Source organism: Lycium barbarum, chromosome 8, assembly GCF_019175385.1.
Source record: "Lycium barbarum isolate Lr01 chromosome 8, ASM1917538v2, whole genome shotgun sequence".
In the NCBI taxonomy this organism is placed as follows: domain Eukaryota; kingdom Viridiplantae; phylum Streptophyta; class Magnoliopsida; order Solanales; family Solanaceae; genus Lycium; species Lycium barbarum.
Window position 1 is genome coordinate 102,351,138 of NC_083344.1, and position 72,089 is coordinate 102,423,226.

Sequence of the window (72,089 nt, forward strand, 5' to 3'; positions counted from 1 at the left end):
AAGGGCGTATTGAAGAACAAGAAGAAGAAGAAGAAGCCGCTGCAGATGCTGTCGGCTGAGCCATACCACCTCCGCCTTTCCTCGGACAATATCTCATAATATGACCCGGTTGTCCACACGCATAACATACATCAGCACCTTGATGACACATCCCAAAATGAGCTCTACCACATCGATCACAACGGGGCATCAAAGGCTTGATCTGGCTAAACTCACCTCTAAACTGCGGGCCTGATGTCCGCGAACTCTGACCTTGACCAGAATAAGTGGTCCAATCACGTTGCTGACCATAAAAATGCGGTGGTGCACTGGCTGTCGGATAAGATGAACGTCTAGAAAACTGCGACCTAGGTCTACCTATGAAATCCCCTGAATCACTCGCAAATCGGGCCCTCTTATGTTGACCTCTATCCCGCTCTCGATCAACCCGTGGTTGCCTCTTACGATCCTCTAAGTTCTGCACATAGGCCTGTATGCGAGCAATATCCATTCCCAAATTCAGAGCAGTTGTGGTACACTAATTGATCAAATGCGGTCCTAAACCAACCACGAACCGGTGCACTCGATCAGTCATATCAGCTACAACAGTAGGAGCGTATCTGCCCATAGAGTTGAACTGCATGATATACTCCCTAACACTCATATTACCTTGCTCCAAACGCAGAAACCGATCCCGTCGAGTACGACGAATCTCAATAGGTAGATACTGCTGCATAAATGCTTCAGAAAATTCTCTCTATGTCGCCGGTGGAGCACGGGGTCCTCGGAACTGCTTCCAGGTCTCATACCAATCTATAGCAACATCCCGTAGCCTATAAGAAGCAAGCACTACCGACTCAGTATCAGTAGCATGCATAAGCCTCAGAGTCTGCTGCATACGATTTAAGAAATCCTGTGGATCAGCATTCGCGTTTGTCCATGTAAATTCTGGAGGTGACAAGTTAATGTAGTCTCGTGCCCTTGTACTCACAACCCTGTCACCCGTATTTAGATCCTGATGTTGGGATTGAGAGGACACAAGTCTAGTCAATAACTGCAATGCGCTCCACATATCCAAATCCTGATCAGGTGCAACTGGAGGAGGAACTGGAAGTACATCGGCTCTCCTCTGCCCCCCAAGAGGGGGTGGAGGTGCTGCTCAAGACGCCTGAGAGTCAGCCTCGTTCTAAGGCTCATGCTGATCCAAATTAGCGGGCGGCGCCTGACTGATGCCTCCTCCCGCCGCATCATCTAATCTTTGTATAAATTGCATAGCCATCTGTCATCTAGTAGTGTTAGGCATCGCTGAGAAAAAAATAAAAGTTAGAAGTGAACACTTACGGATCAGGTCTATCGCACGATCTAGATCAAGAAGAAGGGAATTTTTCCTAAATATCCTATAGCCTCCTCTTTATAAGTGTGGTGTATAACACATCCATAAACAAGACTCTATTAGATACTATTGGCAGATCCCTAGGACAGACCTGCTCTGATACCAAGTTTGACTGATGTTACACCTCGTGTTTTCGTGCGCTATCGTATTATAAGGTGGCTAACACACTAAAAAGGTAATGTTTTGAGGTATTTAAATAGTATGATATTTTTATGTTATGTTTTGAATTCAAACAAGTTGTGATACGAAAGTTGACACAGTCGTCGCAAGTTACGTTTGTAAATTTCACTGAAATTTAGGTCAGATGTCGAGGAGCTTTTTTCTCAATCTACTTGGAGTTACAGGGTGATCCACCTATAAAATCGAAGATCTACGAGTCTAGTTTCCAAAGCATTTAACCGTTTGTCGATGCGACATCTGAGTAGAGAGAAATCTGCATTTCCGTACAGGGGTACAAACTGCCGCGGGACAGTGGGTCCAAGTTGGTGGCTGCACAACTTAAATGATATAAAAAAAAAAAGGACCCAAAACGTTTTAGACCCTCATTTTCATCAATATTAAACCCTAGAACAGCCCTTATACTCTCCCAAATTTATTCTCTATCAATCACAACTAAATTCAAAGGCAAATCAAGTGATTACAACATAAGGAATCACATGACAATCATAGAATCGTAGATTTCTCATTGTTTCGATTTTCGGAAGAAAGCTTCGCCTTAAAATAACTTAAGTTGCAGAGTATTATTCATCTTTGAAGATATGATTTAACCTTATCTTCATCTCTTTGAGCCTTACAAGTAATTAAACCTAGAAATTTTGTGGAAACCCCCATAGAATAAGCTTTTGCAATTCTTATAAACTCTTATGGACTTGACTTGATTGTTGGGCTGCTTTATATAGTTTTAACATGTTGCTTGGAGTTATGGTGGTATGGATAGGATCATACTGATGAGAGGGAATAGTAAAGTAAAATTTTGTAGCGTTTTGCGGGAAAATTGAGCTACAAAAGTGCCTACGAACTTATGCTCGCGAGTTGCTTGCTTAAATGTCTAAGTGAAGATTTTCACGAGCTATGAGTTTTGTTTTGATCTTGAATAGTTCATTTTGTGTAGGTAGTCGTTCATAAGGTATTGAAGGACCCGGAAGATATCAACGAGGTATGTAGGGTCCTTCTCTATATCTTTCGGCATGACTAGATCTCGAATGAACGTTTATTAGATTGTTTCATCGAATTCGAACTGATCCACTTCAAATTGATAAATATGATTAAATCTTCCCTTTTCTCATGAATAACTCACATCGAAGAAGATTTAAGTATTCTCATCCTTCCTTGTTTGTCGCTCAAAGAGAATTAAAATTCTTTCGTTCGTTCTTCTTCCGACGTTCATATTGATCATGGTTACTGATAGCTTGAACATGATGTCTACTTCAAACAAATCCATACTACATAACTTCCATGTTTTTTTGTGCTGGTTGTCTCATAATTGGAAACAACCAAAGAACGTAGGGACAATAACAATAGTCAAAGGATAACGACGATAGGTCACTCCGACTCTTTTCATGATGTCTCTTCTGAGGTTGGTCTTGCATTGCACTTATACATATGTATTTATTTTCACTACCGAGCCGCGCTGTAGTTGGCCGGGTAGGCACGTAGATGTGCACCTAGATAAATTTCTTTCTTTACCGAACCGTGTTGTAGGCGGCCGGGTAGGCACGTAGCTGTGCATCACCACTGATCAGTTGAGCAGAGAGAATGTTACGATGTTGAGCTCACCCCACAGAGGGATTTGTTATTATTATATCATATGATATATACCTCCACGGTGAGGAATGATTTTACGAGCACGCATTTACATTTATGTTATGGTTGCCCTCAGTGGCCTTGAACAGAGTTTCAGGTTGTTTCTAAATCTCTTCTCATATTATTTACATTATTTGTGCTTGTGCTTACCGCCCTACATATTCAGTACATATTTCGTACTGATGCCTTTTGTGCGCTGTGTTCATGCCCACAGGTGCTGATAGACAGGCCGGCGCGCCTCCGCAGTAGGACACTTAGATCAGCGGTTGAGTGTCGCACTCCACTTCTTCGGAGTTGCTGGTTGTGAGTACATAGGTACATATGCATATGTATTTGTATTGTTTTAGGGTTTGTCGGGGCCCTATCCTGACCTGTTGATATTGTGTTACTCTTTTAGAGGTTTGCAGACCAGTTGTCAGTATATATATGTTTTCCTTGGCCTTGTCGGCCCCTGTACAGTTGCATGACCGTGATATCGTCTTGTTGGCCTTGGATATATATATATATATATAATATGTTGTTGTTGTGTTCTTCTGCGTGCAGGATTATACATTTGGTTCTTGTTAGTGTCATATTACAGCCTTATCGGCCCATTATTCATATTACATGTCATAAATGACATGGTTGGTTCGCTCGGGCCTTCAGGTGCTGAGTGCCAACCACACTCCCCAAGGTGGGGGTGTGACAAGTTTGAGAATGCAAAATTCTACAAGATTCAAGATAAAGTGTTAAGTGGAGAAGCCAAGGAGGCTATTCTTGATAATGAGGGTGTTTTGAGGATCAAGGGGTGGAATTGCGTTTCTCGTATGGGTGGTTTGATTAAGTTGATTTTGGATGAGGCTCACAGTTTTTGATATGCTACCCATCCTGGTGCTACTAAGATGTATTATGACTTGAGACAACATAATTGGTAGGGTAGGATGAAGAGGGATATAATAGAGTTCGTTTCTCAGTGTTTGAATTACAAACAGGTTAAGTTTGAGTACCAGATATCGAGTGGTGTGACTCAGAGGATGCTCATTCCTTAGTGTAAGTGGGAGAGGATAGCCATCGATTTTGTGGTTGGTCTACCGAAGACTTTGGGCAAATTTGATACCATTTGGGTTATTGTGGATAGGTTGACTAAGTTCGCGCATTTCATTCCAGTTCAGACTACCTATAATTCAGAGAAGTTGGCAAGGATCTACATTAGAGAGATTGTTCGATTGCATAGGGTTCCTATCTCTATCATTTCAGACAAAGACACTCAGTTCACTTCCCATTTCTAGAGGACTTTGCAGAAGGAATTGGGGACTCAGTTAGATCTTAGTACCGCTTTTCACTCGTAGAAAGATATTCAGTCTGAGAGGACTATTCAGGTGTTAGAGGATATGTTGCGGGCTTGTGTGATCGACTTTGGTGGTTATTCGGACTAGTTTTTTCGCTTGGCCGAGTTTTCTTACAAACAACAGCTATCACTAGAGTATTAACATGGCTCCATTCGAGGCTTTTGTATGGTAGGAGATGTCATTCTCCGGTTGGTTGGTTTGATGCATATGAGGTGAGACCTTGGGGTACAGACTTGTTGAGAGAGTCAATAGATAAGGTGAAGTTGATTCTAGCGAAGCTTCTTGCGGCTCAGAGTAGGCCAAAGGAGTATTCAGATCGGAAGGTTCGAGATTTAGAGTTCATGGTTGGTGACCAGGTTCTATTGAAGGTATCACCCATGAATGGTGTGATGAGATTTGGGAAGAATGGCATGCTAAGACCGAGGTTTATTGGCCCTTTTGAGATTCTTTGACACGTTGGTGAGGTGGCTTACGAGTTGGCTCCGCCACCAGGCTTAGCGGGTATTCCCAGGTGTTCCATGTTTCTATGTTAAAGAAGCATCATTCTGACGAGTCTTAAATCATGCAGTGGGACTCTGTATTGTTCGATCAGAATATGTCCTTTGAAGAGGAACAAGTAGCGATATTGGATAGGCAGGTGAGAAAGTTGAGGTCAAAAGAAATAGCTTTAGTCAAGGTGCAATGGAAGCATCATCCAGTTGAGGAGGCTACTTGGGAGACCGAGTCCGATATGCGTAGAAGATATCCCAGATCTTTACCGATTCAGGTATCTTTCTCCCAATTTTTCTTCCCCGTTCGAGGATGAACGGTTGTTTAATTAGTATCTGATGTAACCACCTGTTTGGTCGTTTAGGATTTTTACCCTGTTTATCCCTGTCGACCTTTCCCTTTCTTCATTGGAGTGTATTTGACTAGTGAGGATGGATAGCGGGGTTCTCAAGGTGATCTCGTTTATTTTGCTGAATTTAGAAGCCTTTAAGTTGAATAAGCGAAAAAGTGTTAACCAATAGTTGACATTTAGGTAAACAAGTCCTTTTGGGATTTTCGTCGGTTCCATTAGGTCCGAAAGGTCGATTATAACTTGGTAGGATATTTGGTTCGATTTTTGAGACACTCAGGGGTGTTTTGTTCCTTGGGTTAGAAACCTTGTCTTTGGGTGTTTGGGGGTTGACCAGGTCAAGATGACCACTTTTGGGAATTCCGAGGGCGCGGATGAATTCGTAGCGTGTTTTATAATGGGTTGCATGTTTAGTTTGTAGCTGGGAGGTCTCTATAACACTCCTAAATTCGAGTTAGGTATAAATGTGTAAAACTAGTATTAAGATGATATTTTAGCTATACGAATCCATTCAAGATGAATTTAGGTGATAAGCAGTCGTTTTGAAGTCAAACCAAAGACTGAAGTTCATAAGAGTTCTCAAACTCGTCCAAATTTTGGTAGGTCTGACTTCTAAGCCAGTTTCGTGAAAATCCATTGAGAATTTGGGAAACCTTCCTTCATGAAAGTTTTAGGTATTTGAAAATATCTTTCCAACGGTAGGTTGCCTAACTCCAATAGAGATCTGTCATAGGAGTTATGCCCATTTTACTGAATATCTTTAGTATAGTATAAACATTAGGCGTGCGAGTCGCCCCAGGCTAAATTTCTAGGAAACTCAAATTATTGAAACCGTTGTCATACCCCATTTTAACCGGGTTGAATTAAGGAGTATAACGTATTGGTGATTCCTGTTTATTTTGTTTTAAGGAGTCGCCACCTAATTAATTTAACGGTGAATTAGGACACCTAGAGGTTAACTAAGGCAAAGTTAGAACTAAACCTCAATTAATAGTCTGCTTAACCAATATGATTCTAGGTAAGGGCTCTATATTATCCTAAAGGGAAGGGGTTAGGCATCCTTTAGAATCCGTTAACTTACGGTTATCCGACCAAACTTAGGTTAATTAATTAGGACTAAAGATACAAATATAATATTTAAAATTAAATAAAATAGCTTATAAATACTGCTAAAGTTTTAAAGAAAATATAAAATGTTTCTTTAGAGAAAATATAATGATTTGCATAAAAAAAGATTTTAAATGCCATTTCGAATAAAACTTATAAAAATTGCTAAAAGCTCTAAGTAATAATGCTTTTGAAAATAAGATTTGCATAGAATATATAAATAGACGAAAACACGGGTTTTGTGCAATGTTTTAATAAATATTTGAAACAACTCAAAATGATGAAATATTAATTGATTTTATGATTTAAGAGCAAACAATGTAGAAAAACAGCTTATGTGAGCTTTCCTTGTCCTTTTATTAACTGTGCTTAAAAAGCATGCGTAATTGGCTCAAAACTTAAAGAATTATTTATAAAATATATTTGAGCTTATATTTGCGTATTAGTGATGTTTTGGAAATATGACTCCCCTTACTTGAAGTATATATAGTTACGTTATTTGCAAATCAATAGTTCTAATGAAAATAAATATTGCAGATGCTATAAATAGTTTTAACGAAAACAAAAGGAGGAAATGAATCTTATGGAATTAGTTATTAGTTCTCCATAAATTAACTAACCATTACAAATTAATATGCATAAAATAAGAAGAGGAATAGATAATTTAAATGGGTTCAGCCCATTTAAAAAAAAATGCTGCAATCAGGCATGGGCTCAACCCGTTTTTATAGGATGGTTGGTCTGCTACTGTTGGGCCTTGGCCCAGAAACTTTGTTTTCTACATTTTGTTGCGGATAGAACTGGACAGGAGAGAGATCCCATTGGGCTTTGAGCCCAACTCCGAATGCGAAGGAAGAACGAGTCCCTCGGACTCGTGTGCAATGATCATGCATAAAAAGAAAGAAAACGGATTAGTATATAATCAACGAATGAAGTTAAACATGCAAAATATAACTCAAAACAAATCATTAGATTATGTATACTCTATGTATATTTTAGGTATATCTCATGTTTTGATCAATAACAGCCTCAAAGTATTGAACTTACTGCCAGTTCTCATGGTCTGATAATACTCAAATTAGTGCTTCGGTTTAATCACTTGCAAAGGCAAACGACAGGATACAAAGCATTTCGTGTTATTAATATGGAGGCGACATGAACCAAATCAGGACAATTTTACAAAAAATAATCCTCTCAGACCCAAAAAAACAAACATAGCAAACTTTCATCAGTATTGTTGTTCCATTTGTCAATCCCACTGACTGCACATTTAATTAAGTCATTTCATTTGTATACTTGGATGGTCGAACAGAGAGAGAATAGCTTTGATAGAAATCTCATTCTACAAACTTATATTCAATGCATACACTGCCCAGAACTACCGGGTTATTAGATGAGGCACCCAAAGGTAATAGATAAAGATGAATATAGGAATTCATACGATCAAACTTTCTTTAGTTCATCAAATGTTAAGCTTCTGTCGGAGGAATCAGATTTTAAAGTGTCACGCTAATTTATCCATACTCATTATAGGCTTAGGTGATCAGAACCAATTTAGAGGGCAGAAACAAGTGGTAGCAGCAGCTATAAGCAAGCAAAAGGGAGAGGTGCGCAGTTACTAAAGACAAGCACAGGCAAAACAGGTAAAGACCATCAGCCATGGTCACAGACCCAAACAAATCAAAAAAAGTTAAATGAGTACAACAGGGTGATAGCTATATCAAATCATCTCAAGACTGGACAAAGGCGGACAAGTTCAATTATTCTGGCATGATAATAGGACAAACATCAAGTTTTAGATAGATTCAAAATGATATCAGAAGTGCGTAGATAAATTCAAGACTTACACTTGCTGTAAATCAAAGAAAAGAGCAAAGGACAGGCAATCAATTATGTTTTTGAAAGACAGGCCTTAAGTGGTCCATGTAACCAGATGATTCTTTTTAATGATTTTGATATTCAAATCCATCTCTGTTAAAATTGCTCTTTCTTTTAAGGTTCAGCAAACAAAACAACAAAGCCATAGCAGTGAACTTACCAAAGCAGCGACAGTTTAGACTGAAACTTAAAGAGAATTAGAGTTATTTACTACGATTCTTAGAAGCCTGCGAGCAGCAGCTAACTGGAACAGAGAGAATACCCAGATATCTTGACATGTTTCAAATAGGTAATCAAATAAACAAGCATTTGGCATTCCCATTCCAATATGTTAACTAGATGTAGCAATATCAACATTCATACAAGTTTAAATGAATATCCCTAAGGATGTATACTCATATGATTCATACAATGCTCAGAAGCAAGCTTAGACAGATTCAACTCCACAGGGAATGATCACATAGCACACAGTTAGCATGTTTTATCAATAAGGAACCTCAAGTATACTTTTGGAATTCAGCAGAGCCCTAGCAGATATTTAAAGATACTAAAGCTGAATCTGCAATGTTGATCAGCCTTATCAACATATCTTTAGTCTAACCAATACCCACATCATCTCGAAATAAACGTAACATGCTAGATATCTACAACTAAATCATGCTTGCTACTATTAACAAGTGACCAACCTACAAGATCATTAAATCATACTAAACTCCATCAAAGAAATAACCACAGTAAAGGCATGAAGCATACTAACCATGTTCAGACCAATTGCTAACGAGGATCATATGCGAACTAAACACAAATGAAGCAAATAGCAACAAAGCAAACAAACGGAGATTAAGTAGAATTAGACAGAAAAGGGGAGGAAGGTATTTACTTACTAAAAGCAAACTGAACTAAACAATCATACCTAAACATGCTTGACCACATAAAGAGGCTAACATAGAAAACGTGTGAACAAGACTCATCTATCAGCCAAACTAATTTAACTAAACTAACATATTGTAACCAGAGAATGATAAACTAAAACAAACACAGAGCAAACAGAGAATGAGAGAAAAAATAAAGATTAGAGAATTACCTTCTTCGGGCGCAGCGAAATGGGGGCGAAGGTTTCGATATCCACTCGAACACTTTGGAATTCGAACTTGCGTATGCCCAGATTAAAAACGACCCAGAGGTAAGCAAAAAATAGAAAAATTGATTTATTGTTCTTGATTCGACGTTTAGACTTTCTTATCACTACTGAAACTTGATATATATCTATATTTGGAGAATCTTGGGGCTTCAAGATCTTTAATTTTCAGGAGATTTCCGGCGGATAGACGACTTTGATTTTTAGGGGGAGGTGGGTTTCTTGAACCGAAAAATCAGTTCTTGGGGGGATTTTCCGAATCAAAGTCCTCCAGGTTCTAGGGGTTTTTTACCAAATCAAAAAATCATCTATTTTTTGGGGTAATCTCCTGAATCAAAAAAATCTCCTCTTTCCCTTCCATTCCCCAACTATTTATCGGGATATTTCTAGGGTTTTTTGTGTTGAAGAAAGAGAGAGGAGCGGGGGACAGGGTGGAATGGGAGCGGCAGAAACATGGGGAACAAAAGGGAGTGGATGGCAGAGGAGCGTGGTGGGAAGATGGAAGTGGATGTGGCAGATGAGTGGGGAACAGGAACAAGTGGGGGGGGAGGGGGGAGTGGAGAAGAGGCGAAAGAGAGGAGGAGCGAAGAGGGAGGAAAGAGAGACAGGGGAGGGCGGCGGACGAAGGAGAAAAAAGAAAAGAAAGGGGGGGGGGGGATTTTAGGTTAAAAGAATGGGCCAAATCGGGTCGGGCATTGGTGTGGGCTGGACCGGGTTTAAATGGGTAATGGGCTGGGCAATTAAAATATGGATTGGGCATTAAAATGGGCTGGTAAATTAAAATGGTGTCAGGTAAATTAAAATGTGGACTGTTTTTTGTGAATTGTTCCGAAAATAGTATGAGTTGATTGGGCTACTACGTTTAAATAAAAGACCTATTTAAATAACTTGTGTTAAAATATTACTTCATATAAAATATGCAATTATTAGTGCTCAGATAAAAAATGGCGTTGTAATAACCGTGCAATAGTATTTTAACAATAAATAAACGTTGTCGTTTAACTGTGCGAAATAAATGTGATGCGTGGGCGTAAGCTGGTAAAATGCTGAAATGATAAAAATTGTGAATTATAATAATAATAATAATAATAATAATAATAATAATAATAATAATAATAATAAATATAATAATAATAGTGATAATAATAATAATAGTAACTGTAATAGAATAATAAAAAGTGGGTATTAATAAGAGGCTAATAATTATAGTAAAATATAAATATATATTTTTTAATTTTTTATCAAAATATTAGAAGCGTAAATAGGTATTTCGGAGGAGAGGCGAGACAAAATTGGGTGTCAACAACTTGTCCCTCTTTGCCCGGTAATGATGAAAAGAGTTGTCGGGCAAAGATGTTGACTCAGTAGCCTATTTTGTCCCGGCTAAAGGAAACTTGAGAGGATTATGCCCGAACTCCGGCCTCTGAGTTGCCTACATATCTCGGGCTGTACGAGAATCAGGTCGAGTGTAGTTCTGGGACAACCACGACACCTTATGACTAATGATTGGCGCGAATTTTTGCAAAATATTGTCCCAGTGTCGAATTATGATGACACTGGGTATTATGATAGAACTTGAAAATTGAATTGTTGGAATGCAAAAGAATACTTGTGATTAGAGATGAGTGTTCGATGTAGATCTTTGACCCGTGTCGGGAAGTCTGATTATCCTTCCCGATAAATTGCCCCAGTTCGCTGCCGAAGAAATAGTTCCACGAGTTGATGTGTGATGCCTACTTCGATATTGTCAAAAGCCACCAGCTAAAAACAATTGTTAGCAATAAAGAAGTATATGTGTAAATAAGACAGGGTTGGGGAAGTTTACACTTGTAACCCCTGTTTCGAAAGTTGAATCCACAACATACTTTAGAGATGAATTAAATTTATGGCTTCCAATTGAATTGACATTGAGATCCACTTTAACGAGAGCTAAATCCACATCCACGTTTATTTTAAGGAAAAATATAAATCTACACCCACTTCCACTGTACAAGAAATATAAATCCACATCCACTTCTGAGTTGAAATTTGAAATACCCGCATTATAAGATGGGTGCCTGAATTGAAATTTGAAATACCCGCATTATAAGGTGGGTGCCTGAATTGAAATTTGAAATACCCGCATTATAAGGTGGGTGCCTGCATTGAAATTTGAAATACCCGCATTATAAGGTGGGTGCCTGGATTGAGATTTGAAATACCCGCATTATAAGGTGGGTGTCTGGATTGAGATTTGAAATACCCGCATTATAAAGTGGGTGCCTGGATTGAGATTTGAAATACCCGCATTATAAGGTGGGTGCCTGGATTGAGATTTGAAATACCCGCATTATAAGGTGGGTGCCTGGATTGAGATTTGAAATACCCACATTATAAGGTGGGTGCCTGAATTGAAATTTGAAATACCCGCATTATAAGGTGGGTGCCTGAGCTGAAATTTGAAATACCCGCATTATAAGGTGGGTGCCTGTATTGAAATTTGAAATACCCGCATTATAAGGTGGGTGCCTGAATTGAAATTTGAAATACCCGCATTATAAGGTGGGTGCCTGAACTGAAATTTGAAATACCCGCATTATAAGGTGGGTGCCTGAACTGAAATTTGAAGTACCCGCATTATAAGGTGGGTGCCTGAGCTGAAATTTGAAATACCCGCATTATAAGGTGGGTGCCTGAACTGAAATTTGAAATACCCGCATTATAAGGTGGGTTCCTGAACTGAAATTTGAAATACCCGCATTATAAGGTGGGTGCCTGAATTGAAATTTGAAATACCCGCATTATAAGGTGGGTGCCTGAACTGAAATATAAATCCACGTCCACTTCCACAATACAAAAATGTAAATCCACATCCACTTCCACATCCGTATTATACGGTACAAAAATAAATCCACTTCCACGTCCGTAATTTACGGTAAAAATAAATCCACATCCACTTCCACGTCCGTATTATACGGTACAAAGATAAATCCACTTCCACGTCCGTATTATACGGTACAAAGATAAATCCACTTCCATGTCCGCATTATACGGTACAAAAATAAATTCACATCCACTTCCACGTCTGTATTATACGGTATCAAAAATAAATCACCTCCACGAATAAATCCACATTCACTTCCATAATGCAAAAATAAATACACATCCACTTTCAAACGGTGCAAGAACATAGATCCACCTCCATCTTTACAAACTTTTAAAATAAATCCACTTCCACGTCCACAATGTTCATATGAATCCACATTCCTTTCCACGATATAAATCTACTTCTACTTCCACATCCACAATGTAAATGTAAATCCACGTCCACTTAAAAATAGTATTGTAGAAAGGTATCCACATTTATATCCACATCCTAATCCGTGTCCCGTTTGAGACGGAAGTTAAATCTATAATTATCCCCACAATTTAATATACGACGCAAGATTTCGATCTCGTTATCTTATTAAAATACCACATTCTAAAAGAACTTGTTAGCGATTTGAATATGTATAAAGTGATGACAAAATTGAGGAATTCTAACCAATAACAGGTGACCACTGTCAGTATCCACCTTGAAGAAGGTTAAATCCACGATTATGCGCACTTGATCCATCGAGAAATGCCACGAGCTAAAACAACTGTTAGTGATAAGAATATGTAAATAGCTGGGTTCGAAAGAATTATGCTCACAGCCCTTGGTTGAGAAGATGAATTTGTGTCCACTGCTGTGAATCGAAATTTCATGATGAGTGGAACGACGTCCACCGTTCAGCACAAGCTACCTTTGCATCCACGTTGAAGAATATTTGCATTTTGAAGGAAGCTAACTCTTTGATCATGTCCATAATTTAAATTTTAAGATGAGTCAAATATGCACCACATTCATGTTAATTGAACCTGTCTCATCAAAGAGAAATTGTGAGTTTAAAAGAAAATTGGTCGACTTGTGCATGTCGGGGAACTTGGCCCTTGAATTGATTCTTGTTTCGGTCGCGTCCACATTCTTTGATGTCTCACCACATATTTTTCTTTGCCCGGGAGTTTCAGTCATAAAAGGCGTATTTTGCAAAATAAGAGTAACGAGATTTGGATGACTTCGAAGGGAAATACTTAATGACTTTAATGGATAAAACAATTGTGAAGATTCGAATTCAAACTTATCAACATTTTTAGAAAGATACGGGTGGACTTTTATTTAACATCGTTAAACGTTTAAGACCACTTTTGTGCTACTTCTAAAAATTTGTCCCAGTTTCCAGTCTTGGAGACACTTGGCTCTAAACGATTGAAAAGTGAGAACTTATAATGAAAGTTTTGGAAGCGATTTGACTGATTTCAAAAATTTGTCCCAGTTTCAAGATACTAAGACATATGAATTTAAACAGTGGGAAGACCAAAATCTTATATAAAAATCCTTATGTATCTCATAGGAACCGAAATGGTTGGACAAACCGAAGATATTGAAAATTTTAAAATAGAAGGGTCGAACCCGCCTCGGGTTGCCTACGTATCCCAAAGGAATCAGGCCAGACGTAGTTCGTGCTCAAAATAAGAACTTTTGAGTTTTGTTTTTAATAAAAGGGAGGGTCGAACCCTATGTGGGTTGCCTAAATTAAAATTTAAAAATACCCGCATTCTGAGGTGGGTGCCTGAATTGGAATGAGCTGGTCGAGAAGAGGTAAAATAGCTTGCTTGTTTTGAAAATCTGGCATAGGCAAAGTCTAACGAACCCCCCGAAATGGAGTCATATGTGGTGGAGTTTGAGAAAATGACCGATTTTGAAGTACCATATGGCTTAATTCAGCAACTGTTGCTCAAGACGAGGAATGATCTCCAAATGTGTTTCTAGTTCATTAGAGGATGTGGGATTACTTGTGATCGGTAAACTAAGAGATGGATCAGATGAAGTGGTTGCATTGATCAAAATTGCTCCATTTTAGAACGAGACTTTTTGGTTAACCAGGTGATTAGTGATGAGCTAGAGTCTAATTTATTGGCTTTAGACTGTGTGAAATATGAATGTTCCGCCAGTCCCCCTTTAGCACAAGTCAACCTTTTGGTTTTGAAAAATGAATTTAAAAAGAAAAAAGATAAAACAAGAAAAATAAAAAGAAAATGAGTCAGTATACGGTAAGGACATATTATTGCATATAAACACATTATTGCACACATAAGTCGCGTTTTATAATGCAAGGGACCTCTTTATGCCAGAGGTAGGCCTAACGAATATTTGAAGGACAAACATGTCTTTTATGTATCATTCCACAACTCTTCCTGATTTACGAGAATAATAAAAATTATTACATGCCAATCAATAATACATCTCAACATTAATCTAAGATATCTAATACTTCAATCTTCACTAATTTTCTTTTGGTTGTCTTCAACCTCCGGCATTAATTGAATGCTCCACGCAACCTGCAACAAAAGGTCAGTTTCCTTGAAATATTTATCTATAGAGTACTAGGTCCACATATTCCACATATTTGTCCTTCAAATAATGCACATAAATAGTGAGAAGTGTCACTTAGAGTCATAGACTCATTTGGACGTTTGGTAAGGTTGACTAATGAACTTAATACACCAAGGGTATTAAGCCTCCTAGGTTTAAAATGATGCATGTCCTTACAAGGTTTTGGTTTTCGCTCTACCTAGGTAGACTAAGAGTGGTTTTCTTATGACACAAGGCTCCCCCAAGCGGACAACTTGGGAGTGGAAAGTCCGTGGCCGTCGACTGCACCGCCGATCGACTAAATCCACAAGACCAATCCAACTAAAGGGGTAATTTAGTAGTGCACGGGCGCAAACTGCGAAGCCGTTTTAAGTGTGTGAATATGTGTGAGTTTTCCAGGAGTGGAAGAAATATGAGCGGAATGCCAATTTAAGGAAAGCAATAATAGACATACTACATAGAAAGTGCACATAAGGAATGGAACAATAACAAATGCTTAAAAGCATATAAAGCAACAATATAGGCAAAATAAAGCAAAACAAACAAAACAACCCACAAATTATTTATTAACCTAAGTTGTTATGGTTAGAGCCTAAAGTCCCCAGCAGAGTCGCCAAGCTGTCATACCCCATTTTAACCGGGTTGAATTAAGGAGTATAACGTATTGGTGATTCCTGTTTATTTTGTTTTAAGGAGTCGCCACCTAATTAATTTAACGGTGAATTAGGACACCTAGAGGTTAACTAAGGCAAAGTTAGAACTAAACCTCAATTAATAGTCTGCTTAACCAATATGATTCTAGGTAAGGGCTCTATATTATCCTAAAGGGAAGGGGTTAGGCATCCTTTAGAATCCGTTAACTTACGGTTATCCGACCAAACTTAGGTTAATTAATTAGGACTAAAGATACAAATATAATATTTAAAATTAAAGAAAATAGCTTATAAATACTGCTAAAGTTTTAAAGAAAATATAAAATGTTGCTTTAGAGAAAATATAATGATTTGCATAAAAAAAGATTTTAAATGCCATTTCGAATAAAACTTATAAAAATTGCTAAAAGCTCTAAGTAATAATGCTTTTGAAAATAAGATTTGCATAGAATATATAAATAGACGAAAACACGGGTTTTGTGCAATGTTTTAATAAATATTTGAAACAACTCAAAATGATGAAATATTAATTGATTTTATGATTTAAGAGCAAAAAATGTAGAAAAACAGCTTATGTGAGCTTTCCTTGTCCTTTTATTAACTGTGCTTAAAAAGCATGCGTAATTGGCTCAAAACTTAAAGAATTATTTATAAAATATATTTGAGCTTATATTTGCGTATTAGTGATGTTTTGGAAATATGACTCCCTTTACTTGAAGTATATATAGTTACGTTATTTGCAAATCAATAGTTCTAATGAAAATAAATATTGCAGATGCTATAAATAGTTTTAACGAAAACAAAAGGAGGTAATGAATCTTATGGAATTAGTTATTAGTTCTCCTTAAATTAACTAACCATTACTAAAACTAAACCCCACTAATTTCGCTAAGGTTTTATTTTAAACTAAGAAAACAAAAAAAAGACAAACAAGAGTTAGTTGTATAGTACAAATTAATATGCATAAAATAAGAAGAGGAATAGATAATTTAAATAGGTTCAGCCAATTTAAAAAAAAATGCTGCAATCAGGCATGGGCTCAGCCCGTTTTTAAAGGATGGTTGGTCTGCTACTGTTGGGCCTTGGCCCAGAAACTTTGTTTTCTACATTTTGTTGCGGACAGAACTGGACAGGAGAGAGATCACATTGGGCTTTGAGCCCAACTCCGAATGCGAAGGAAGAACGAGTCCCTTGGACTCGTGTGCAATGATCATGCATAAAAAGAAAGAAAACGGATTAGTATATAATCAACGAATGAAGTTAAACATGCAAAATATAACTCAAAACAAATCAGTAGATTGTGTATACTCTATGTATATTTTAGGTATATCTCATGTTTTGATCAATAACAGCCTCAAAGTATTGAACTTACTGCCAGTTCTCATGGTCTGATAATACTCAAATTAGTGCTTCGGTTTAATCACTTGCAAAGGCAAACGACAGGATACAAAGCATTTCGTGTTATTAATATGGAGGCGACATGAACCAAATCAGGACAATTTTACAAAAAATAATCCTCTCAGACCCAAAAAAACAAACATAGCAAACTTTCATCAGTACTGTTGTTCCATTTGTCAATCCCACTGACTGCACATTTAATTAAGTCATTTCATTTGTATACTTGGATGGACGAACAGAGAGAGAATAGCTTTGATAGAAATCTCATTCTACAAACTTATATTCAATGCATACACTGCCCAGAACTACCGGGTTATTAGATGAGGCACCCAAAGGTAATAGATAAAGATGAATATAGGAATTCATACGATCAAACTTTCTTTAGTTCATCAAATGTTAAGCTTCTGTCCGAGGAATCAGATTTTGAAGTGTCACGCTAATTTAGCCATACTCAATATAGGCTTAGGTGATCAGAACCAATTTAGAGGGCAGAAACAAGTGGTAGCAGCAGCTATAAGCAAGCAAAAGGGAGAGGTGCGCAATTACTAAAGACAAGCACAGGCAAAACAGGTAAAGACCATCAGCCATGGTCACAGACCTAAACAAATCAAAAGAAGTCAAACGAGTACAAAAGAAGTGACCAACCTACAAGATCATTAAATCATACTAAACTCCATCAAAGAAATAACCACAGTAAAGGCATGAAGCATACTAACCATGTTCAGACCAATTGCTAACGAGGATCATATGCGAACTAAACACAAATGAAGCAAATAGCAACAAAGCAAACAAACGGAGATTACGTAGAATTAGACAGAAAAGGGGAGGAAGGTATTTACTTACTAAAAGCAAACTGAACTAAACAATCATACCGAAACATGCTTGACCACATAAACAGGCTAACATAGAAAACGTGTGAACAAGACTCATCTATCAGCCAAACTAATTTAACTAAACTAACATATTGTAATCAGAGAATGATAAACTAAAACAAACACAGAGCAAACAGAGAATGCAAGAAAAAATAAAGATTAGAGAATTACCTTCTTCGGGCGCAGCGAAATGGGGGCGAAGGTTTCGATATCCACTCGAACACTTTGGAATTCGAACTTGCGTAAGCCCAGATTAAAAATGACCCAGAGGTAAGCAAAAAATAGAAAAATTGATTTATTGTTCTTGATTCGACGTTTAGACTTTCTTATCACTACTGAAACTTGATATATATCTATATTTGGAGAATCTTGGGGCTTCAAGATCTTTAATTTTCAGGAGATTTCCGGCGGATAGACGACTTTGATTTTTAGGGGGAGGTGGGTTTCTTGAACCGAAAAAACAGTTCTTGGGGGGATTTTCCGAATCAAATTCCTCCAGGTTCTAGGGGTTTTTTACCAAATCAAAAAATCATCTATTTTTTGGGGTAATCTCCTGAATCAAAAAAATCTCCTCTTTCCCTTCCATTCCCCCAACTATTTATCGGGATATTCTTGGGTTTTTTGTGTTGAAGAAAGAGAGAGGAGCGGGGGGACAGGGTGGAATGGGAGTGGCAGAAACATGGGGAACAAAAGGGAGTGGATGGCAGAGGAGCGTGGTGGGAAGATGGAAGTGGATGTGCCAGATGAGTGGGGAATAGGAACAAGTGGGGGGGGGGGGGGGGGGGGCGGGCGGGAGTGGAGAAGAGGCGAAAGAGAGGAGGAGCGAAGAGGGAGGAAAGAGAGACAGGGAAGGGCGGCGGACGAAGGAGAAAAAAGAAAAGAAAGGGGGGGGGGGATTTTAGGTTAAAAGAATGGGCCAAATCGGGTCGGGTATTGGTGTGGGCTGGACCGGGTTTAAATGGGTAATGGGCTAGGCAATTAAAATATGGATTGGGCATTAAAATGGGCTGGTAAATTAAAATGGTGTCAGGTAAATTAAAATGTGAACTGTTTTTTGTGAATTGTTCCGAAAATAGTATGAGTTGATTGGGCTACTACGTTTAAATAAAAGACCTATTTAAATAACTTGTGTTAAAATATTACTTCATATAAAATATGCAATTATTAGTGCTCAGATAAAAAATGGCGTTGTAATAACCGTGCAATAGTATTTTAACAATAAATAAACGTTGTCGTTTAACTGTGCGAAATAAATGCGATGCGTGGGCGTAAGCTGGTAAAATGCCGAAATGATAAAAATTGTGAATTATAATAATAATAATAATAATAATAATAATAATAATAATAATAATAAATATAATAATAATAGTGATAATAATAATAATAGTAACTGTAATAGAATAATAAAAAGTGGGTATTAATAAGAGGCTAATAATTATAGTAAAATATAAATATATATTTTTTAATTTTTTATCAAAATATTAGAAGCGTAAATAGGTATTTCGGAGGAGAGGCGGGACAAAATTGGGTGTCAACAACCGTCAAAATAGATACACCGTGCGTGTTGCCCTGGGATGTCCCAGAAGACGCACCAGGCCATTTTATGTCTTAAGCAATTTTTCCCGAATTTTATTAAAGACTAACTTCGTTATATTCATTCCCACTTCGTTTTGGCCGAAATGTTGAGAGGAAATAACCCTAAAGCTTCCCCAAAACATCTAAGATAAGTTCTTGATCAATTCGAATGACTATCACCTCACCCTAACGAAGATTAATATTACAAACATCACCTATGACTCAAGAACTGTTGAAGAGGAGAATTGTTGGGAATGTGTTGTGAGGTAAGTTTCTAAAATTCAAGTATGGTTATGAGGGTTGTTTGGGGTCTATACATCGTTTATATATCATCAGAATCCATGGGTGAATTGCATAAAAGCAAGAACACGAAATTTGGCCTAAAAACCCTAGTTTTCAAAAAGGGTAAGGGTGCTACGGAAAGATGTAAAGTTCTAATCTTTCTCAAATAAAACCATTGTAGATTGATTGTTGAACCTTGGAAATTCTGTTTTGCTAGCTTTCAGCGGGATTTGAGGTATGTCTCTTTTGAAAATCTTCTTTTGATGTATGTCTCTTTTAAAAATCTTCTTTTGAAGTATGTCTCTTTTGAAAACCTTCTTTGGACGTATTTGTCTTTTAAAAATCCTTTTTGACTATGAAGGTGATTTGTATGTCTCTTTTTTAACATACTCTTTTGAAACGATTTGTGTGACTTTAGTTGTGGTTTGTGTGCGTGAGATACAAGCCCATATTAAGCCTTGTTTTGTACTATATAATATATATGTATTCATGATTGTTTTCCTCTCTAAGGGATGTTTAAACTTGATTTCGGAAAAGCTTGATTATCTCATACGAATGTTATATAAATGGATTGTGTTAAACGTGAAACTTGTTTAAAGAAGTGAGTCTACTTTGGCTATTATAATATGACTTAGGATTTGGCTTCTATGCCATGATTGATGATTCGGCTAATATGCTATTATTTGAATCTTATTTGTGTTTGGGCATGTATGGGCAAGCTGTGCTAGTCTAGAGACGATTAGCCGTTATGGATCCTAACGTATCGATACGAGTATTGCTATGTCAGTCCAGAGGACGATTGACCTCCGAGGCGTATAGCCCGGTGCATCTATTGCTATGCTAGTCCAGAGGATGATTAGCCTCCGTAGTTTTCTAGCCCAGAGTATCGATTGATTGATTTGCCTGTGAGTGGCTTGTTTCATATTTTGGAAGCCTATGAGTGGCTTGTTTCGTATCTTTGTTGCCTGTGAGTGGCTTTTGATGATAATGAACTTATTCACCTTGGAGTGACTTGTTGATGATATTGGTCTCGAATTGAAAAGACTCAGATGGTAATAAATGGTATACTGAATCGAAAAAGATATATACTTGTCTTGATGGTTTTCTATTGATGATTTTGAGTTGTACGATTGATCTAGTCTTTGATTTCAGATTATTCTATTGGAATTGTTTCCACTAATCATTATTGTATTATTTTGTTATATTACTTATTGTCCCCGAAACACTCACTGGGTACCCAGTACTCAGGCATACCATTGTTGTTTTTAATGGTATGTTAGGTAACGAAGAAGAGCAGGTACAGACAGATCTCGCGGATTAGGAGTACTTACTGCTTTCCAGACTTTTGGTGAGCCATACCTTCATTCGTAGGACACCCTCTATTTTACTTATTGCTTATAGTTTTCGGGCTGCGTCCCGATGAGGCTCTATCTTAGAGGCTCCATAGATAGATGTTGTTTTGTGGGTATTGGTTGAGTCGTTGTTCGACTCTCATGGGTATTTCTATACTTTGACAATCTTTTTATTGCAGAGTTCCACTGATGTTATTTCTTAAATTATGGGAATGAGTTTGTTTAGCGATTTTATAACGTCTTTTAATTAGTTAATGAAAGATTATTAAAAAGAGACTGGATGGTTATCGATTCATAAGGTGCTTCCGGTGTTGTTCATAGCATCGGATGCCTGTTACGTCCAGGGTCAGGTTTGGGGCGTGACAGTCTCAGATGAGTTTTGAGTTTTGGGTTGAACTTGGTGAAAAATCATATTTTTCTGGTAGCTGGTGTGTTGCATCAGCAGACTGGGGGCTGCACCTCCTGGCCTACCTCTGCAGGACTTGGTCCGCAGGTGCGAGATTTTGAAGTTTAAGTAAGGCCACATCTGCAGACATTTCTTCGCAGATGCGAGGTCGTAATTGCGGGAAATGGTCCACAGGTGCGGAATCTCTAAGAATCAGAAACCTTAAATTCCCAAATTCAAAGCCATTTATTTTCATTCACAAATTGGAGACCTAGAGGGTTTATTAGGGCGATTTTTGTGGAGCTTTTTGAGATTCATCCTTGGGGTAAGTTTCCTACACTCTTTTATTGCTTTTATCATGTTTTATTTATGGAATCTATGGTGGAAATCATGAGTTTAGCTGGGGGTTTGGGTTCATGAACCCAAAAATGATTTTTGAACCATTTTTTATATAAACGAGTTTTGTTGGAAAATTTCCTAGTTTTTAAACATCTAATCAATGGGTAACTAGTTTCTAATCTTGAATTCTTCTATTACTCAAGATTTTGGTTATGGAAATTGAGGGTTTTGCTCTAAATTGGGGATTTTGATGAAATAGTGAAATTATTACCAAATTGAGAGTAGTTTGTGATGAATCTTGGTATTTTGACTCCCTAGACTTTGGGTAAACCGTTTTCAATATAAATTTTCGATTTTGGCCTTGTGGCCCTGGGGTCACCTTTTAAGGTCATTTTTTATTTCAGTTTTGAATTATGGCATTATGGGTATCTTTAGCTTTGTAATCTAATGTAGATTAACGAATTGATAGACTTTGATCGTTTAGAAGCTTTTCGGAAAGGGAAGCTCTAGAGGATTGCCTTCGAGGTAGGTTACGACTTACCTATTGGTTACACTCGGATTAGCGAAGCATATGTAAATGATAGTTATTGACGGGGAAAGCATGATAGGCCTTCGGGCATGGTGTGGAGATGATTCTAAATTGGTTGGTATTGACCAGCTATTATGTGGGCTTGTCGCCATGTTTGTGATATTTGTGAAACTTGACTGCTTCATCTGTATCTCTTGATATCTCACTTATCATCTAGAAAGGAAAGAAAATGTTAATGAATCAAATTGCGATGTGTATTTCATGGCAAGTTTATGTTGGTCCCATGACATATGGTGTTGTTTGAGGTTGATTCATACATGGCATGCATTCTTTATTGCATAATGTGATCTGATATGCTAATGATTGAAATGATGATAAGTGAGAGAGTGTAACCTTTGAGGTCTTTGCCGGAGAGCGTAAAAGAGAGACGAGAGCTCGTGATCCGAGGTCTTTACCGGAGTGAAATGAGTGCTCGTGATCCGAGGTAATTTACTGGCGCGAGAGAGTGCTCGTGTCCAAGGTCATTTGCCGGAACGAGGGTACCTAGACTTCGCGGGTCCCCCATGGGTCATGGCTTTAAGGCATTGCCCTTAGCATGTGTGTATGGTTATGGAAAGTTGGCCAGTGCATTGCATACATCTACATTCATTCATCTATTCTTGGTTGTTTACTTGGCACTTTAAACACTTCATCTGATCTTATATGTGTTCGAACATGTTTCATGATTGTACTTGATTGCTTCTCTGATCTATCTATTAGTTTATGTCCATTTATATGTGTGACCTAATCGTTGTCGGCCTATGATGCCTAGGAGTACGTGTGTTTGTACTCATACTACTCTTGTTGTACTTTTTCTTGAGTGCAGAGTTCGTTGCTAATTCTACTTCCCGACCTCGTAAGTCAAAAGAGCCCATTTGCCGGATATTCCAGGGTGAGCTACTTGCCTGATCTGCAGCCCGGAGACTCCTCATTTCTATATCTGCCCTTTCACACTCTTGAGACAGTATTCTAGTTTGAAACTTGTATTATTCGGCCAGACTATGTATTTATTATTAGTAGCTCTTGTACGAGTCATACCAGGGTTTAGGGTTATATGTATTAGTGCTTCCGCATTTGTTTATCTACATATATTGAGACTGTTAGTATGATATCTGTTTATTTCCGCATTGTTGAATGTTAACTAAAATGATAGCTTCAAGGGAAGGGTTCGCCCACTAGGGGGATAGTGTCGGTGCCCGCACGATCCACGAGTTGGATCATGACAGAATTCTTACCATGTAAGATAGTTGTTGCCAAATTATCATTAGAAGATGACAACGAGTTTATCTTTCTCTTCGATCTTTACTCCGAGGTTTGCTAGCTGCGTGATTAGTCCATTAAGCACATTTAAATGTGACAAAAAATTAGTAACTTCACCCATATGTAGGGCTTATAATTGCTTCTTTAGGTACAATTTATTTGTCAACGTCTTGGACATGTACAAGTTTTCCAACCTTGCCCAGATACCACATGCACTCTCTTTATCGATGATGTTATTAACCACATCATTTGTTAAGTGCAACCTGATTGCACTGGCTGTCTTTTCATTCATTTCTTCCCAATCCTCATGTTTCATGGATTCAAGCTTTTTGGATTTGCCGCCTAGTGCCTTGTGCAACCCTTGTTGGATGACCAAATCCCTCATCCTTCTCTGTCATGTTGAGAAACCCCTATCACCGTTGAATTTTGCTACCTAGTACTTAACTCCAGACATTTTTTTCACCGACTATAGTACGACCTACCGCAAACAATATTTATGTGAATGAGCAGAACCTGTGCTCTAATACCAGTTGTTGAGAATAAACCTGTCACAGAAATAATATTCACGGTATTTACAGCGGAATAATAATGTAGCACCGTGATACAGTTAATCAACAAGAAAAAAAGAGCGATAATGACACCAATTTTTTTACGTGGAAACCCAACAAAGAAAAAACCACGGGCCGAGAACAGCAACTGATAGAACTATAGCAAGGATTTTACACTTTGTAGGTCTGAGTAAAATACTTTAAAGACCACTACACACTCAAAAGAAATAACCCTCTTTTAAGATTTTCTCACCTCACTGCAATATCGCTCACACTTTCTATTTTTTCTCACAGACTATTTCTCTATCTGTGAAAGTCTCACTCTTCTTTCTCTTTTTTTTTTTTTTTTTTTTTTGTGTGATTACAAATGGAAGAATGACTCTCCATTTATAGGAGACCAAACATGACGTCCAAGCACAAAAAAAGGAAAAAGAAAAAGGATCCAAAATTTGTCATCCACAACTTTGGCTTGCTCTCCAAGTTCTTTGTCATCCGAGCAAATTGGCACATGCCAATTACAATTAAATGGGATGGACATCATCACTTCAAACAAACATGGTCAGTAAACCTTAAAAATAGACGAACAAAATATCAGGACTTAAGTTTAGGTTGCGCGTGTGACTACACTAGATCGCACAAGCGATAGTTGCTCGACAAACGCGCTCAGATCGATGCAACCCTTAGAAGCTCTTCGGTGTCGCGCTTAGATTAGGCAGTGCCACGCAAGATTTCCTCACTATGGGTGTGTTTGGTATAGAGGAAACATTTTTCAGATTTTTTTGTTTTCAATTTTCTCATGTTCGGTTGGTCAAAATTTTGAAAAATATTTTTATAGGGAAACAAGTTCCTTAAAAATGAGGAAAATGACTTCCTAAAATAATTATGGAAAATAAGTCCCACAAATAGCAATATTAATTGTCTCCTTCCCATACTTGAACTCACCCTCACCCACACCCACCAAAGCCCCAACCCACCTGTCCAAAAAAAAGATATTTTTTTAAAAGTTTTTAAAAGTTCTTTTTTGATTTTTTTACACCGCCCACCCCCCTCCCCGACCCATTCCCCACCATCCTTCAAAAAACATCATTTAAAAAAAAATTAAAAGTTTTAATTTTTATTTTTTTACACCCCCCCCCCCCCCCCGGGGACCCAACATCCTACCACCTTCCGAAAAAAATTATTTTTTTAAGCGAAAGTTTTTTAAAGTGTCTATTTTTTGGTTTTCTACACCACCCACCCCTACCCGAATTTTCTACTTCATATATTTTATTTACTTTTATAAAATATTTATAAAAAAAGGGAAATTTGTGTGGCTAAATTTGGTGTGGGGTGGATGGTGGTTTTTTTTTTTTTTGGGGGGTGGGGGGTGGCGATGTTTGGAGACAAGGGGGCGGGGCTGGGTGGGGGTGGTGGGACGGGGGTTGGGTGAATATTTTTTTAAAGTTATTTTCTACTACCAACCGAACATGAGAAAATAAGTAAGAAATTCACTTATTTTCCAAGAATACATTTTCTAGCAAAACATTTTCCGAGGATTTTTTTTTCTCCGTAGCGAACACACCTATATCAAGTGTCATGATTCGCAATAGGAGGACAAAAAGAAGAATTGACACAAATAGAAGCAAAGGTTGTGCAACCCGCAATATGCACCACCACAGCAGTGAATGAGGCTGTTTCTCCCTTAATCAGAAGTCATGGTTTCGAGTTCTTGGTATGAAAAATCCTTAATAGGGAGTGTTTCTCCTGAATGGGTTTTATGTGATGCAAATCCAAATTTACTTGAGCTCCGATGCAGGTACCGACCACTAAATGAAAAACAAAAAAAACACAATATGTTGTGGAGGCAGATAAAAGCAAAGGCTCTGCAACCGGCAAATTTGCAACATTATGATTATATATGCTACTTATACACCCTCTTTTTTACTTTACTTTCTATTAAAAGTAATTTTTTTTAGTTGTCCAGTTTAACAAATCAGGAAGAACTATTATAGAATGTTTTTTCAGTATTACCTTTATCACAGTAACCGCATAAAGTAGTAGTACTATAGTCAAACTTAGATTTTCAATACATTATTAATAAAGATAATATAATAAATATATCCTAATAAATACTACTTCCTTCCATTCATAATAAATGTTCACTTAGCCTTTTTATTTTGCTTTAAAATAAATGTACACTTACATAATTAAGAAAAAAATATTTTCTTTCTAATTTATCCCTATTTAGATAAGTGAGTTTTATTATAATAAAAAAACTATATTAATTAGGTAGTATTTAATAAAGAATATTTTAGCCAAAAGATATTTATTTTATTTTTAAAATTAATATTTTTTTAAATAGTGTGAAAAAGGCTAAGTTAAAAAAGCACTAACTTTTTTAAAAGGCATGTCTTAGTCAACTAGAGAGTAGAGTTTTAAATAGTCCTTGAAAAGTTAATAGGTCTTGGAAACTGATGTCTTTTTTTCTTCTGAGCGAAAACTGATGTCTTTTCATCTTTAATACTTTTTCCGTCTCAAAAATATTATCTCTTTTTTAAAAAATAAGTGAAGATTTTTAAATGTGTGATTTAAAACAAGCCTTAGATATTTATGTGGTTATAAATTATCTCATAAAGTTAAATTATTTCTAAATATAGAAAAGAGATAATCTTTTTGGGACAGACTAAAAAGGAAAAGAGGATAATTTTTTTGGGACAAAGGGAGTAATAATTGAGAAACAGATGAAAGTATGAAAAAGTACCACTCCCTTTGTCCCAAAAAGATTTTTTTTTTAATCTGTTCCAAAAAAATTGACACTTTTCTATATTTAGAAATAATTTAATTTTATGAGATGATTTATAACCACACAAATATCTAAGGCTTGTTTTGAGCCACACATTTCAAGTCAAACTAAGACAATTTTTTTGGGACGGAGAGAGTAAAATATAAGGAGAAAAAAAAAGATAAAATAACTTAATGTTTGGAACGTTAAACATGGTTTTAATTTATGGAAGGAATGTATGTCAATAAATTTCTTGCCAAAATTAGAGTAGTTATTTGAGATTACAGTTCCAAAATTACTCCCAATATTAATTAGACTATTTTTAAAATTTAAATTTAACAAGTACAAATGGAGAGAACTATAAGGGAAGGATACGAAGTCTGAACGTTTTGCAGAGAATCACTGAAAAGTCACTTCAGTTGTACGCCTTAACTGCTCTTCAACTCAAACGCCCCTCACACATTCTTCACCTCTTTCTCATTGTGTTTCAAAAAAGCAAAAGAGATAAGTATGGTGTTGGAGTATCCATCACCTGATGATCATCAACCACCTTCAACTCAAGGGCTATTCATCATCAGATTTCAGGCTCCACTCAACTAACCATCCCTTGAGGTATATCTCAAAAGATTTCAGTTTCTACCTCTTCCATGTACCATCTCTCTCTTTATTTTTTGGTTTTTGTTTATTTTAGTTGGTTACATGGCCCCTCGTTTTCAAGATTCTATCAATGTGCGTGAGTCAATGTGGAAAGAGATTGAGAAGGAGCGTATTAGGGAAGAAATTATCGCAGAAGAGGTTGCTCGAAGGCGAATGTTGGAGCTCGAAGTAAGAAGAGAGCTTATGATGGAAGGAGATAGAAGATTTGCTTCATTGGATTTTTCTACAAGGTTTCCATTCTTGAACCAATAGGCTAACACCATGTCACTTGTATCTGGACTGGGTGCTAGACATGCCATGGAACAGATTCCGGAGGTGCCTTTCCAGCACCGTGATGTGGAACCAAAAGTTTCAACATTACCTGCAGAGCAGGAGATTTTACAAAAGCAGCCCTCTTTAGAGCCTGGCTTGAGGAAAGATAGTGGAGTCTTGCTGGTTCGTATTCTTCCTTATGTTCGCCCCTGTTTATCTGTATATTAATTTATGGGTTCTGAATCACAATAATTTTTGTTTACGGAGTTCTTGATATATTATATGAATTTTTTAACACAAATATAGGTTTCCATTCTTGAACCAACAGGCTAACACCATGTCACTTGTATCTGGACTGGGTGCTACACATGCCATGGAACAGATTCCGGAGGTGCCTTTCCAGCACCGTGCTGTGGAACCAAATGTTTCAACATTGACTGCAGAGCAGAAGATTTTACAAGTGCAGCCCTCTTTAGAGCCTGTCTTAAGGAAAGATAGTGGAGTCTTGTTGGTTCGTGATCTTCCTTATTGTCGCCACTATTTATCTGTATATTAGTTAATGGGTTCGGAATCACAATAATTTTTGTTTACAGGGTTCTTGATATATTATATGAATTTTTAACACTGGGGTTTTGCCAAACCCGTAGCTAAAGGGCTGGCTCCCCTATCTGTCTATGTTATTCAGTTGCGATGCTGTCTTTCTTGCTTTTTGTGCGGCTTGTAACTTGTGTTAAAATTTCGGTTGAAATCAACCATGGTTTGTTACGCCTATTTGAGTGTTGAACTTTTAAATCCTTAGAAATAGTTGAATATAGTGAAATCAAATGAAATAGTAAAATGATTTTGTTCCCTTTTTGGTTTAGTAAAAGTTTGAAATCAGTTACAATACTGCTATTATGGAAAACAAACCGCTATTCTGAAAAACAAGGCTTTTAACTTTTTTCTTTGTTTCGCTCTCTGTTTTTGTGGATGGACGGAGTGGGTTAGAATGTTTAAGTCTGTTCTGCAAGTTAAGTTAATGATGCATCTATAATCTATTTTCTATGTACTTTCATCTGACTGATTAAGGGACTCCAAAACAAAGTGTTAAGTGTTTCTTAGGTAAATCCATACTTCCTTGTGTCTTTCTTTTCATAATGCCACCCTTTGCTCGTATTGTTAATAAAATTTCATTGAGTTGTGGCTGGAATTATCCATGTGACCTTCAAGAATCTTCAGAATTATTGTGCTAATTACTAAATAACTTACTGTCCAACATTGTTTGAGGCCTCATCTAAGTGATTGACACATTGAATGAGTTGAAATCTTTTCTTTCAATATGTATGTAGACAAGGGGCCTTTCAACTACTGAATCCTGAATTTACACAGACCAATTGCTTATTGGTGAATAGGCTATTGTCATTATTGTGAACCAATTGGTAAAGTCTGCTGTGACATGGGCATACCAGTTATTGACCGGCAGGAGTCAAGATTATTTTATTTGGGTTGCCAAACCATGTGATGGTTTTGCAGCTTATTTTCTGGTTTGGTCTTTCGAACGTCGGAACAATTAGTTTATAATTGACAGAGGCATCTATCTTAGGTCCTTGATTTTCATTTGTGGGTTCGTCTGGAGTGGGCCATCTTGTTTGAGTACAACCCATTCGCTTTATCTACACAGCGACATTCCCCTTTCTGTCTGCTTAAGTGGTCGAAGCATTAAGCTGCTTATGCACATCGAATAGAGCTAGCCTGTCTTTAGAAAAGAACACACAATTTATCAAACAAACGTTATTGCCTATTATATTTGTAAATGCTCTTCAAAATCTTCTTTAGCTCTTCGAGTGATATCTCTCCAACACTTTAGTAGGATTTATTAGTTTAAGCTTTCTGATAAGCTTCTCTTTTATGTGGCTTAGAACTAAGAAAATTTTCTCTTTATAATTTGTTTCTGCGGAATGTAAATTCTTGGAATGCAGGACATTCAATCTCCTCTTTCTCAACACTGAATTGATTCCTCCAAACTTAAGGGAGGTGGCATACGTAGGGGCTAATATAATTGTAATGGAGAAAGTATATTTGTTTCGATTCTTGAAAAGATGCCTAGGTTCCCTGATTTTCTTCCTATAGGTACTCCGTCCGCATTAGTCACGGTCTTGGTCTTCTGGTGACTAGTTTAGTTAGCATGCTGTTTATAATTCTAATGAGGAACTCATGGAATGTTATATTTCACATAACTGCTTCTGCTGAATTTTACCTTTCCATGTTGCAGAGGATACTGACATTCTGGATATAATAAAAGCTAACGGGACTGTAGTTGAATTTATATTATTGTAATTGGAGGTTTAGATGTTTATGTTGTATCACTTCTACAGGAAAGGATTAATTATCATGACTTGAACCCTTTTTGATGAAGCTGCTATTTAGAAGTTTAGGGAGAATAATTATGTATCCATTTAAACCTGTTTATATCATGACAAGGTAAGTCATCTCTAAATCGAGCAACCAAACCTAGGAAATTATTTACCTGGAATAGATAACAGTCAGAATGAAACATTATCAATGGCAACGACATTCATCGTTATACAACTGAGTAATGGCCCGGTTGAGCCAAATCAGGAGGATATGATGCTTTCATGTTAATGTCCTCGAAAACATGTTTCAATTATGCTTTGTCTCTCTTGACAGATTGTTCCATGGGGCCCTCAATGAACAATTGCAGCTGGAGTTTACTGTCCTCGATTAGTGAGGGCAGCTTCTGTCAAATCAGAATTAGGACCTAGAGTCTCCTTGTTTGATACCTTGTAGCAAGCATTTTGAAAAAATCATTTATCTCTAGTTCTGCTTCGTAATGTTCAGACACCGTATCAGCCTGAATCTTTACTACTTTATGCTGCAAGTTCAAAGCAGTTGACATTGTCTGGTTGCCACATCATTAGAGACAATTGGCAGTCAATTTCCAGCAACAACTGGTGTTGCACCTGCTATATTAATACCAAGTATACCTGGCAATGCACCAGTAGGAAGAAGCTGAGCAGCTGAAACTGGAGTTGCCGAAGCTATACCGACTTTGGAAGCAGCAACAAGAGTGAAGTTCCCACCTGCTTTTCTAATTCCTTCATCTTCATTCTCGGAATCTGATTTATTTCCCTCAAATCCATATTCTTTTGCCCGTGCTTTTTTATCTGCTCTACAATTCATCCTCTTCTTCATTAAATTAAAAACCACTACAACCATAAACAGTTAGCTCAAGTCCCTGATTCACCTTTGCCATGAAATTATCAGGAAGAGCTTTCAGGTGATCTGGAACAACTTGCTTCACAATTGTAAAGCTTTTACAAGATATCATGCATCATCTTTAGTTATAATTGTGATGACAACCTTTCCTACCAGCTCGACCTGTCCGACCAACACGATGAACATAGTCCTCATAATTGTTCAGAACATCATAATTGATTATGAACTGAAGCATATAAAAGCTGCCGAGAAGCAATAGCGTATTTCCTTACCATGATTTTATATAGTATTATATAATTATATAGCCTACTTTTACAGTAGATTTTTTTTTTTTTTTTTTTTTTTTTTTTTATGTTTCTGCTCTTTAAGAGAATTTTAACCAGTTCAAGCTCCTTGACAGCTAAGCCACTGGTTGTTACACTAGTAGCAATCAACAAATTACATACATTACTCCTTAAAGTCGGATGCGGTGGACTTTTCACTTTCGTGCCTCACCTCACTCAATTGTGTTAATATATCCTTGTTCATGATAATACTCCTACCACATACCTGTATTTCAACAGGTTTTTTCAATACCTTAAACTTACAAGCTAATATTTAGACCTCGTGAGGAAAAGTTGCGGAGAACAGGACTGTTGGACCGTCCGCCATGTGTTTTGGACAGTGCTTTAAAAGGCTGTTCGAGCCCCGAGGCGGGGCACTTGCAAAATGCCTCAGGGCTCACGTGCGGGGCTTAATTCCTGCGAGGCTTACGCCCTAAGCGCCCGATTGTACGCCCTAAACACGCCTAACGCCCAACGCTCGGGGCTCGCCTAACAGTTCTTACACAATTATATGTTAAATTCCTTAATTAAAACCGTTGACCCTCATAATTCTTTAACAAATGATTGATACTTAATAATTTTTCATTTACCGAAATAAGAAGATTGGGTATAACTCAAATAACAAGTCGTAGTATTGCATATTTACTATATGAGAACATCGTGAGGGTGAATATCACTTAATATTTCTTTTAAAAATACATAACCGAATTGTGAATTTTCACTTGTCATTGGTCTTTTGTCCTATGTATCAAATTATCATATTTTATTATTTCTCTATTTGAAAGTAATTTTATTTTTATTCATGAAGGAGTTACGTTTCAATTATAATACTGATAAAGTTGTTTATAGGGAGATACAATGAATAGAATGATAGTAATATTGTTTTAACAAATTGTGATTTTTCATTGTTTGAAAGTTAAGATGTTAGAGTTGATTTGCATTTCATAATAGCTTTTATTTCATTGTATTGTTTATACTTGTAAGGTTATATATATATATATATATATATATACACTTTTCTTTTCTTTTTTATGTAATTTTACCTATTTAAAATATTTATTATAATTATATTATTTTATGAGATACAAAAAATTAAATATCCATGGGGCTTACGCCCCGTGCCTCGGGGCTTACGCCTCACCGAGGCATATGTAAAACGCCCCGCCTTACGCCCCTGTCTTTTTAAACACTGGTTTTGGAGAACCTGTGGTAAGAGGTTCAAATACCATATCAAACATTCAATCAGCTTTATATGACCAAGTGACTCTTAGCAGATTCATAATCTTCCTACTGCTTTCGCGAAGGATATCAATCATCCTACCTGGAGTGCACACAACAATTTTGGCACCTCATTCCAATTCACTAATTTGTTGAGCAACCTCAGAACCTTTAATACACTGGTCCGCATCACTTTCGCAAACCTCTTAATATCACTATGAAAGTGGTGCACAACCTCTCCTGTAGGGGCCATTATCAGGTCAGGCCAATAGGTTCATCTCCACACATCAGACAAAGCTGGTCCTTAATATGTCCCAGCTGTGGTAATAAAAATTCCGTGGTTTTGCCAGAATCCGTTTTAGCAATCCCAATGCAATCTCGGCTACTCATAATTACTGGGCGAGCCTGAGCTTGAATAGGCATGGGCTTCTCATAATTCAGTTTACTTGTACTGTCTAGGATCTTGGAGAACAGTCCTATCTGATGCAATATTTTGCTTGATTTTGAACATCCGAACAGCCTTGCCATGGGATGTTCAATTTCAGCTGTTTCCTGTAACAGAAACCTCTTCAGCACTCATTCTTGAATTTTCCTTGACTTCTGTGTAGAAGTTCTTTCTGAAAGGAGGATATTCAATTTTTAATGGTCAACTATTGATAGTTTCTTGGCCTTGATTTTCTCCGCCTATTTCATAAATTCTTCCTCCAAAGGATCTTCATCATTCTCAACGTTCCCATAAATCTGAAGCTGAATCTTCACAGGGGATAATTCTTCCCACGAATTTATTCATGCTCATCTAGGTTGTTCTTCTTTGGCCATATCATTTAACTTTTTCAGATGGGAATTTTATCAAAATTATTAACTACAGCAGTCTTAAGCTTCTCAATTTCAATCAAAACCATACATAGTGTTCATAAAAGCATCAAATGGATTAATCTCATCCAATTAAACCATCACTGTCATTCTTAATAAGGTCCAATGCTGGAACTGACTGCCTTGCCAGTTGACAAACTTGGAAACTTGTTATTTTTCTCAATGGAGATCCAATGCTTTGATCAACATACAATGTGCTATAGATCCTTTTATGACATAATCAATCCACCGTGGTTATTTGTCTTTTCCATTGAATTTTTGTACTTATCAATCCAGTAATGTTAGTGAAGTAAAATCAGTGCTTATGTTTCTTCTAGTTGCCTTGCTTTCATCTTATTGCATGGGGCAAAGTTGTAAATAATGTTGAGGGTTGTTTGATAACAGAGATACTTTCATCGTTTTTTTTTTTTTTTTTTTTTTGGGGGTTCATTGTGTAGATTTCTTCATCTTTTGTCGTTGCATTGTTCTGATTGGTGCTCTCCTGTCTTTAGTGTGAGTTGAGGCATTTGCAGGGTATGCCTGTCTACGCAAGTGTCTATAATTACTGCATGTGCTCAGGGTGTGCGTTCTTTATGTTTATGAAATCGTCAAGAGGCTTTCAGATATGTAAACCATTTACGAGGTGTTTAAATTTCTGATAAGTGCTTATTTTGGCGTTGATACAGGCTAAGCCAGACACAATTCTCTCTGGAGCAAAACGGAAAGCTATAACACCAACAGCAGAGATTGCTGACAAACCTTCATTAAGCAGTGCTCTGAAGAAAAATGTTAACGAGTGGCGTTGTGCACTTTGTCAGGTAAGTGCTACAGATCAAGGCGGCCTGAATGACCACCTCCAAGGAAAAAAACACAAACGCAAGGAGGCTGCTTTAGGCACACAGAAGGACGAGAAAAACTGCAGCATTGGTCTTTTCTCAAAGAAACCAAAATTCATCCAGCTTGCGGAATCTTGCAATGATCGGATACCAGAGAAGAAATCAGAGGAAGGATCCTCAGGTCCAATCGATAATGATGCATCCTTGTTGATAGATGACAGTGCAGGTGACTTGGGAAAGAGCACATATAATACAGCTAATGACGAGCAAAACAGTAAGGAACATGAGAATAGAAGGTTCCAGTTTTGGTGTGAGATATGCAAGATAGGGACCTTCTCTGAAAAGGTGATGGAGACACATAGGTTAGGAAAGAAGCATGCTCGGCGTCTTCAACAACTTGTTGGCACTGACAAGCAGTGTTAGTAACAAATGACGAGCGAGACTATTGTTATTCCTTTTTATGATTATCAAATTGTGTTGAAGCTGCAGAGGAATGATTTTTTTGAACAAAGTAAAATGTGGGAGCTTCTGTCTGCCAATTAGTAGCTTATTTTGTTGTTAAGGAAATTGGATTTTATCAATATTACCTTTGGTTCCATGCGGTGTGTTTTACTCTATATCTATTTATTCGGAATGTTTTAAGTCTGTTCGTGAAATCAAAGTTTTAGTTTATTAGTATTAGTACATCATTGAAGAGTTGTACAATTTTGATGCTAATAGGATCTGAGAATTCACAAAGGCTAACATGCTGCATAGAGCAGAATACAAGTGAAATACCCACCATCTTCCAGATGTGTTTTCTGAGAATATTTTAAGGAAAATGGGGAACTCCCATCAAATTATTGACAATTTACATTCACAATGAACTTCTCCTGCTTGCAGTATGTCAAAGCTAATATCACTCATTGTCCTCGTGACTAAATTTGATAGTTAGAGAACTTTTATTTACCTAAAAGATAGCCAAAGGTACTGCTTATAAATAAGTGGAACTAGTTAACTTAAAAATAAAATGGTTAGGCTATACTGATAGCGTAAAAGTTCCTTACACTATCATTTTATATGATTTGAATGAGTGGTAAATAATAACATGATAAAAACAGAAGAAGGTTACAATGTATTACTGTCATTTATTAATGAACTCTATTGAGATCAGCCAACATCTTGTTGTGGCTTAACTGCAATACACAAATTGAGAAATGAAATACTCAGACCAAAGGCCACCAGTGAGGTACTGGCTAGATTAATTTAACCAAAAGAAGAGGAAAAAGGACTAAAAGAATCCATGATCATAACCAAATGTATGGTTATGAGGGTAATTTGAAGCATCCATAATTGGCTTGATGTCATAGTTATCAAAAATTCCAACACCATTCTCAGCTAAGAAAGATGAAGAATTACTATTCTCAACCATAATCTTGCTTGCATGAGTCATCACATTCTTTTTCAAGTCTTCCATAAAATATTTTAATTGCTCAAGCTCATGATAGGCAAGTTCACCTATAGGGGCTTCCCACCAATATTGGGTTTGAGAATTTTTCCTCATTTGATTAAATGCTTCACTCTTTTTCTTCTCAACTTCAAGCTCATCAAGAATTTGAGTGAGTTTCAAGTTGAGCTCACAAACATTGTGATGTCTATGGGCCTCAAAAAGATGAAGTCGATTGGAGATTGGATGAGGATTTCGTGAAAGAAACCTATCGATAATGAACTCAACATTAGTGTGGCCAAAGGAGTAAGCTTTTCTTGCAGGGGAGAAAACTATAATGGCAATTTCAACCCCACATAGTGTACATAGTTCGCTAGCTTTGTTGAAAAGTCCTGAACGACGTTTGGAGAAGGTAACTTGGAGGTGATTCTTGACTTCTATTTTGGCAATTTTGATCTTTTGCCGACCCATGCTTGGTTTCTCTGCCATGGCTAAAACTTCAAAAACAAAGACAATTCTTTTTAGAAAGGAAGCAAGAGACCAGTTGTGGGGATTGAGTTTGGATTGAAAGTGTAAACATGTACTATTTAAAGGGCCTTTGGTATTTACTATGCAAGCTTGCTACATAAATGTTTTTACTACTGCGTCTTTCTTGCATAGCTGATCATGATGAGTTGATTTGGGAGTTACAATATCTTAGTGTCTTAATGCATGGATAAAGGGAAATTCAATGCACCTTAGTTGGCATTATCAAAGTAATAATCAATATTCCTCATCAAAGTCAACAGTATATTCCATATATTTTCCTCACATAAGTCAATAATTTATTCCACATATCCCTTAGTATATCAATACTTACTTGGAAGTATTTGTATTTTGCAATTGCCAACCCTTTGGTTGGACCTAACGGGGCTAGTGTAAACCCATCAACCGGTTCGGTTGAACCGGTTAAAACCGGTAACCGGACCGGTAAAAACCGGAACCGGAACCGGTTAACCGTTAATTCTTTACCGGTCCGGTTCCCATTTTTTTTGAAACCGGAACCGGACCGGTTAAACCGGTTAAAACCGGTGAAATTAATTTTTTTTTTAATTATAGCCGTTAGTTGGGCTTCTGACCGTTAATGGACCGTTGGCAACGGTCCATTTGCAAAAATGGTCGTTGCCAAACGGTCATATACTTAATTTTTGCCCCCCCCCCCCCCCCCCCAACCCCCCAAACTTTTTTTTAACACTTTAACCCATCCCCCACCCTTATATAAACCCTTCTTCATTTTCATTTTAATTCACACCAATTCACTCTTCTCTTTCTCTCAAATCTCAATCTCTCAATTATAGTTACTTTGCAATAATTAGCCACTTTATATTTCTCTCAAATAAATATTACAAAGTCTTATTATAGTTTCAATTATTAATTTTGCAATTATAATATTGTTGGTGGAGTTGGTGATTTTGCAACAATCCGAAGTAGCTTTGGTGGATTTGCAATTCTAACCGCCTTCACTTTGTTGGAAATTAATCCGGCAATTTGGTACCTTCGTTCCAACTCTATCTTTATTTTTCGCAATTTAATTCTAGCAATTTATTTTTCGCAATTTAATTTACGCAATTTAATTTGTTGTGATTTATTTTCTTGTGATTTAAATTAATTCTATTTAATAATGTCAAAGAGATTAAGACGTGGTGCCGGTAGTAGTAGTGGTATTATTAGGGGTGGGCTTAATGAGGAAACATTTGTGGAAGAAACACCTAATTTAGGTATTGATGTTGGTGGAAATAATCCACTTTTAGGTCATGAGGCAATGCAACAACATTTTACCGACACTTTTAATGAAGATGATGATGATGATGAAACACAACCCCCCGAAAATCCCACAGGAGATACATGTCCTGCACAATCACATACACAAGACAAATCGCCTAGAACTCATAAGCCAACAACTAAAGTTTGGAAATTTATGACTAAAAATAGGGAAAACCAATCAGCTACATGTACCCTATGTGGACAAGTATTTAGTTTTAAGCAAGGAACTGGAAAGAATGGTGGAACGGGTACACTAAATGGTCATATGAGAACCAAACATATGGATGTTTGGGGAGAGCAAACGGGTTCAAATGTGGGGGGTATTCAAATGACGATAGACCTACAAACCGGTAGAAATTTTAAGTATGACAAGAAAAAAGAGCGTGTAGAAATAGCTAAAATGGTAGCTTATGATTGTTTACCATTTTCCTTTCCCTCGGGTTTGGGGTTTGTTACTTACATTCAACGTTGTTATAATCCGTTATTTGAGGGTATTCCTAGAAGTACTTGTAGAGCTGATGTTATAGATTTGTTTAAAAAATATAGATTTTATTTGCGCCATGTATTTAATTCTTTAAATTGTAATGTTTGTCTTACCGCTGATTTGGGTCTTAGTCTTAACAAGTTAGATTTTTTTGCTATTACATGTCATTGGGTTGATGACAACTGGGTTATGCAAAAAAGAATTATAGCTTTTTTATATGATGAAGGAAAATGTCGTCACGATGAAATTTTTTTAGCGGATTCAATGTCTACTATTATGAGATTTTTTAACATTTATAGAAAAACACTTTGTATTGCTTTAGATAATACTTCTAATAATACAAAGGCGATAGGTCTTATAAAAAGAGAACTAAACCCTCCGCTAAGAAATATTTTTCACGTAAGATGTAGTTGTCACATTTTAAACTTAATTGTTAAAGATGGTCTTGTGCATTTTGAAGATTCTGTTCAAAGAGTTAGAGATGCGGTTGCGTTTCTTTTTTGTAATGCTAATAGGGGAAGAATTAGAGATTTTAAGAATGCTTGTGTGGAAAATAACCTTAGACCTAGGAAAATTCAAGTAGAAATTGAGACTAGGTGGAACTACACTTACATTATGCTACAACAAGCATATGAGTATAGGATTCCCATACAACAAGTTCACAACAAATATAATATTAATAGTGCGGATTGGTTAACTTTTATGCATTGGGAAGATGTTAAAGAATGTGTTGACCTCTTAGAAAATTTTTATAATGCAACTCTTTCTTTTTCTAGACAATTCTATCCCACAGTAACCGGAATTTTAGCCTACTTAGCGGAAATAGCTAGAGTTTTACAAGAGTATAAATATAAACCCGGTTATCAAGTGGTTATTTTTGAAATGATAATCAAATTTAAGAAATATTTTTTTCCCATCCCAACTTTATTTATATTGGGTTCTCTTTTAAATCGTTGTTTAAAAGTGTCTTATACTAAAAATTTGGTTAGTCAAATTTATACATTTTTAGAAATTGAAGAGGGAGTTCAACCATCTTTAGCTGAAGCCGAACTCGCTATTGATGATGAGTTTGTAAAGTTTTTACTCATTATTCTAGTTTGGAAGAACGTGCTACACCCGTTGCTCCACGCCCTACTACTTCTCAGAGTAGCAAAAAGGGCTTGTCGGGTTTAAAAGTTTTACATTCACAGTCAACTTCTTTTTCTACTGCAAACTTTGATGAATATAACTTTTATTTGATGCAGCCAAATGTGGATATCAAGGAACTGGATGACTTGGACGTCTTAGCATGGTGGAAGAAGTACAAGGCAAGTTATCCGGTACTTTCAAGAATGACTGGAGATATCCTTACGGTTCAAGTATCAACCGTGGCTTCGGAGAGCGCATTTAGCCAAGGAAGACAGCAAATTGGAAACCATAGACATTCATTATCCGGCTTTAGCTTGCAAGTACTAGTGTGCATTCGTGATTGGATAAGATCGGAGCGACGCAACCAAAACTTAGAAGCGGAGGAAGGCGAAGAGGAAGAAATTGAAGATTTGATAGCTAGTGGACCGGACCAAATGGAAGACTTTGAAGATATTTCCATGACCGAATATGATGTGGGGGGAATTAACGAAATGGTTCAAAATTGGTGATTTTATTATTCTACTATTTCTGTACAACTCATGTATTATTTGCAAGTTAAAAAAAACTACAACTTGCAAATAAATGTTATCCAAGAATGAATAAAATATATGGTTCATTGAGTTTTCTTCTATTTACTTGTGTTCATATTTTTACTTTTATTAAGTTAGGAATATACCTAAAATATACTAAGAATATACTTATAATATACATCTACTTAAATTAAAAATTAGAAAGTTATATACTTGAAAAATAACTAAAATATACTAAGAATATACTTATATAAATAACTAAAATATATTAAGAATATACTTATATAAGTATATTCTTAGTATATTTTAGTTATTTTAGTTATATATATATATGTTTAAGTTATATATAACTTATATATATGTATAACTTACATAAACATATTTATATATATTAAGTTATATAACCTAAGTATATTGATATATATATTGATATATATATAAGTATATTCTTACTATATTTTAGGTATATATATATATATATATATATATATATATATATATATATATATATATATATATATATATATATATATATATGTATACGTATATACGAATTTATAAACTTAGAAAAAAATTAAGCTATAAATAACATAAGTTATAATATATAAGTTATAAGTATATATAGTATACTTAAACATATATATATATATATATATATATATATATATATATATATATATATATATATATATATATATATTACTATATTATATAAGAGCAAATGTGAGGACTTTTGTAGTCCTCACAATAATTTCCCAATTTTTTAAAAACTTTTTAATTAATTACTTTTATGTCCTAATCTTATTTATTTAAGTTAATTTTTTGATTTTTTGTTTTTAAGGTCTACTTTTCAAAAGTTATCGAACTTGGGGGCTTTTGTAGTCCTCACAATAATTTCCAAATTTTAAAAAAAAAATTAATTAATTACTTTTAGGTCCTAAACTTATTTATTTAAGTCAATTTTTTTATTTTTTATTTTTAAGGTCTACTTTTCAAAAGTTATCGAACCTCCTACCTCATTTTTCATGTTCTTTGGTTTTCTGGTTGGTGCTCGATATCCGCATTTGAGCCCAATTAATCCAGATAATTCGCACTGTATCGCGCCTATTCGGGGGTAGCGCTTCCTCCAAAGAGTTTTTTTCCATATCCATGTTTGAACCCCTAATCCTTAATTAAGAGAGGAGCAGCTCCATCCGCTGCACAAGTTAAATTATGTATTTGTCTTAAAAATTCATTAACTATGTATAGATTATTTATTTAGAATTAAATAACTTCAGAAAATTAGGATACATAAGTTATAAATGTCAAATTCTGGCTCCACGTTTGATTTGAAGTAAATAATTTCATCAAAATGGAAGTTAAAATATTAAAGGAGTGGAATGAAAATTTTGCTTTCATATAACTACCCACTTGTGGGACTACAATGGGTATATGGTTGTTGTTGTTGTTGTACACTTGTACTAACACAAATTATATCTCTTTAGTTAAAATATCTACTTTTATATCTTGAGTTTGGGCCCGGGCTTAGTGTTACGTCCCGTATTTTTATACATTGGGGCAACCCGGAGTAACTATGATAATTTAAGGCCAAGACCATTCCGGGAATTGAAGTCAGAACTTTTGACCATTTGATTTTATTTTGAGCTATAAGTTATATAAGAAATTGTTGGTATTGAACACTTAGGAAAAATTGGGACCACAATTAATAAATTTGGAATTTAAAAATTTAGCCAAAAAAAAAGGCATTGTGGCCGTGTAAGTGGGGAGTTGGTCCCACACATTGTATGGCCAATTTTAATTGGTCCAACACATTGTGTGGGCCAAATACAATAGGAGATATTTTAAGGGGACTTAAAAGATGACCACTTAGTCATCTTTCTCTCATTTCACATTCCCACACTTAGAAAATAAAGCAAGAAGTTGAGGAACCAAAACCATGGCTCACGGCCAAGACCATGGAAAACCAAGATCATTTTGAGCCACTCTAAAAATATTTCTTGGGTACAAATCAACTAATTAGAGGTCCCTAAGTAACTTGGAAGCATTGTTGGAGTGATCAAGTCTTTCATTTAAGAGATTTGCAAACCCTAGCCTATTGGTGGATTGAAGAAGAAAGGTGAGTTCTAATCTTGTTTTTGAGTTATAAATGTTGTATGCATATTATAGTATGTCAATATGGATGAAAAATTATGAAATGTAGTATGTTGGAAGTTGGGTCGTGTATGGTGTGTGAAGTTGTGTAAATGAGTGTTGTGACTAAGTGAAGAATTAACTCTATTTAGTATGTTGATTGTTGTAGGGTGAAGAAATGAATGAGAACTATCGATGTATGTATATAGGTGGGTATGTAGCCGTGTATATAGCCTCCAATTTGTAGCAAAGAATGAATTAATATCGCTTAGCGTCGAAATGGTTGTTGTGATGACTTTTATGTTGGAAATGAGAGTTTAATGTCCCGAAATTGATATGGTGAATGTGCGGACTGATTTGGAGAATTGATGCACTTAATGTAATCTTTATTTATGAGGACCATCAACATATGTATATGTGTAGTGTGGACGAATGTGGGTCATATAATATGTCGAAGACCGCATTATTATCGCTTAGCGTTTTAGTTGTCGTCGTTATGAATTCTAGTCGGAAATGAGCATTTTAATGACTCAAGATTGATGTTGAGATTGTGTGGGCTGATTTGCTTGCTTGTTGTGCGTTTGACGTAATTTGTATATTTATGAAAATGACATTGTTATATTGTGGATTGTTGATACAAAACATGAATTGAAATTGAGGAATGTGAAATGAGGGTTGTTCTTGGTTTTTGGGGGCTGTTTTCGGCCACATTGGATTAAATTATCGGATTGTTGGAAAAAAATTGTGAATTGTTTAGAATGTCTTTGAATATTGTTGGTAAAGATTCGGGTTGATAATTGGATGTACGAGCGATATTGTGGCTTGAATGTAAGCCGTCGAGTTAGTTATTATGAATGTTGTTGAATGATGAAAAAGAGAGTATTAATGTAATATTGCATTTCGAATTGATTATCGATGTTGCTAGGTTGGTTATTGTGGTTGTTGTTGTTGATTTTGAGCGAGATAAATTCTCGGGTTGGCCTATTTACAGGGGAAATGCTGCCGAATTTCCTGTAGAATTTAGAGTTAGTTTGGGATAAATAAATTGCTTAAGTGCCTATGGTTAATATTGGATATTCGTTGGCATATTTGTAGGCCTTGGGGAGCCCGAGGCGTAGATTGGGATTAACTTTAGATCGGTTAGCTTGGAGGGCGTTCGAGGTATGTAAAGCCCCAACCTTCCTTCTTTTGGCATGCCTTAGCTTGGATAGGCTAGATTACGAACCTTTAGGAAAATCCTATGATTCGAAATCCGAGCACGATATGATCTATATATATTCCTTGGCACTCTTATGTATGATTTGATAAAAGTATGAACCATTACGTCTTTGAAATAATCGCCTTCCGAACTTTGTATAAAAAGGTTTCACTTTAAAGAATTTCGAAATTTTTGAATGCCATATCTTTCGCATAAAGGCTCGGATTGTTTTGATATTTTCGTATGAGTTTGCATGGCTTATGATGAGTATGATTTCTATAGGCGGGCCCGACTCGGATAAATACCCTTCCGTGGGTCCCACGACGTTCTTTTATGTAATTCGGAGAACTTTTGAAAGAATTTGATATAACTATTACTTCGATTTGCAAGTATGATCATTTTACTTATGTTTGAGGTTATGATAATGATTTTATGCATATGACTACTCACGACTCTACTCGTGCATTCTGTTATTCCCTTCGCCGAGTCCCGGGCCGGTTCTGTTGTCATGCGCACTTTGATATACTCCGGAGTTATGTTGTGCTTATGGTTCACCGAGCTACTCGCCAAAGAGGGTCGGGTTCCACTTATATATGATGTTATGGTGTGTATGGCGTTATGCTGGGTTATGATATGTGACGGGGATTCGGAGATTTGAAACCTTTCTGGTGTGATGCTGTGTTATGGCGCCATCGACGGGCGGGCGACCATATTCTTCTGTACCTTCTGCATGACTTACATATTTTTAAAGTAAACATTTTGATACGATGGATTTGTACCTATTCTCTGTACTACTATTTCGTTTATGTCTCAGGTTTGCTTCTGTATATTCTGCTTTGCATACTCAGTACATATTTCGTACTGACCCCCTTTCTTCGGGGGCTGCGTTTCATGCCCGCAGGTACAGACGCACAGTTTGGTGATCCACCAGTCTAGGACACCCCCTTCTGCCGTTGGAGTGCTCTTCTCATTTCAGAGCACATATTTTGGTATACATTTTGTTCGTTGTGTATGTACATATTTGTTCAGGGGTATGGCGGGGCCCTGTCCCGCCATATGTTCTGTTGGTCTGTTTAGAGGTCTGTAGACGTATTTGTGGGTGTGTGTGCCTACTTCTGTACAGATGTGTTTGTATGACCCTATTCGTTATGGCAGCCTTGTCGGCGTGCACTTTGTATATGTTTTGGGCCGTTGCGCCATCCGTTAGCCTTGTCGGCTTTTGATACATCTGTTAGCCTTGTCGGCTTTTGATACATTTGATAGCCTTGCCGGCTTTTTGACATATATATATATATATATATATATATATATATATATATATATATATATCCGCATACGGTTGCGTTGAGATGTGTTTGAACAGTTTGACATGGTTTGAGACGGCATAGAGCATTTATGGTCGTATATGCTATTTGTGTGTGATTTGATTGAACAAGTATGTCAGGGTGCCCAACTAGGGCGCCAGTCACGGCCTACGGGGCTGGGTCGTGACACTTAGCACGGGCCTCACATAACTAGTATATATATAAGTTATATAACCTAAGTATATTGATATATATACGTATATTCTTACTATATTTTAGGTATATGTAGTATAACACTATAACTTAAGCATATAACTTAATATATATATATATATATATATATATGTATACAAAAAGCACTATTCTGTATTGCTGACTTGCTGTTAGCCTGTTAGTCAGTAGATATTTAAACTTTACTTATAAACTTGTATAACATATGTAAATATACCTACAATATACTAATAAATACTATAATATATATATATATATATATATATATATATATATATATATATATATATAATACAAAAACAAAAAAAAAGGGTTTTAACGACTTTGAACTGGACCGGTTCCGGTTTGGGATTTCAAACCGGTAAACCGGAACCGGTTAAGCGGTTCCGGTTTTTTAACCGGAAACCGGCCGGTTCCCTAACCGGTTACCGGTCCGGTTCCGGTTAGCCCGGTTGACGGGTTTAGGCTAGTGATACTATAGCCTGGGCCAAAGCTTCTGCAAGCTAAAAGTGTGTTTTTTAAGTTTTTATTTTGGAGAGTTGAAGTATTTGGCTGATCTTTTAGGATGTTTTTTAGTAGTAGCGGAAACTGCTTTAAGAAGCTAAAAAATAGGTTTTTTGGTGAAGCATTTTTTGAAAGTTTGGTCAAGTACAAATTATTTGCTCTCTAATATTAACAAATGTATTTTTTCAAATTGACAAGTCAAACACAAACTACTACGTATTCTTTAAAAAAGAAATCAAAAAGCACTTATTACCAAAAAAGAAAAATCAAACCAAGCAGATTTTGTAAAGTTGACCAAATATGCTATAACCATGATAATTAAGAGAGTGAGTTACTACTTGAAATAAATGATTAACAAAGTGAGAAAGAGAGAAACCGTTAACCACCATCAGATAAAAATATATGATTGGATTTAAGTTATATACATTGATACAATATTACTCTAAAATTTTATAATATCAATGTATTCTATATATGATAGTAACCCTCCGGTCCAAGATAATTGACGTTTTAAGTTTGGGCACATGAATTAAGGAATACACTCACTCCTAAAAGTTAAGAGGACCTTTGACTAAGATACCCGTAATTATGATTTTTTTTTTGTTCTTCTTAGGTTGACATAATTAACATGGGAATATGAGAATGTGTCAAGGGCGAATTTGAAAAAGAGAACTAAATACTTTTTTGATTTTGTGAAACCTCAATTATTTTGGACCGGAGGGAGTATCAATTACTCCCCAGTCCCTAAATACGTGTTGTTTTAGCTCATTTCACCCTCATTAAGAAATCAATAAATAGAATGCGTAGTTTACTAAATTACCCATATTTTGACTATTAAATGTTTCTTGAGAATTAAGCACTACTAAAAAGTAGTTCTTCAATATAAGGGTATAGTTAGAAAAAGATATTAATTTTTGTCTTGAATCTCTAATTCAACTGTTATTTCTCAGGACAGTTTTTTTTTTTTTTTTTTGCTAACATGACATTTATTTTGGGATGGATGGATTAATACTTATCATAGAGATTTACATGTATTATATTATAGGTTTTACACAATAAGTGCATATAACTAAAATTTTATGTGGTTAAGGTAAGAAATCATTTATTGCATATTAGTTGTAACCTAATTAAGGCAAGCTTGTCAATTCTCTTAGTTGGATAGATACTAATTATGATGTCCCAACCTGAGTCATTAGGTGACCATAATTGTAGATCTTCTGAAGGATTATAAATCATAGAAGTTACATAAGATAGAGATAAGGTTGTCAGGAAAGTGCAAAAAATGTCTTGAAGGAAATTGATGGAGTTGAATTCGACAGTTACAAACATTGAAGTTTTAATAAAACGAATGAAAGAGAAGAAACATTAAGTTATAGAGGCTCATAAACGTAGTGGGTCGGTTTATGTACTTTTGTAAGGGGACTTATATGGCTAAATAAATAACTCTTTCATTTGTATATTTTCTTATATCTATGATGATGTGAATGTTGCATCTTTCATATGTTTTAAAGCTCCTAATTCATATGCGTATATGGGTAGTACTGTTGATGTGTATAGTGATAGTTTGCTCATTCAAAGTTAAGGTATCGGGGTGCCAGTCCGTCTCACCAATTTTACAGCATGACAAAATGGATTTTAAGTTATAGTTTTAAAAATTTCAGCAGTGACAATCAAAATTCTAAAGTCCTCATATGCACAATAGAGTGTAAGAGTAACGTGCAAGGCAGAGATTGAAGGAGGCAAGAAGGTTCAATTAAATCCCTTGCTGAAAGATTGGATTGTACAACTAGTGGAAAAATGAATTTTTAGTTATATATAAATTGTTGATTCCACCTTGACCTAAGGGAAAATGTTTTTTTTTTTTATATATATATATAAATTTTACCTACCCGATATCCGGTACTCATATAGGGCTCCGACTAATCCGGATCCGTGTAAGACCCATTTAAGGAGGAAACACTCTCTAATAGAATTTTTTCCATATCAAGAGTTTGAACACGAGACTTCTAATTAAGCATGGAGGGATCATACCCATCCTACCACAACCCTTATTGGTAAGAGAAATTGTTGTAACGTGGTAAAAGGGGCTAAAAATCATTCTAGGGAAAAGTTCAAATCCTAGGTGTGACGTTTTAATTTCTCTTTCTAATCCTCTTCTGTGAATTTTTATTGAGAAAGTGTAACTTAAATACATAATTAAATTGTTATTGCATATAGATAGAGTCGGGAGGGATGCCTCATATTCTTGTTCTGGTGATTAATAAAGCTTTCTTTTCAACAAAAAAAATACACCGTTATGCGCGTTAAAGTAAAATAAAATCATAAAAAAAATAACGGTAGATTTTTGTAACAAAATTTATAAACAAATATTCAATTTATAATTTGAATGAACTTAATTTATAATTTATAATAATGTATAATATAATTTAAACTACAGGTAAAACACCAAGATAATCATATACAATAAAAAAAATACTTAAAGGGAAGTATTGATAATTACAAGGGCAAAATACACATTCCGCTGATAAAGAGGAGAGAACGTCAATTGTTGATAGTTAGAAGGAGAGTTGTACAGCAAAATAGGGGGTCTAAATTAATTTCATAAACTGTAATATCCATTCACATTCACAATGAATAGGCAGGCATAAACTTCTTTCTAACCATATCTATCCACTAATAAATGGAATATCAATAATTAGTACTCCAATATGATAAATATCTTTCTAACCATAACAAATACATACATAATAAATAGAATTAGTTAACAAAATGCATCTTTGCCACAGAATTCTCCTTAGAAGTAGGAGAAGTTATATATCCAATAAACAACTGGACACATTGCTTCATAACAGCCTCTGAACTTACCTTAAACGCAAAGGTGTTGTCAAGATTTTGATAACTACAGGTGTCATAATAGAGTAGATCTCATGTGATAGGTAAAAGAATCAAACAAAACAAAAATAAAATGGTTTCCTACATCCATTAGAATTCATCCCTTTGATCACAACATTCACACCCCCTTCTCTTCCCTAGACGCTCTGTTCTGGTCGCAACCGTCATTCCACCTCTGCCATTATGGCCAATGGGGAAGTTGCCATTGGCGAATCATCAACAAGACCACTTTTGCCTAAAGAAGAAACCCCTCTTCTTGAAAACTCATCAAAATCTTGTCTTCCAAAGACATTTGCCAACTTCTTCATTGCTATTGTTGGTGCTGGCGTTCTTGGTCTCCCTTATACATTTATGAGAACTGGTTGGATCACTGGCGTTGTCACGCTTTTCTCTGTTGCAGCTTTAACGTACCATGGCATGATGCTTCTCATTGATACAAGAAAAAGACTTGATCTTTCTCTAATTGGTGATTCCAAGATTTCGTCGTTTGGTGATCTTGGTTTCGTTGTTTGTGGTCCGATAGGTAGATTTGCTGTTGATGTTATGATTGTTCTATCTCAATCTGGATTCTGCATTGGATATCTCATTTTCATCGGCAATACTTTATCTCATCTTATAAGTTTGTCAAAAGGTTTTGATATTCCTCTTTTTTCCTCGGCCAAGAGTTTGTACATATGGGGTTGTTTGCCTTTTCAATTGGGATTGACTGCTATTCCCTCATTGACACTTTTAGCCCCATTGAGTATATTCGCTGACGTTGCACAGATCGGTGCAATGGGTGTTGTTATGGTTGAGGATGTGCAGACTTTTACGAACCAATGGCCATCGGATATAGAGGCATTCGGGACACTATCAACATTCTTTTATGGTTTGGGTGTGGCTCTTTATTCATTTGAAGGGGTTGGAATGGCTATACCTTTAGAGTCAGAAATGAAGGACAAGTCAAAGTATGGGAAAATATTGGCCTTGTCAATGTTCTGGATTGCTTTGATGTATGGGACATTTGGTGTCATGGGGTATTTTGCATTTGGTTCAAGTACAAAGGATATAGTCACATCCAATATGGGGAAAGGACTATTAAGCACAATTGTAAAATTGGGGCTTTGCATTAATTTGTTCTTTACATTTCCCTTGATGTTGAATCCAGCATTTGAGGTATTTGAAAGGAGATTTTCTGATGGAAATTACAGTGTGTGGATGAGATGGATACTTGTTTTGGGAGTGACAATGGTGGCTTTGTTGGTTCCAAATTTCGCGGATTTCATGTCATTGGTTGGTAGCAGTACTTGTTGTGTTCTAGGGTTCGTTTTACCAGCATTATTTCATTATCAGGTATTCAAAGGAGATATGGATCGAAAAGGCGCTTTTTTCGATTTGGGATTAATAGCCTTAGGGGTGTTTTTTGGGGTTTCTGGTACTTGGTATTCCCTAGTTGAGATGTTTTCTCAAGGCAAAATTGTTTAATATGCTCCAGCTTATGTTACCATTCATCAGTTACTACTAGTTGGATCAGCTTATGATTCTTGAATACAAATTTGATTATGTGATTGTGATTTAGCACTAATTGTTTTTGAGCTTTTGGTTTCTTGATCATTGATGCTTTTCACTTGCTTTAAGAAAAAGACTCGTGAACATGACATGAGTTGCACTTGAAGAACTAATTTGGGGTCCATTTGTGACCATCTTCATTGATATGCATAGGCAAATAAGTTACTTCCTTCGTCTAAAAAGATTGTCTTCGTTTCACTTAACATTTAGTTTAAGAAATAAAGGAACACTTTTGAAATATGTGGTCCCAAAACAAACCTTAGATATTTGTGTGGTTGTAAATCATCTCATAAAATTAAATTGTTTCTAAATATATAAATATGTCAACTTTTAGGACAAACAAATAAAAGACAATTTTTTTTACGGAGGGAGTTTAAACTTACTCCGTGTTTCCCAATTTATGTGGCGCTTTTTCCTTTTCAAGATTTGGACTTATGTAAACATTGACTAATATTTTAAAAGGAAAAGGTGCAAATATACTCCTCGACTTTGCGATTTAGAGCATATATACCCCTCGTTAAAAAAGTGATTCATATATATCCCTGTTGTTACACAAATGGTGCAAATTTACCGTTGCCGTTACACAAATGGTGCAGATATACCCATTTTTCTAACAATGTTTAAAAAAAAAAAGATTCTTTAGCTTATTTTTTAATTAAAAAAAATGTCACGAGGCTTTGAAAAAATAAGACTATCATTTTCTTTAGTAAACTTATTTCTCTAAAGCTACATGGTAATTTTGTTTTATGAGCGGTCGACTCTAGCTCATTTAAAAAAATGAGTAGACTTATTTTTTTTAAAGCCATAGGAATATTTCATAAACGAATCAGAACCGACCCACTGAAAAAAAAATTACCACGTGGCTTTAACATAACAAGTCTACCAAAAAAAAGGGTAGACTCATTTGTTTAAAGCCACATGCATTTTTTTAATTAAAAATAAGATAAATATTTTTAAAAAAAATCATAAGCGAAAAGGGTATATTTACACTTGTGTAACGGCAGAAGTATATATGCACCACTCTTTTAACGAGGGGTATATCTGTTCTAAATCTCAAAGTTGAGGGGTATATTTGCACCTTTGCCTTATTTTAAAATATATTATTTCATCTTATTGACGTAAGAAAAATTACAACTTATACTACTACTACTTTTCATATAGTTTTTAAAAATCTAAATTTTAATTTTAGAATATGGAATTGACTTAATCCAATTTAGCTTCAAAAATTAGTAAAATTAACTCTTTAGAAGTGATAAGTGACACATAAATTGGGAGAGATAGTAGTTTATTTCAAGATTTACTACACCTATTGTTATATCTGATTTTCATAATGTACTTCATGATTTGCATTTGGTAGAATCATCACGTGTACTTAACTTATATCCACAAATACTCATTGGAAAAGTCAGAAAGAAAGGTAATCGATCATGTGCAAGATATTTCCATCGGAAGATACATTACCTTTTTTTATACCCAGTCCCTAATACCCGTTTTAGAGCTTGGATAAATTAAGTTCGCGCTGCGTAAGGTCAATTAAAAAAAAAGCGCTCCCTAAAAAAAATAATAACACCTTAATTACGTGTAATCGCAGTTGGACTTTTTTGAATTTTCTAAATATCTCAACTTTTTATATATCTAATTCGTTAGTTTTCAGTACTTTAAGAAAGAAAAAGAAAAGCGTAGACAACTTTGTATAAATCCATCTATAAAATCAACATAATGTTAAGTGATTAATATTTGATAAAAAACCGCATTACAACCTTTTCTCAAAGTTATTCAGTTTATGTCGATAGATTTATCCTTCCGCCGTCCCATATTATTTGTCCACATTGCTATTAATGTCCGTCTCAAAATACTTGTCAATTTACAAAATCAAGATAGAATTGGTTAAGTTTCCTACTTTGCCGTTAACATTAACTGTTTTTTAAGGTACCAATATTGATTAGAGTGCAATTAATTAGACATATACAAGGGTAATTTAGTAAAAATATACTTTTATTTATAAGTTCTTAAAGGGGGTGTGAAAAAAAAAGTAAACAAGTGATATGAGACGGAGGGAGTATGTCATTACGAAATACATATATATCATTTGAAAGTGTTAGTTTTATTGGTATTGTTCCCTCTAATATGACATCTTGAGACCTAAAAAATAAAAAATAAAAAAGGAAAACATTAACAACTGCTTAAATGTAAATTTCATTTATACACTCAAAATATGGCTTGTTTCAATGGATACTTGAACACATGATAAGTTTATCAGTGTTCAGAGGCGTTTTTGGGGCGAGCCCTTGGGCGGGGCGTACCACAAACACCTCGGGGCATAAATGAAAGGCGTAGATCCATAAGGCGTATGTCCTAGAATTTGGGGTGTAAGTTCCGGACGCAAAAGCGTAGCCCCGGGCGTAAAGGCGTACGCTCCACGCGTTAAATTTGATTTCTTATTGTTTAAAATGTATTTTTGCTATAAATTATGATTCTTATTATTGGTATAATGATATTTATACTTTATGTTATCATGTTTTCATGTTATACTGATTTTTCCTAAAATATATAAATAAAAAAAGTAACTCGCATAGAAATAACACTACCATAAATACTTTTTTTAGAGGATTATGCCTGAAATTGATATGATAGAGATTTCATAGCACTATGTTCCTGAAGCAACTTTATCCATTTGTTGTCATTGCTCTTACACTTTTTGCCCTTCTCCTTCTTAGGATATACAAATAAAAGTCAATGCAAATATTAGTTGAGGTCGGGAAGGATTAATAGATCTGGAGATGATTGATGAAGTGAATGAAGATTTCATTTTAAATATTATCTAGGCTATTATCATTTTTTGTGTTGTTACCTTTTTCAAATAATATTTATAATAATGTTTTATACTATTGGTGATTTATTTGCAGAATTTTAATGAAAACTTTACTTTTGTTTATTTTTTAGCGATTAAATTAGAGAATTAAAGATACTTGAGACATACGCCCGTAGATCCATGAGACTTAAGCCCTGTGTCTCGAGGCTTAGTCTTGCCCCGTGCTGCGTAAAACGCCTCGCCTCGTACCCCCGCCTCTTAAAACACTGAAGTTTAGACATTTTTTATTCAAATTTTAGAAGATCTTCCACGCGTGTTCTAAGTATTCATTATATATATAAGTTAGACACTTAAAATATGGGGTAATTTTCATAATTATGCAAATTTAAAATATAATTTACAAAATTTTAGAAATTTTCCAAAAATATCAGTCAGTGACGGCGTTCATCAAGGAACCCATCCAAGCCCATTAAAACAAGGAACTAATTAATAATCCTTAAGAATAAATAAAAAAAGAGAGCCCGTTGCATTTTGCACCCTTGATGTATGCACTATTTTTTGATTATTTTTTCTAATTTACCCCTTACCCTATTCACTTTTTTGCAGAATTATGTTAGCTTTATTTTATGAGGGGTAAAATGTGGAATACAGTATATAATTAAGAAAAAGAACCGGAATTGGTGGAGGAGAAGACAGGGGAAGGGAACAGGTAGTGTTGAGGCTTAGTTTTTTAGAGAGATCACAAATGCATTAAATTAAGAATAAGGTATACATTTATCTACCAACAAATGCATCCCAAGTACATCATTTGACACGAAACAGAAAACAGAAACTAACATAGACAGTGAGATAACAAGGTATATTCAAATATAGGATGAAAAAGGTATTCAGGGAAACTACTCAACATTTGAACTTACAATAAAACTGTTGCATCTGAAAATGTTGAGCATACGATGTTACATTGGATTTGCTATAGGTTTAAGGTATTTAGTTAGGGCTCGTATTTGAATTGGATCATTGAAGAGCATACAAGTCTAATTAACATGGCAGATCACATGGCACTCACAAAAATTCAATCATGACAACCATTAGAAGATATTAATTTGAAATTGCCAGCTGGGGTTTCATCTGCAACTGGGATATTAACATGGAAGATATTAATTATATACTGTATTTCCTATTTTACACCTCATAAAATAATGCTTAACATAATTCTGCAAAAAAAAGTGAATAGGTTAACGGGTAAATTATAAAAAATAATCAAAAATAGTGAATACATTAAAGATGCAAAATACAACGGACTCAAAAAAAGAAGATAACATCCATTCAAAAGAAATTCTCTCCACCTCCGTTCACTTTTACTTGTTCATTTTTGACTCAGCATGCCCCTTAAAAATTAATAAATGAAGTATATATTTTATTATAATATCCATATTAATTGGTGTATAATCTTATTGAACTTGAAGAATGATTTGAAAATGAGTAATTAATGTTAAAGGTAAAACAAGAAAAAAAAAAAAGTTGTCTTTCCTTAATATGCTAAAGTGAACAAGTAAAAGTGGAAATTTATTTTTAATTTAGTATACAAATAAAAGTGAATGGAGGGAGTAATTTAAAAAAGTTGGTCAACGGCATATGAAAGAAATTGGTAGTCAAAATCGAATTAAACATTAGAACGAATTGTCGTTACTTCTACTAAAATAACCCAATCTTCAGGACATCATACATAATACATTGGACCCTATGCGACTTTTCAAGATCTGTGTGGGAGAATGATGAACACATTGAATTTGCAGAGTTAATGCCATGTCGTTGGACTGAACCACTAGATTACACACTATTCCAACCAGGGCCGAATTTAGGCATAGAAAATGGGTCACTAGAACACATAGTCACCCGACTAAACTCAATATATTAGGTATATAATTCTTAAAATATATCTAATATTAATCGAAGGGACATATGGTCAAACTACACTGAGTGGAGCACTGGTTAAGCCCTGGGTTTAATCCCTTAAGGTCGTGGGATCAATCTCAACTAAATGCACTTTCTTTTATTCTTTTTAATTTTATTTAAAATGGTGAACTCATCCTTTTAAAATCCTGGATTCGCCTCTAATTCCAACGGGTTAAATGTGTATTGTCATTTGGGAAGAGCTTTCTGTGACGGTTTCTTATTTTCAATGAAGGCGTGTCAACCAAGTGATAAATTCAGAATTTAGAATTAGTGAATTCTTTTTGGTAATAAACTGTAAAGATTATCATACCAAACAAAACTACATAAGGAGTACCTAATGTCTCTCAATGAACTACTCACACTTCCTAGCCTTTCTAGATCCTCTAAACATGTATATTCTCTCTCTAATTACAGTTTTTAGTTGATGGTACTACAAAATCAGTATTTACAGTGTCATCTAAAAATCTTCCTGTTGCTCACTGTCCAAATGTAGTAAACAAATGCTCCTAACACAGCTGCAACTATCTCCTTCTTGAAACTGGTCCAATGCTTCGGTTTTATCATCTGCAATGTATCAGATATGTCCAACTTGGGTAACTGATGTGAGTACCGTTGACACCCAATTTTGTCCCACTTTTCCTCTAATCAATTTCCTTGTGCTTCCTAGTCATTAATAATCTATTTTTACCTATTATTGTAATTATTTCCATTTTTAATACAACTACTATATCGGTAATACTATTATTATGACTCTCATTATTAACATTAGTACTACTATAATCTTATGTTGTTATCATTCTTACGTATTATTAGTAGTAATAATAATAATAATAGTCACTACGCTAATTACCAAAACTATAGTTCGTATTACTGGTATTATTATTTAGGCAGTATCTTTATATGTATATTTTCTAGTTATAATGTTCATATTTTATTTAGCTATATATATATAGTAAATAGTATGTGTTATAATTGTAAAACATTTAAGTTATTAAGATGAGGAAGCCCAAAAAAGAAATGTTTTGAGGTAAGAAAAAATCATATTTTCGCAACCCACTCAGTTTTGCTCATACAATTATCAACTAAGCCCAAAAAGAAAAACATTTCAGACAACCCACTAATAAACCCCAAATCAGCCCCAAAGCCTAAATCACTCTTAGGCCCTTTTTCTCTTCAGTTAAGTAAAATAGGGAAACAAATTAGGGTTCAAACTTTTCACTCTTTCTCAACCGCTCGCCCCTACCCCTTTCCCCCTCTTGGACTTAATTCCAAGGCGTTTTCACACCTAAATCAGAATGGTTTCACCATTTTCAGAAAATCTTCCTCTCTTATTCCTGTCACACAATTTGTTCAAGCTAAAAGCCAAAGAACTTTTGAAGAAATTTATTTTTTCAGAGATTTGAGCCTCTTTGTCAAACGGATCTTTTGAAGCCAAAATCTCAACCCCTGATCCTCTTTGTGGTGTTCAAATTTCAAATCCGAAAATCCTAATGTTTGCCTATAAATACTCCTCTTAATACCCCAGCCGAAAAAAAAAACTTTGAAAACCATAAAAAATCTCTCAACTCTTGACTATCTACTTTAGCTTATTTACGAGTTTTAGTTCTCATTTTGTTGGTGGAGTAGTGGTGGATCTAAGACCTCAAAGCCTCAGTTCATTGCACCCAAAATCGGTAAATCTCGCTTCATTCTGTTTATTATGTTATTAAGATACAAGTGTTCTAAATATCATGCTTTAGGATTTATGCGTTACAGAATGTTGCTGATGTCTGTTGGTTTATTTCTATTGTAAATCTTGAATAGCATGCCGAAAAAAATGAACATGTTGGATTCCTCTATTTTATAAAAAATGTGATTGCAAAAGTTAGCTTCTTCCTAAAAAAAATGATGTCTCAAGTCTCTTAGTTGTACGTGTCTATGAAGCTTTCTACTAGAAATGTGTGTTAGAAACCATGCTTATCAGCTTATTTAGTTATTACACATATTTATATGAAATAAAAAATGCAAACACGTACTGTTGTTTGAATACAAAAATACCTTTAAAAGCGGATGGTTGAATCTATATTTTTGAGTTTCTGTGTAGACCTATATGCTTTTCTTCTAACGTTTTTATTTAGAGTGTTCAAATCTAACTTTTATTTAGCAAGGATGTTGTTTGGGTTTCCACCTCATATGGTTCTGTTCTAGAGAAACCAAGCGTTGGGACCTTTTTTTATTTGAATCTGTTTAATATCTTTAGGGTACCATAGTTATTTATCATGTTAAAATTGTCTATAAAAAGAATGTTCTTATGATCCTATGTGCTAAAAGTGGAAACATCAAGCAACTTAGTCAAAATATATATTCGGTTTGATAGTTTCGTACCTCGAGTTATACGGCTTACTTGTGCAAAAGATTTTGTTTAGTTTCCTATCTTATAAAAGTTTATATCTAAATCTTGCATTCTAATCCTTATTTCCCTCCTAATCTTTGTTTACATGTGTACATTAGAGCAAACATGGAGTCTTAATCCGATATTCGCCTAAACCCGATCATGGAGTCGATCACCACCGTTGCATATTCTCGTTTAGGAGTTTTCCTCGATCTCTCGCACTGTATAAACAGTGAAAGAATGACGGAGTCTTCATTTTTTTTTTTTTACTATTGGTTGAAGCGGTTTACTAAGCTACTTTAGTTATTTTAATTACTGTTTATCATTGTTACTTCAAGATTTTTACGGCTTTCATTTCATCTCAATTAGAACTGAAACAGTAGCTTATTTCCACAACCAAGTCCAACTAAGAGACCTTTAAGATAAGTGTTCTAAAATAACTTTTGACTAATTTTGGCTAGATTTTTAGCTTTAAAAATCAATAACAAATTTTACTGGTTAGCAATGCATGAAATAACCATAAAAAATAGCTTTTGTAGTGAGTTAGTTTATTTTGTCATTTCAAGACCTTGAAACTAGTTCTTATAATTTTAGATGTGGTAATTCTATTCACCAACTTTGAGTCAAGAATATTTTTAAACAAGTATTAAGCTTTCTTCGGTCAAAAGTACAAAGTCTAGCTTTATTCGGAAAATGACGTGTTTAAAGCCATCACTAATTTTGTTTTTCGTGTATTTGCCAAAGTCATACTTTTCAATGGTTGAATTCTTTCTTCAAAACATAACTTGATTTTTAGCAAATAAAGTTTTCATGACCTTCCTAGCCTTATTTTAATTACTCTAAGTCCGATCGGTTAACCATTTTAATACGGATCTTAAAGGATGCTTTACACCTTCCCTTTAGATTAATTGAACCCTTATCTAGAATCTTTGATTTAGTAGACTTTAAACGGAGTTATTATTAAAATAGATGTCCTAATTCACCTCTAAATTAATTAGATGGTGACTCCTTAATTTAATTAATTAATTTAGGAATCATCAATATGTTGTACTCTAATTTAACTCGGTTAAAATGGGGTACTCGGTTAAAATGGGGTATAACAGTTTGGCGACTCCACTGGGAATACTTAGGTTCTAACCATAACGGGCTTAATTAATCACTTTTAAAGTTTTGTGTGTTTACTTACTTTGCTTTTACTATGAACTTTCATATGTGCTATTAACTGCTTTGTATGATATAAACTGTTTATGTTACTGTTTTAATATAAACTGTTTATGTGTTACTATTTTAATATACACTGGCATATCATTTCTGTCACAACCAGACTAGGGGGCCATGACGGGTACCCGGAGTTGACTACCGAGCATCACTCATTAGGCTAATCATCATATCCAACCTGAACATACACAATCTCCGAGGCAACACATACATATATATATATATATATATATATATATATATATATATATATATATAAGCCCTCACGACTGCAAAAAATGATATACAAAAAATACACTGATGGAACCATGAGACAAATACTACCCATGCATACGTATCTACGAGCCTCTACTAGAGTACTAAGACATAAGGACGGGACAGGACCCCGTCGTGCCCAAATATATACACAAAATAATATATCAAAGATGGCATCTCTGGAATAGTGGAGTGCTCCTGTAAATCTGCTGAGTAGCTCCTAGGAATCTGGCCATCTCCCTTTTTACCTGTAGGTATGAACACAGTGTCCAAAAAGAAAGGACGTCAGTACGAACAATGTACTGAGTATGTAAGGCATGTACAATAATAACATTTCGAATAGATAAGAGAACAGTAAGTAAGGAAACGACCTGCAAATGAATGTCACTTAAGATAGAATAATGCATGCTAACTTACATCATGACAACATCATATCAAGTATGTATACATAAGCTTCCCAACCATATAGGTATGGTGTGATCATCATTAGCCCGCGTCTAGGCCTCCTGCGTCCGAGGTAACCATCTCATGCCGCCCACTAGTGGTGTCTGCCCATGCTATCTAGACATGGTGTATATGCCACCCGCCTTAGCGGTGTCTGCCCGGCCATATAAGCACGGTGTAATCTCATTATCATATACTTATCATAAAGCATGCATAAGAACTCAAAGACAAACTATAACTCTATCGGGGTGACGTAAGGTCGAGAACCTCCGATTCCATTATGGAGTAGCCATGATCATCATGCCTCACCTTGAAGGAACTAGCGTTATAAGGTGAGTCTAGCAATAATGAATAACATCAAAGAATCATATAAAGATCATTAGCTTCGTAAAAATATCATATCATGAGCTTTAGAATCTCTAGACTTAGACTCATCATCATCATTATCATATTCGTAACATATCTCTTATCTTTATCTCATGAGAAGCTCTTTGTAAACATAGACTCATAGTTTCCGGAATGTAAGAAGATCATGGAAAAACAAAGGAAGTCATGTCATAGGAATCATGCCTTAGAAAAAGAAGGGACTAGCCTTACATATCTTTACGTCTTTCTAACTTTATTAATTAAACGCTTCCCTCCAATATTCACGATTCTACATTCAAGAGAATTCGTACTAAGATTAGATAATCGGAAATATACTTAAGCTTAAGATAAAGTTAACGAAAATTGGGCAGCATCTCCTTTGTTTCTACAACTTTCTCCATATAATATAACAACTCCCAAACATCAACAACACACCCACAATATCATAATCGATAAACTTCGTTAAGTTAGTCATTATTCAATTCTCAAAGTTTCCTCTCAAAGTCATCCATAAACATGGCCATAATACAACACCACATTCATCCTCATATAATGCTTCTCCAATATTATTAATATCATTTATAACAAGATTATACTTACAACATCTCAAGAATTATGATTCATGTCAAGCTACTATTCAAGAATACCATTATTTCACAATTGAGCTCCATATTCTACCTTCTTCCATAATCTAAATCTTTCAACCATTCAATATTCTTAATAACATGAAATAATCATAAAACTCACCTTTGATTGTGTAGGAATGGGTTTTGGATGGAGTTTCCTCACTTGGAGAAAACCCTAATTTCAATTCAAAGAGATTTCTTGACTTCAAGCAACCTTAGAGAGCTCCCTTACACTTGATTTCTTTGGATTGATGAAGTTGATTTTTGATTTGTCTTGAATTTATGTAAGTGAAGGGTGTGGAATGTTATAGAGGTTTAGAGGGAAGTGGAGAAGTTGGAAGAATGAGAAATTAGAAGTGGGAGCACATTTTTATACTTGGAAAATACTCAGCCCGTCGGGAGTTATACGGACCCTTATACGGTCCGTATTATTTTATACGGTCCGTATAAGTGACCGTATAACTCCATCAGTGATGGACCTTCACTGTAACGGTTATACATAATATTATACGGACTGTATAAATGGTCGTATAATCCACTTTCGCTCCGAACTTGTTCCCGTCGTTTCGTTTGATCTCCAATCCTTATGGAACCTTCTTAGCACTTGTTTAACACTTCATCAACAATCTAAGGAGCGCTATAACTCTTCTTTAAGACATCATTAAGTGAACATTAGTTCTGTACTTTGCAAAACCCGTCCAAAACATGACGTATACCTTACATTCTTCAACGAACTTTCTTCTCTTACCTCAAATGTCTTTGGAATCTTAATTAGAACCGTTAAGTACTACTTCTTACTTGTAGAAACATTATATACTTCTTACCCTGCATTAGTCTATCTACCATACGATGACATGAGATTTTCCGAGGTGTAACACTTTTCCCCCTTTTAAAAATATTCGTCCTCGAATGTTGAGTTCTCGTGAATCCTACAGAAATTTCGCTAGAGTTTCCCCTGTAATATGGCGCTACCATCCTGTCACAACAGCCCACAATAACATCGCCTACAACACAATAGCAAGAAAATATGGCCACACACGACCAAAAACATTTAGAAGAAAGCATTACATACCTCATAATACTGATGTCTCATTTTGAATCTCTTCCGGGCGTGGAAACAAGTGCGGATACTTGGATCTCACATTTTCTTCCACTTCCCAAGACATTTCCTCTCGATTATTGTTTCGCCAGAAGACCTTAACTGAGGATACCTCTTTATTTCTAAGTTTCCGTACTTGCCTATCTAGTATGGTAATAGGTACCTCTTCATAAGCCAACCTTTAACTTGAACATCATCTACAAGAACGATTCTAGTAGGATCTCCGACACACTTACGGAGCATTGATACATGGAAAACTGGATGGAATGATTCAAGTTCTGGAAGTAAGTTCAGTTCGTAAGCTACATGGCCTATCTTGCGGACAATCTTGTAAGGTCCAATGTATCGAGGACTTAATTTTCCCTTCTTACCAAATCTCGTCACGCCTTTCATCGGTGATACCTTTAAGAATACCCAATCATCAACTTGGAATTCTAAGTCTCACTAACGGTTGTCCGCATAAGAATTCTGGCGACTTTGGGCTGTCAATAATCAATCTCGGATAACCTTGATCTTCTCCACTTCTTGTTGAATAAACTATGGGCCTATTAGTCGTACCTCTCCTACTTCAAACTACCCAATTGGGGATCTACACTTTCTTCCATATAGAGCTTCATACGGGGCCATTTGAATACTGGAATGATAGCTGTTGTTGTATGCAAACTCAATAAGAGGTAGGAGGTCATCCCAACTACCACTGAAATCTAGCAGACATGCCTATAATATATCTTCCAAGAATTGAATAGTGCGTTCGGCTTACCCATCAGTTTGTGGATGAAACGTCGTGCTAAGCATTACCTGAGTACCCAAACCTTCTTAGAAAGACTTTCAGAATTTAGCTGTAAATTGTGCTCCTCTATCTGTGATAATAGATATCGGGACACCATGGAGTTGCACTATCTCCTTAAGATGCAACCTTACATAATCTTATGCTGAGTATGTGGTTTTGATCGGAAGAAAATGAGCTGATTTTGTGAGTCTGTCAACAATCGCCCATATGGAGTCATATTTTCGCCGAGAATGAGGCAAGCCTACAATGAAATCCATATTGATCACTTCCCATTTCCAGGCTGGAATGTCCATGGCTTGTAACATTCCTCCTGGCTTTTGATGCTTGATTTTCACTTGTTGGCAATTTGGACATTGAGCTACAAATTCTGCTATATCTTTCTTCATTCCATCCCACCAATATATTAACTTGAGATCATGATACATCTTTGTCGCTCCTGGGTGGATGGAATACCGAGAATAATGAGCTTATTCTAAAATCCGGCGACGTAGTCCCGCAACATCTGAAACAGATAGCTTGTCTCGGTACCTAAGAACTCCATCTGTAGAAACTCCAAATGGCGACTTCTCTTTCTCAGGGAAGGTATCCCTATAGTGACTCAACTGGGGATCTTCATATTGGCACTCCCTCACCTCCATATCTAAGGATGAAACAGCTGGGTTATGAATTCCAACTCTTGCATTGCCCGAATCAATTAGACGAACTCCGAGGTTAGCTAACTGGTGAAGCTCACGGATTAATTCTTTCTTCTCTGGAGGAACCTCACATAGACTACCGATTGATTTGCGGCTAAGTGCATCAGCTACCACATTCGCCTTTCCAGAGTAGTATAAATTATTCACATCATAATCTTTTAGTAGTTTTAACCACCGCCTCTGCCGAAGATTCAACTCCTTCTGTTTGAAAATATATTAGAGACTCTTGCGATCTGTATAAATATCAACATGAACGCCATACAAATAGTTTCTCCACATCTTTAGTGCATGAATAACCGCAGCCAATTCGAGATCGTGAGTCGGATAGTTCTTTCCATGTTTCCGCAGCTGCCAGGAAGCATAGGAAATGACTTTACCGTGCTGCATCGACACACAGCCTAACCCAACACCAGAGGCATCACAATACACAACATAACCATCTGGCCCTTCTGGAAGTGTCAGGACTGGGGCTGAAGTTAATTTATCCTTCAATTCCTGAAAACTACGTTCACAAGCATCGGTCCACTGAAATTTTACCGATTTTTGAGTTAACTTCATTAATGGTGTTGAAATAGAGGAAAACCCTTCCACAAATCTTCTATAGTAACCTGCCAATCCCAGAAAGCTTCGAACCTCTGTAGGTGTTATAGGCCTCGGCCAAGTCTTCACAACCTCTATTTTCTGAGTATCAACTTGAATGTCGTCAGCTAAAATGATATGGCCCAGAAAAGTTACAGAATTCAGCCATAACTCACATTTCGAGAATTTAGCATATAACTCATGAGTTCGAAGAATCCCAAGGACAATACGCAAATGGTCTGCATGCTCTGCTTTTGTCCGAGAGTATACTAAAATATCATCAATGAACACGATCACAAACAGATCTAAGAGAGGCCTGAATACATTATTCATCAGATTCATGAACACAGCCGGAGCATTAGTCAACCCAAATGACATCAACCGAAATTCATAGTGACCATATCTCGTTTTGAAAGTTGTTTTGGGAATGTCCTCTTCTCTAACCCTTACTTGGTGATATCTCAATCTTAGATCAATTTTAGAAAACCATTTGGCACCCTGTAATTGGTCAAACAAATCATCGATTCTTGGAAGCGGGTATTTATTCTTTATCATTACCTTGTTCAGCTGCCTATAGTCAATACACATCCGTAGGGAAACATCTTTCTTTCTCACAAATAGAGCAGGTGCTCCCCACGGTGATGAACTAGGCCTAATAAATCGCTTCTCGAGCAGATATTTTAATTGCGCCTTCAGCTCTTTCAACTCTGCAGGAGTCATTCGGTAAGGAGGAATAGATATAGGCTTGGTGTCCGGCAATACATCAATAGCAAAATCAATCTCTCTTTCCGGAGGAAGGCCTAGAAGTTCATCTGGAAATACATTCAAAAATTCATTTACTACCGGGACGGATTGAAAAGTCGGTGGCTTCGCTTCGGTGTCATGAACTCAGACTAGATGATAAATATAGCATTTCACGATCATCTTCCTTTCCTTAAGGTAGGAAATAAATCTACCTCTTGGAGACGTTGTATTACCTTCCATTTAAGCACGGGTTCTCCCAGGAATTGGAATCGAACTATTTTCATTCTGCAATCAACATTAGATAACAAGAAGCCAGCCAATCCATGCTCATAATCACATCAAAATATAACATTTCCAGTTCAACCAAATCGACTTTAGTCTGACAATCACTTACCACAATCACATAATTTTTATACACCTGTCTGGCTATTACTGGATCACCAACCGGAGTAGATACTCGAAAGGTTTAATTGGCTCGCGTTTCACCCCAATACGGCCAGCAATATAGGGAGTAATATAAGACAAAGTAGAACCCGAATCAATCAATGCATAAACGTCATGAGAGAATATGGATAGTATACCTGTAACCACTTCCGGGGAGGACTCAAGATCCTGGCATCCAGCTAAAGCATAAATACGGGGCTGGGTACCACCTGAACTGGATGCTCCCCCTTTGCCCCTACCATGTCCTGCTGGAATCTGGGGAGTCTGCCCTGCCGGGCGTACAGATGAGGAAGAACCAGCTGCGGATCCTATGAGCTGAGCCCCAACTCTACCACTCATCGATGGAAAATCTCGCATCATATGTCCAACTTGACCACAGGCATAGCAAGCATCTGAACCTCAGCGACACTGACCGGAATGTAATTTACCACACCGGCTATATCGCGGCACCGTTGGTCTCCGCTGGCTTGGATCACCGCCAAAATGAGAGAACCTGAGACTCTCAAACTCTGAATGGGGCGATAAAATCTCTTGCCCGCAAATCGAGGAGGTACACTCATCGCGGACTGGCCTGAATAGCTAAAATACTGTTGCCGCTGACCCCTTCTACACTCACTACTAGCACCAGCAGATCTGGCCCTCTTGCTCTGTCCTCTGTTAATATCACGCTCACCCCTCTGCGGCTGTTGCTGCTCTTCTAAATTCTGGGTGTGAGCTTGAATACGGGAAATGTCCATCCCCTCCTGCAATAAAGCCGTCAGACAATCCTTGAATAAGTGTGGCCCTAAGCCAGTCACAAATCTATGTACTCTATCTCCCATGTCAGCCACTATAGTCGGAGCATATCTAGCCAATGAATTAAAGTGAAGGCTATACTCCCGAGCACTCATGTTCCCTTGCTTTAGATTCAGAAACCTGTCAGCTCGGGCCCTTCGAACCTCAGGTGGCAAATAGTGGCGGATGAAAGCATCTACGAATTCTTGCCAAACTGGGGGAGGTGCATTTTCCTTTCTCGAAGATATCCAGTTATTATACCAAAGAACCGCCACATCCCGGAGTCTATAAGATTCCAACTTCACAGATTCAGTATCGGAGGCATGGATGATTCTCAACGTTCTCAGCATCTCATCAATAAGACCTTGCGGGTCTTCATCCGGCTTTGACCCGAAAAATTCTAGAGGATTTAAACTCATGAAATCATGAGCTCTAGCACTAGTCGCCCTGTCACCTGGACCCGTATTCTGCTGCTGAGCCAGAGCGGCAACTAGCTATGTTAATAACTGAATAGCTTCGGTCATTTGTTAACCCGAAGCACCCGTTGGAGGAACTGGAGGCATAGGAGCCGGAGCTGAAGCGTCTTCTTGTTCTTCTAGAATAGGCGGAGTGTGAAAGGTATTGGATGGAGCCTCATTATGAGATTCACCTTCTTTTATATTTGTTGGTGGCTCCCTTTCCATCCGTCTTTCTGTTGTAGCCTTGCCCTTCTGGGCTGCTGTGGCTTTTTTCTCTTTACCGGCATCGCTAAAATCAAAACGCACAATTAGGGAAAAGAAAATCTTATAACATGGCTCTATGGCACGATCTAATAAGAAGAAGAATGATCATTTTTCCTAGATGTCCCGCAGCCTCTTGTTTATAAGTGTGGTGCGCTTCACACCCATAAACGAGACTCTGCTGGACACGGCTCTAGACACACCCTAGAACGGAACTGCTCTGATACCACTTTTGTCACGACCCGACTAGGAGGCCATGAAGGGTACTCGGAGCTGAGTACCGAGCACCACTGATTAGACTAATCATCATATCCAACCTGAACATACACAATCTCCAAGGCAACACACACACACACATATATATATATATATAAGCCCTCACGACTGCAAAAAATGATATACAAAAAATACACTGATGGATCCATGAGACAAATACTACTCACGCATACGTATCTACGAGCCTCTACTAGAGTACTAAGACATAAGGACGGGACAGGACCCTATCGTGCCCAAATATATACACAAAATAATATATCAAAGATGGCATTTCCGAAATAGTCGAGTGCTCCTGTAAATCTGCTGAGTAGCTCATAGGAATCTGGGCCACCTCCCCGTCTACCTGTGGGCATGAACACAGCGTCCAAAAAGAAAGGATGTCAGTACGAATAATGTACTGAGTATGTAAGGCATATACAATAATAACATGTCGAAGAGATAAGAGAACAGTAAGTAAGGAAACGACCTGCAAATGAATGTCACTTAAGACAGAATAATGCATGCTAACTTACATCATAACAACATCATATCAAGTATGTATACATAAGTTGCCTGACCATATAGGTACGGTATGATTATCATTAGCCCGCGTCTAGGCCTCCCGCATCGGGGGTAACTCTCTCATGCAGCCCACTAGTGGTATCTGCCCATGCCAACTAGACATGGTGTATATGCCGCCCGCCTTAGCGGTGTTTGCCTAGCCATATAGGCACCGTGTAATCTCATTATCATATACTTATCATAAAGCATGCATAAGAACTCAAAGACAAACTATAACTTTATCGGGGTAACGTAAGGTCAAGAACCTTCGATTCCATTATGGAGTAGCCATGATCATCATGCCTCACCTTGAAGGAACTAGCGTTATAAGGTGAGTCTAGCAATAATGAATAACATCAAAGAATCATATAAAGATCATTAGCTTGGTAAAAATATCATATCATGAGCTTTAGAATCTCTAGACTTAAACTCATCATCATCATTATCATATTCGTGACATATCTCTTATCTTTATCTCATGAGAAGTTCTTTGAAAACATAGACTCATAGTTTCCGGAATGTAAGAAGGTCATGGAAAAACAAAGGAAGTCATGTCATAGGAATCATGCCTTAGAAAAAGAAGGGACTAGCCTCACTTACCTTTACGTATTTCTAACTTTATCAATTAAACGCTTCCCTCCAATGGTCACGATTCTACATTCAAGAGAATTCATACTAAGATTAGATAATATGAAATATACTTAAGCTTAAGCTAAAGCAAATGAAAATTGGGCAGCATCTCTTTTGTTTCTAACACTTTCTCCATATAATATAACAACTCCCAAACATCAACAACACACCCACAATATCATAATCAATAAACTTCGTTAAGTTAGTCATTATTCAATTCTCAAAGTTTCCTCTCAAAGTCATCCATAACCATGGCCATAATACAACACCACATTAATCCTCATATAATGCTTATCCAATATTCTTAATATCATTTATAACAAGATTATACTCATAACATCTCAAGAATTATGATTCATGTCAAACTACTATTCAAGAATACCATTATTTCATAATTGAGCTCCATATTCTACCTTCTTCCATAATCTAAATATTTCAACCATTCAATATTCTTAATAACATGAAATGATCATAAAACTCACTTTTGATTGTGTAGGAATGGGTTTTGGATGGAGTTGCCTCACTTGTAGAAAACCCTAATTTCAATTCAAAGTGATTTCTCGACTTCAAGCAACCTAGAGAGCTCCCTTACACTTGATTTCCTTGGATTGATGAAGTTGATTTTTAAATTGTCTTGAATTTATGTAAGTGAAGGGTGTGGAATGGTCTAGAGGTTTAGAGGGAAGTGGAGAAGTTGGAAGAATGAGAAATTAGAAGTGGGAACACATTTTTATACTTGGAAAATACTCAGCCCGTCGGGAGTTATACAAACCCTTATATGGTCCGTATTATTTTATACGGTCTGTATAAGTGACCCTATAACTCCATCAGTGATGGACCTTCACTGTAACGGTTATATGGACCATTATACGGACCATATAAATGGTCGTATAATCCACTTTCTCTCTGAACTTGTTCTCATCGTTTCGTTTGATCTCCAATCCTTATGTAACCTTCATAGCACTTGTTTAACACTTCATTAACAATATAAGGAGCATTATAACTCTTCTTTAAGATATCATTAAGTCAACATTAGTTCAGTACTTTGAAAAACCCTTCCAAAACACGATGTATACCTTACATTCTTCAACGAACTTTCTTCTCTTGCCTCAAATGTCTTTGGAATCTTAATTAGAACCGTTAAGTACTACTTCTTACTTGTAGAAACATCATATAATTCTTACTCTGTGTTAGTCTATCTACCATAGGATGACATGAGATTTTTCGAGGTGCAACAGTTTCACTTCTCCACTTTTGGAAATTCACACAATCACACGTGCACGTAAGGTGTGTTTTGCACACCCGCGAAATTCTTTCAATTTACCCAATTTAGGAGAGTTGGCATATCCGCAGGGTGTCCGGAGTTTCGTTTGAATGCATAGTCTTCTCACTCAAGTAGTCCGCTCGGGAACCTTGCATCTAGTGAACCCACTCTTAGTCTACCTAGCGTAGAGTGAAACCAAAACCTTGTAAGAAACATGCATCATTTTAAACCTAGGAGGCTTAATACTCTTGGCGTATTGAGTTCATTAGTCAAACTTACCAAATGTCCAAATGAGTCTACGACTCTAAGTGACATTATTCACGATTTATGTGCATTATTTAAAGGACAAATGTGTCGAATATGTGGACCTAGTACTCTATACATAAATATTTTAGGAGAACTAATATTTTGTTGCAGTTGTTGTGGAGTATCCAATTAGTGACCAAAGATCCAAGATAACCGAAGAAATTAGTGGAGGCGAAGCAATAAATAAATTAGATTGGCTTTAAATTTAGTTGTATTATTGATTTCATGTAACAATTTATTTATTTATTTATTTAATGTATGTTCTTGTAAATCAATTTTAGCGAGAGTTATGGAATGATACATCAAAGACATGTTTGTCCTTCAAATATTCATTAGGCCTACCTCTGGCACAAAAATGTCCCTTGCATAATAGAGCACGATTTTTATGCAATAATATGTTTATATGCAATAATTACTTTATCTAATATGTGTTTTATATACATCTTTTATTTCCACGTACTAACTCTTTCACCTGTTTTCTTTTCTTATTTTTTTTTTCTTTCTCCATTTCTTTTCTCTTAAAAAATTATTTCCAAAATAAAAATGTTGACTAACAATGAATATTGAACTGACTATGAATCTGTGGAAGCGGACCTTCTACTCTCACTTTACTTTTCTTAGTTGATCCAACTCTTCTTGAACAAGCTTAGTCTTTCTCAATGAGATACTTTCAGTCCGCTCTATCTTACTTCCGTCCTATAGTCATACTAGTTGGATTTTCCTCAAGCACCTACCTTTCCCACCACTTTCAAACAAAACATTTCCTTTCAACTTTTCCTAGTAGTGGCGTTCTTCGATGCTTATGACATCATACCCCGACGATAGCTCAGCGTAAACTACATAGAATTTACATCGCTTCAACGAGTGCGGTCTTTTATTATTTTGTTCCTCCATTCCTTATTTAGATGTGCTACAATCCCTATTAGGTCAATACAATTCAAATTTCATCTTAGAAACGCTATAGGATATACTCTCGAATTCTCACTTTTCAGTCAAAGCAAACCTTAGGTCTACCATACTCGTTATCCCTCTAATTAATTCATCTTTCAAATTTCAAGAATCAATCTGTAAAATTTTCAAAAAAAAAAAAAAAACTCGTATAATGCTTCTCAAATCCATGCCAGCCTTAAAATGGTTATCCATCCATAATCGTGGCATCTTACTCGCATATATTTGGCCTATACTTTGTCAACTTTTTCACCAACACATCAATAGTTTTCTACACTATTCAAATTCGGTCACTTTCACTCTTCTATCCTACTGATATGTACATTGTGGTCTCCAAAAGCTATTAGTTCATCACAAAATGATCATATTCTCGCGTTGTTCCATTTCAATCAACTTCGTATATATTCAGAACTAAGTCTCGCCTGATTTCTCTCAAATACGTAGGCAACACACATAGGTTCGGCCCATTTGTTTAAAAAAAAATCCCAGTAGCTTTGTTCTTTCCAATCCTTCACTATGTCGAACTAAGCTTTGCTTTGATTCTTGATACGTAGACAGCCCTATGAAAGCTCTGTGTTTCCTTTGTTCAAATCCAAATGTCCCCAAGAACGAAAACTAGGGCAAAATTTTGAATCAATTTAAAGAAAAAGCTTTCTCGAGCATCCAAAATTTCTAATATTCTGCTATTCAAAACCAACTGCCGTCAGAACGAGAAACTGGGGCAAATTTTCTTTCGATACAGCCAAATCATCTTTCTTTGGTCTTCCCATTTTTCAAAACCAAGCGCCTTCAGAAATAGAAAAATAGAGTAACCTTTCTCGATATTTCAAAATCTCTGAACTTCCCACTATGCAGAACCAAACACCTCCAAGGCTAGAAAATGGGCAGATTTTCTTTCAATTTAGTCAAATGACCTTTTCAGTTTCTCTATTTTCCTCAATATCCAAAACTTGGTCAGATTGTCAACTAAATCATCATAGTTCAGTAAAGTAGAATCCGATACCTCAAGTCAAATGCCTTCTTAGTCAATCAGCAACCGATCTTAACAATAAAATGCAGATTCAAAGTCAAGACTTCGTGTTCAGTGCGAGTCAACCAATTTTCTTTAAACTCACAATTTTCTTTGATGAGAAAAGCTCAAATTGATATGAACGTGGTGCACCATCAACTCAACTTCAACCTGCGCACATGGACATGGATATGATCGTATATTTAGCTTTCTCGAAAGCAAATATGGACGCATATTTTACTCGACTTCAACTTGTGATAAACGTGGATTCTCAAGCGTATATTATGAGTTTGAAATTGTTCAACTTCGTCATTATTTTATGCGTATTCATATATTCAAAGTCGCTGACAAATTTTCCTAGCATGTGGCATTTCATTAGATGACAGGATTAAAACTTCACATCATACACCAATTCATGGATGTACACATGGATTTAGCTTATTTCAAAATGAACGTGGAAGGATATTTAACTTCTCATCAAATTTCGATCGCAGATGGGGACATGGACATTATTGTGGATTCAACTGGCTTCAAACTCTTTTCAAGTGGATGGTATTCAAATCCAACACATTTATGTATTTTATCATCACTAACATTTATTTTTTTTAGGTTGTGGCCTTTTGTGGATGTGATCGTGGATTTATCTTCTTCAATGTGGATGTGGACGTGATTGTAATTGTGGATCTAGCCTGTTCAATATGGATGTGGGTATAGCTTGATCTAAACGTGAAAGATATTCAACTCTTCATCAAAATCTAATCATGGATGTGGACATGGATTTATCTCCTCAACCCAGGAGTGCAAGCATAAATTCTCACAAATTCAACTATTTACATATTTTTACTACTAACACTTATTTCTAGCTTATGGCATCTCCAATGGATTGTGAATACATGGTCGTGGGTTTAATCTTCTTCAAAGTGGATACAGACATGGTCATATATTATGAATAGGTATTTCATAAGATGGCACGATCAAAGTTTTAGACGCAAAGTTTTAGACGTAATTATAGATTTAGATTTCTTCAGAAGAGCACGTGAATGCGGACATGGAATTATATTTCTTCACCGTGAATTTTGTGGACATCAACGTGGATTTATTTTTTTGCGTTATAAAGTTTGTGGAAGTGAACGTGAATTTCTGCACTATGGATTTTGTGGATATGGAGGTGGATTTATCTTTCTGTATTATAAATATTTGGACGTGAACGTGGATTTATCTTTTGCATTGTAGATATCGTGAACGTGAATACATTGATTTATCTTTATTCCACCATACAATTTACGAAAGTGGACGTGGATTTATATTTCCGAACTGTGGACTTTGTGAAAGTGGATGTGTATTTATCTTTCTGCATTATGAAGTTCGTGGAAGTCGATGTGGATTTATATTTCTGCGCCATGAATTTTATGGACGTGGATGTGGGTTTATTTTCTGCATTGTAGATATTGTGGACGTGGTCGTAGACTTAATTTTCCGCATTGTAGAGTTTGATGACATGAATGTGGATTTACATTTCTACATTACAATTTGTGAAAGTGGACGCGGATTTATATTTCCACACTGTGAATTTTGTGGAAGTGGACGTGGACGTGAATTTATCTTTCTGCATTATGAACATTGTGGACGTGGAAGTGGATTTATCTTTCTTGCATTATACAATTTTTGAACGTGGACGTGGATTTATAGTTTCACACTCTAGATTTTGTGGATGTGGATGTGGAAGTGGACTTATCTTTCTGCATTATGAATATTGTGGACGTCGAATTGGATTTATCTTTCTTGCATTATACAATTTTTG

At 36.1% G+C, this 72,089-nt stretch overlaps 3 protein-coding genes and 2 pseudogenes across 3 annotated transcripts; 2 read left to right on the forward strand and 3 right to left on the reverse strand.

Annotated features, from left to right (window-relative positions):
- Positions 1 to 30,360: 30,360 nt before the first annotated feature.
- On the reverse strand, positions 30,361 to 32,202 carry LOC132608040 (DEAD-box ATP-dependent RNA helicase 45-like; annotated as a pseudogene).
- A 303-nt stretch (positions 32,203 to 32,505) lies between these two features.
- On the reverse strand, positions 32,506 to 33,826 carry LOC132608041 (DEAD-box ATP-dependent RNA helicase 42-like; annotated as a pseudogene).
- Positions 33,827 to 33,945: 119 nt separating this feature from the next.
- LOC132608042 (uncharacterized) lies at positions 33,946 to 34,668 on the forward strand. The gene is made up of 2 exons (XM_060322118.1): positions 33,946 to 33,951; positions 34,096 to 34,668. Exons 1-2 carry the CDS (start codon positions 33,946 to 33,948, stop codon positions 34,666 to 34,668), a joined length of 579 nt encoding a protein of 192 aa, XP_060178101.1.
- An 847-nt stretch (positions 34,669 to 35,515) lies between these two features.
- On the reverse strand, positions 35,516 to 36,160 carry LOC132608044 (agamous-like MADS-box protein AGL62). Its single transcript, XM_060322119.1, has one exon. The coding sequence runs from the start codon at positions 36,158 to 36,160 to the stop codon at positions 35,516 to 35,518; it is 645 nt and encodes a 214-aa protein (XP_060178102.1).
- Positions 36,161 to 47,767: 11,607 nt separating this feature from the next.
- Positions 47,768 to 49,452, forward strand: LOC132605198 (amino acid transporter AVT3B-like). Its single transcript, XM_060318414.1, has one exon. It carries the CDS (start codon positions 48,059 to 48,061, stop codon positions 49,337 to 49,339), a length of 1,281 nt encoding a protein of 426 aa, XP_060174397.1. The 5' UTR covers positions 47,768 to 48,058; the 3' UTR covers positions 49,340 to 49,452.
- The last annotated feature ends 22,637 nt before the right edge of the window (positions 49,453 to 72,089 follow it).

Bases quoted from the DNA above. Each gene is read 5' to 3' on its own strand.
- LOC132608044 (XM_060322119.1), bottom strand. From the start codon at position 36,160: ATGGCAGAGAAACCAAGCATGGGTCGGCAAAAGATCAAAATTGCCAAA.
- LOC132605198 (XM_060318414.1), top strand. From the start codon at position 48,059: ATGGCCAATGGGGAAGTTGCCATTGGCGAATCATCAACAAGACCACTT.